Source organism: Elaeis guineensis, chromosome 6 (genome assembly GCF_000442705.2).
Source record: "Elaeis guineensis isolate ETL-2024a chromosome 6, EG11, whole genome shotgun sequence".
Classification (NCBI taxonomy): domain Eukaryota; kingdom Viridiplantae; phylum Streptophyta; class Magnoliopsida; order Arecales; family Arecaceae; genus Elaeis; species Elaeis guineensis.
In genome coordinates this window covers 130655153-130726013 of record NC_025998.2, presented here as the reverse complement: position 1 = coordinate 130726013, position 70861 = coordinate 130655153, and the positions used below count along the sequence as shown (strand labels likewise).

The following is a 70861-nucleotide window of genomic DNA, read 5'->3' as shown; positions in this document are numbered from 1 at the left end:
AGGCATGGCAATCAATGATATGTAAGTAGCCGTTACAACAATGTAATTGCTAAGAACCATTAAATTAAGATCACCTTGAGAAGAGCACCAACTTTTAATTGAATATCTAGATTTGCCGGCTAATTCTTATATATTATTGCTTGATTGGCTTTTATATTTGCAAACATGTCTGTCTCTGAGATTTCATTGGATCTTGGTGAATTGGAGACTCAAATAATGATCCAAATCTTAGCCCCTGCGAAATAAAATAATAAGCATTCTGAACTTGTACAATATTGAAGCATGCAAGAAAGCTAGCACTGGAGTTTTCTGCAAACGGGTAGGACAATCTTTAAGCAGGGACAGGACAATCTTTTGGTATTCAAGGCATGAGTGTCAAAGACTGTAACCTGCCAACAAGCTGTATAGGTTGAATGTGATGCTTTCCCAAGATACCAGTCTTCTTCTTAGAGTGGCTAACATTCCACAGGAGTTTCAGGACCTGAATGGATATTGTCAGCTGTCCAGAGCACAGGAAAGACTAAGAGGGAGAAGAAATATTAGAAAAGATGGTTTTACTAAACCGGAGCTAACATCCAAAAATGCTTCCCAATTCATGCCGCTGGTTAATTGCAGTGAACATATAACTAGTTATATGGCTAATGAGAAGCCTTAACTAAGGGGCTTAATCTAAGGAAACAAAAAAGCCTAAGCAGATTAACATAACCAGAAACTCTTGTAAGTCTTTAGAACAAAACAAACTACACCCGCACGTACACACTAAGCACATCATGTTTCATCAGGACACAAGCATGAACCAAGTGATAAAAGAATGGAAGAAATATAAGTCATTAGGAATTTAGAACATAAACATGAACCAACTGCTAGAGGCAATGGAGGAAATCACTGCATATTAAAACATCATGAAACTGTTTGGGGGACACACTTGGGTGGTGAATATATTAGTTTAAAATGTTTACAACAACTCCAAGCCCATGGTCATGGCCCTTCCTGTTTTACACTAGCAAAATTAGAACTATCACCTAGCAGAAGGACCACTTCACCACAAGCCTAAAATATAGGTTGTTCTTTGCCACCAATAAAAAAAGAAAAAAGGCAAAAATCATGACAGAACTAATATCTGCTTTATCAACTGCAAAGTTCATCATTGCTCCTATCATCATGGGGTGAAAATAAATGTCAGAGGAGATGGAAAAGCTCGTCTCAGGCTAGGGAATTTTGTGGTGATATTCTTGTTGAAAAGTGTCTTCTGAGGCAGACAACCAACAGGACTATAAAGTACTAACAGGGACAAGAATACTACAAAGCATGGATTACTAATTGTGGTTTACATTAATGTTAATTGAAAGAACGGTTTGTAGAGCTAGTGGTTAAAGGTTACTTAACATGGGGGGCTGTAGTCCTCTTCTTTCATTTTCCCTTTAATTTTTTGGACTAAAAAAATCTTCAGCCCCCCACCCACCCCCAACCACTGTCCATGCATGCACATGTATCACATGGCCTACTATAAGCGCAAGTCCCATAAGCATATGGGCCTATGCCCTATCTGCATTAGCTTTGCATGCCTCTGCATTGCCATCAATATTGAAAACTAAATATCTTTATCCAATGATGGCGATCTTTAAGCTTGCATCCATTCAAATATCTCCACCTCCCATTTCAGTAGCTATTTCCATCTTCAGAGCAAGGGCTGTTTTCAAGGAGAACCTTTCTAGTGACTAATGCCTTAGATAACTGAAAGGAAGCCACTACCTCATATGATTTTTACACTACATGTTAAAGTTCATCTCCGTATACATGTCTTTTAATTTTCTCCACAACCAGAAGGATTTAATTCTCACTCTTCTTAAGGGCTTGTTTCGTTGCCAACGAGTTTTACTGAAACAAATATCCATGAAGAATGATTCTCTGTAAAATAGGTTTTTGTGGAAACTAAAGGAAGACCTTTTATTTTATATAACACATTTTTTAGGTTTTATGATGTCAGTTTCGTCAAATTAGATTTTATGGAAAACAATCAAAAATTGTTTTTGTAAAACTCAATCAATTAGAGTTTTTAATATACATGTTTTAATACAAGTTGTTGACCAAACAGCTAAGGGAACAAATAAAGTGGCATTTGAATTTGAGATGATTCTCGGATCCGGAACCTTTCTGTCTTTCCCATTCACATTTTGTATGGTGTATGACTAGTCCTATGCAAGCCCAGAAGTCCTAATGCTCTTATATGCATCATGGCACAAAAACATATTATATATGAGAAAGAGCAGTCGAACAAAAATTTTGTAAATACTTGCAAGCAAGCATTTACAAATTTTCTTTGAACATGAAGCTCAAAATTTTCTCCTCAAGAAAATCATCACTTACTGCCAGAAGCGATTATCCACAACAGCATCCTCATTCTAGGCACTTCCTCAGCAAGCATGTATACAAAACTTTCTGGAAGAATGTAGAACAATATTTTACATTGCATCAACTTATTTTCTGGGGATAAGCCATTTGAAGCCAACCCTGTGAAAATGATCATATTAATGAAATTATCTTTACCAATGTATTTTCTTCATAACATCTATTACAACATGCAAATTTAAGATAAAATGCTTGTAATTGGTTGTCCACATGAAGGAATAGCAGGCATGTGTATGAGAATGTAGTTGCTCAAGTGGTTCAACAACCAACAGGTCTAGAAGCAACCATCCTAAACCAAAATCTCCACCATTAGTCACTTCAATCTGATTTGGTTTCAAACATCACCAAATAAGGTACTTTTCTAGAAAGCATATAAATACATTACATGCTAAATATAACCAACATGCTATCACATTGTTAGACATTTTTGTTTTAAATTTGCTGCCACTTCTCTCAAAGGCTAAATCATCGAAATAAGAATTCCAAATCATTCAGAAGTAATTCATCAAGATACTCTTATGTCATTCCTACTTCCCAACCTTCCACAATTGGTCAACCTAAACTCTTCATCATGGATATCCAAGTATCTTTAACCAATTTTGCACCACTCCATAGCCATTAGTGTGCAATTCTATGGCTTCTTGAGGCCCAAACCCTTTCTTCATGGGCAAATTCTGCTTTATGTGTTTAATCAGACATCTGCCTCAACATCCCTGTGTTTGTATACACTCATCGTGTGTACAGGAATTCCTTTTTGTTAACCTAAAAATATGTTCATATAAAACATAATCATTTTGAAATATTAGAAATCATGTGGGGCTTTGATCTTCAATTAAACCCTCAGACTCTGCTCATATTCTAAGTTTTCAACATTCTCCTTTTTATATCCAATAGGATACCTAGGCACATAAGTTCATTATATACCAACATGTGAATAATATAGATGGCTTCCTGGATGTTGTAATTGTTGCCTCATATTCTTGACGTTATAAGTGGACTATTCTTTGGGAGGGGAAAAAAAGCAAAGTCAAAGGTAGAGGTAATGAGATGAAAATGGCATGAAGCAAAAAGATATACTTTAGAAAGAAAAACTCCCAGAAATTCAAAGCAATAACAGCAAAAATAGAGTCCCAAGCAAGGTTCACCATCTCCGTACCCGTAGCATCCGAATACAGTGTCAGTACATGATACGGTACGAGATAGCTAGGGGTATCAAGTGTCGATGCAGTATGACATTACACACCGGTTCGATACTGATACAATATGGTACCGATCTTTACGGTAAATCTTGGTCCCAAGGGATGCATAGATCTATCAAAACCACACTGTCAGAAATTAGGAACAGTCAAGGCACACAAATACATACAATTGGCGAAGTCATTTGCAGGAAAACCAAGAATTGTCCCCACTAACTGTGGAAAAGTGACAAATAGTTATCACCTGCCATCTCCCAAGGGAGAAAGATATCCCACAAGCCATCCACATAGACCAAGATAGCATGGCCAAGCAGCAGGATGAACCATGCAGAAGCAGTGAGCTATCAGAAACAGAGTTTATTTTGTTTTGTAACAAGATCATCACCTAAATACCCCATAAACCTTCCATAAACCACACGTACCAGATGATATTATACAGAGTTTAGAAGCATGCATATTAAGCAATCCCTAAGTTTATTGAGGAAAATGATTGTCAGAATCAGACATGTTACTTGCATGCAACATGTTTTTTGTGCTTTAAACTCAGCACCAGTTTCTGGTGCATTAATCAAACTCACAAGAGGACTGTGTATGAATAACAATCTAAACGTAATATTAGCATTACTAAGTCATCACCTTCTTCACTAGTCATGGCTTAAAAATAGCCATGAAGTTGAAATGAGATCTTATTTTATAAGTTGGAAATATACCCTTTAGTGAAAAAGGAATGTATAACAATATAAGCATTATCCTTCAACATAAGAGGTCTCCTGAATCACCCACTGGACCACCAAATAAGATAAAATAGAATAAAACCTCAAGTGCATTGTATAAGAACCATGAATTGAAAATGTCATCCATGATCTTCAAGGACAACAAGCATTGAGAGTATACTTTGTTATATGGGTTTAGGTCCAGGAGTCACATGCCAGTATGTGTCTAAAAAGCAGATCCATCATATATCCTGATTTTAAGATACAAAGACTCCACTAAAATAGATCCAAAAATTGGGTGCCAGTCAGGGGACATGTATTGCAAGACCAGATTATGTCCACATATGGAAGCCATCCATCACCAAATCCTATCCAGGGATGCAATTTGGGTGGGCCATTCTGAGCCCAACTCAAACTATGAGCAGGATTTTGGACATGCTTTCCTACAACCTGGGCCAGGCTTGTGTTGGGAACTTCCAAACCATGTCCATCACTTCATCCATTTGGGGGTTGCATTGTCAAGTATGAGCATGTTGAAGAGCATGAGATTAGTGATTCTACAATATGCAATAAGTGCCAAGAAGTTTAATATGGAGGCAAAAAATGTATATATATGGGGACACCTATATAAAATGAGAAGAAGCAACTGAATAGGAACCAAAAGTGGGAATATGCCGCAAAGCCATTGTGGATGAACACTTAAAATGGAAGTAATAAGGGTCATGGTGAAGGACAGAAACGATCCTCAGTACTCAGATTAATGTAAATCTCAGATCCTAAATGCTCAAAATCCATAACACGAAGGAAGGCAGGCTTACATAGAATTGGAAAATGCAAAAAAGAAATACGGACAGGATTAGTCTAATCCTAATCAGCGTATCTGAACAGGAATCAAAACAGGTGTCAAAGTGCCAGATTGCTCCAAAGGAAAATCTCATTGTAGGAAGAAAAATAGTCATAAGCACAAAACAAGCCATTTGGAAATGTTTGATGACTTTGATCTAAGACATACTTTGGAGCTAAATAAAAAAAGATATGTACAATTTTAAGGATATTGAAAGTTGACCAACTAATTAAAAGACTTGGTTCATCACTTTCTCTTTTTTTTTTTTTTTTTTTGACACAAATCCAAGTTAAGAGGTTCAATGGCTACATGATCAGGTTCAAGGAAGACAGCAAGAGAAGCAAGCATCTTGTTTGAAATCTTGAAGTAGTTTGACTGTGAGAAAGACTGTAGATTTTGCTAAGTATACATTACAGATTTTTATGTAAATTGCTCTCAAATTAATTTTTAGGCCTATTACAGTGAGCTGATTAAGTTGAGATGTCATTTTATTAGAACACTTATCTTAAGTTGGGCCTTGGAGGAGTTCTATGTCAGTTCTCTAGTTAGTAGTGGATTAGATTTCCTTTTTCAAGAAGCCTTATTTGTGTATTATACTAGGTTATGATTTCTCAAATTTATTTTCATGACAATTGAGTAAATAACGGACTTTGAGATTATTCATATACATGTAATTTGAATGACAAATTTAAAAGAATAGTGAAAATTCAATTTAAATTTTAAGAAATTTATCAATGCACCTCCAGTGATGTTTCTGCATGCTAATGTAATGACAATTTTAACCATAGTTGTGTAGATTTTACAGGAATTTCCCACCTATTCTTCACATATCTAACTAGAATCAGATATACCTCATTATCATAATCAAAACAATCTCCCAGATTGAAGTTACCTTCCCTGTTCTTCACCTAAATAGACTAGCCAGCAGGTTAAGTCCAGTTTATCACCGAATATTCCTTAAATTTCCACCAGTTTCCAAAATATCCAAAGGTTAACATCTAAAGTAGCTTGATCCATCTGTATTTAAATTTTAAATTATTAGTCTTTTATTTTATCCAGAAAACCAGAACGCTGTTATTCTCAGCTTAAGATCCTTCATACCTCATGCTTTTTTACACCTAATCCTTGTCTGGTTCTTCAAGTGAAAAATCCCTCAATCCTAGACCCTGCTTAGCACATATTCCCCACTCTTGCACTAACCTTGGGTTCAACATCCAGGGTTTTGTCTACGCTATTGGCAACATGAATTAACAAGTTAACCTTTGGCTAACGAGCCGAACAAGAGCGAGCTAGCCCTAGCTCAAGCTGAGCTTGCTTTAATCAAGCAGAGCTCGAGCCACCATTCAAGAACAGCTCATTGAAGAAATTCAGTGAGAGCTTAAGATCCCTCAAGGCTTTTATTGATATAGTTAATCTGATTGTTTCTTAATCTTACAGTTGACATACATTCTATTTTACCCACCTATGTTAATTTACAATAATAAATAAAAGAAATAATTTTTATAAATATAATAATAATTAAAATTCTATATAATGTATAAACTATTTTAATATTCATCTTTCAAGCAACATCTACCCAAGCTCAAGTGAGCTAGGCCTAGCTCTAGCTCAGATTGTTTGCTAACCGAGCGAGCCGAACTCAAGCTAGCTCACAAACAGATTGCTTGTTTGACAACCTTAAATATAACAGACAAATTGGGACAAAACTCACAAATTCCTATGGATCAAGGTGCTAAATTTCACGTTGATGAGCCTACCTTTTCCATCACATCTATAAATATATACAAGTGACATGGGAGAATGGCATGGTTGTCCTCATCACAAACCAATTTGGTTTATTTTAGGAGATAAAGAGACTACTTGTGTCTTGATCATTATCACCCATTCTGTAATCATCCTTGCACCAAGTAATCGATCTTTATTTCTAGCCTTTGTTCCAATTCCTTGAGATTCAACTGACCTTGGAACCATCTAGCCACCTCCATGCACCGAACTCCTCAAACCTTGTCTTACGTACCCCCATTAGCATCTAAAGAATTCTTCCACAAGTCTTACTAGCTTCCCTGCCTCACGTGGTTAATACTGGTGTCTTGTTTCCCATAGCTCTGTAAACTGTAGATCCGGTATCATATAGTTGATTGTAGTGTGATATACTTACGTATTAAAATGAAACCTGCCAAGCTAGTTTGTGTCAATCAACATTGCTAGTAGACTACTCCGTTAACTCTTTGCTAACTTATTCATCTCACCAGCAGCCTATAGGTTTAATTCATCATTGTCATCATTTCAAGGATGCTTGGACGGTTAACCATCAGCCTCCAAATTCATTGGCCTCCTTAGTGCCTTTAAATGCTCCTAGCCCTCAGCAAGAATGTACTCTCATGGTTCGCACATATTTCTCCTTCAACCTGTCACCTTGGCCACAATCTACCAATATATTTTAACACTTTTTATGTTCTTGTTAATAACTTATGTTCCTGGATCTACTATATATTGAGTGACTAGTCCATCTTTCTTGTGGCATGCAATATCTACAGCCCATATGGTTAATACACTAAACATGCATGTTCCTGCAATGTATACCAAGTTCCTTCACTCTTCCATTCCTTACCGCCATGTCTTAGTTAGCACATAGTTGAAAACAAAAAAAAAAAACATTTCATTTTTCCAAGCATGCAATTTTTAAGCAAATCCTACTTCCACCATACACTTCACTTAAATAATCTAATCACTGGCAATTATGGATTGGATTACACCATTTGCTTTTTAAAAAGATGACAAAGTCGAACATCTTATTCAAAGTTTGTTGTACCGACATCGGGCCCTATACCGGAAGCTCCATGGTTTGGTAGAGGTCAGCACAGTGAGGCGGCAGTTGTAACATATGTTGGTACAGTGCCAAATCAAGCCCGGACTCGGTATCAGTACTTTATGGTATGGTATGCCGAGTACCAGGCAGTATAGCTTGGTGTGGCAAACCTTTATCCTATTAGGCACCTAGTGCCTTTCATTTTGATAGGTGAACACTAATGTACCACGTAATAATCCACATATCCTCAAGCTACAAAAATGAAAGCAGCAGATGCCACAAAATTCAGATTCACATTGATTAAAGTTTGTAGGATGTAAAGGGGAAAAAAGAATCATATATCAGCTAACCAAATTAGCATAGATACTTGCCAAAGAAATAAGCAAGTTTTGGAACCAAATGTCATCATTTGACAAGTATAACTAGATGAAGCGTAACTTCACAAAAAAAAAAAAAAGTGTTACAACAGACATCTAAAGCACGAGATGGAGTACCTTGGAGGCTGGGCTCATGATATGTATACTAGCAAAAAGAATTATTGATTGACTGAACTTGTACATGCATAAGTTACCTCTTGGAAAGAAAATATATCATGGAACAATAACCTGAGAAAAGACCCTTAATGCATACACATGGATTACCAAAACGTAATGGTAACACGTATTTAAGAATCTATTGAAGTTTTTAGACTATTGCATAAGGACTTACTGCAATATATTTGTCTTTCTTGCCCTCATCAATGCTCCAGAGGTGTTATCTTCAACATACTTAATTGAACCCTATAAGCAAGCAATAGAAATAGGGATAGTGATGACAAGTCAGCTAGATGAATAGAAAATTTGGATCACTTATGAAAATGCCCTCCTAGCAGTAACAAGACTTCATCTTAATCATTAAAATATCAACAATTTTGCTAATCAACGGAAATACGTAAATTTCTATAACCTGTGAAAAGTCTTTTTGATCTCCCTTCAGTTTATGCAGAATAATTGCACCATTTAAAATATTCTTCAGTGATTTCATCATAATAATTTAGGCTCCTGAAATAGAAAAGGTGTATTCAACAGTGGCAAAAAACCTAAACCAAAATTTCTACAATTCAAGAAGCTTAACAATTTGTATGATCTCTCTTCATGCTTTTCTTTAGTACATCTATTCTTAGCCACTATAAGAGGAACATCGAAACAACCGAGTGCATGTATTCCAACCACAATCAAGATGCTGTAACATATCTCTTTCTTCTTTGCCTATACAATTGGGATGATATTTGCCAATCATTCTTCCAAGAATGCAGGTTAATCCAATCACTCTGAAACAGTTCATGAATCTAGATACTTCAACAATGCTGAATATCAAGGAAAAACAAACCTTTAACATTAGATGACTACCTGACAATACAAGCACCATTAAAAGGAACCTTTAGGTCACTTTCAACATCATTGACTCAGCTTTATTATAAAAATATATTCTCTATTGCTTCCAAATTTTTGAATAAGTGTACATAACAATGTTATTTTCTTCCCACAGATAAACTACAGTGATTCAATAACTGCTCCAACATAAGATGCAAACTCAAGAAGTGAGAAGAAACAGCGAGCGTAACCAATAAGAAGTTTCAGATCATGACCAATATATTCAAACAGATCAAATTTATAAGAGGGGTGGCAAAAGAGGGGCCAAAAAACAAGAACAAATGGGAGCCTCACGCACATCGTTAAAAACAAATCACTCGCTAAAAGTGTTTTGTTAGCACTCAAAGGTGAAGATGAGGGAGCAAACATTTCTTCCTGCCGACACCTACTCATCCTTCCAAGCATACAATATCAAGGAGAAACCTAGCCCTTGCAATTCAGATTCCCTGAAAATCTGTGAGGAGGACCATGGCAGCAATTTCTCAGCTGAAATGCAAGTCTGAAACATGAAGACAGCATTTCCAGTAGGGGTCCCAAAAAGCCAGTTGTGGACATCCCAAAACACCTCCACAGGGAGCCCATCGACCAGGATTGTCTGATTTCCCCGAAACTTCCATCCGAGTCTCTTCACCTGCATTACCCTCTTCTTGTCAATGCGAATCTCCAGGCTTGGATCTTTGAGCCCAACTGTCTCGCACTCAATTGCAATATCATGTACTTGTCCATTGTCGCAAAACTGAGCCTTTGTACAGTAGACATTCTTGCCATAAATGTGCTCCCTCCTGGCTATGAACACCGCATTCGACGGCGGCGGGCTCGCACTGGTCTTCCGGTAGGCTTCCTTGGTCAAATCTCCAAGCAGGAGCACCATCTCAAGATCAAAGACCACCGCGACATAGAAACCTTCCAAGGGCTCCGGCCCGGATCCAAATTTGGCAGCAGAGAGGTCCCAGAAGATGTCGACCTTGCTATTCTCCGCCTCCAAGCTCTTGGAGCCTTTCCTCTTCGAGAACAGCCATGGCTTTATATCCACCTTGCAGACACTCCGGTTGGCAGAATCATCTATCCCAATGCTAAGCCCCTGGCTCATCAGGTTCTTGCTCCACGTCACTGTGATCACGCAAGACCGTCTGCACAGCTGCGTCCGGTAGACGCAGCTCACCAGATTCTGCACCGTCTTGCCGGCGCTCGACGATGAGGAATCAACAACCTGAACTCCATTCTCCCCAAAGCAAGATGGGAAATCCCTCATTCTGGTGACAACAAGTCCACAACTCAAAACTCCCAGGCCTCGCCTTTCACTAAAACAAAGGGATCAGAACAAAGAGACCGGCAGCCCCACTCGCCTCATCCAATCAACAACTCATGGAATTACCACAAACACCAATCTTGCTTCTCCTCGTCGCACAAAATCTTTGCAACTGAAAAGAACCACTCACCACATTCAGTCAAGAACTCAAAGCAGACCCCTTTGTATCTTCTTTGGAAGAAAGATTACAAAAACATAACAGGCCCCTTCCTACCACACAATCAAGAAACTCAAGAATCACCAGAGGATTTCAAGAAACCAAGAGTTTTCTCATAGCATCATCAAAACAAATCAAACCTTTCCACCAAAACGAAAAGAAAAGAAAAAAAAAAAAAACAAGAAGAGATCGAGTCCCGCCTACCTCATTGCATCGAGGAACTCCAACTACTCCCGCATCCAAGAGAGAAAAAATCCGTTTTTTTTTTTTTTTGGAATGGCAAAGAAAGTATGAGGTGAGGGACGAACACAACCCACGGGCAAAGATTGGAGAATGTGGGCGGTTAAAAAAAAAAAAAAAAACACAACGGAAAAAGCAAAAGCAGACAAACACGGCGCTCTTTCCACTGCCAGATGCCTTCAGCCAACTCACCCACCAGTGCTCATGAGAGGAGGAGGGAAGAGAAGTCCCACTGCCTTCTCCCTTGAAAACAAACATTAATAACGCGAAACAAATATATAAATAAATACATTATATTTACGTATTTTAAAATATAAATATGAGACCTTTCTTTTTCCAGACGGAACCACATGCACTGCGGCAGAGACTCGGCCAATGGCAGCGTGCCAACTTTCGCCTCAACAGAGACCAGGGAATGAAGACTGGAGAAGAGATGCTACTTTTTTTTAGATAAAGAAACGGCAACAGTAATAGTATGAGGCTAATAGAATAAAAATGGGGCCATCATTAGTCTGGTAAACTGCAATCAATGAGAAGAGGAGAAGTTTTCTTGGATCCGGGCCCTGGTTAGCTGTACCCACGAGCTGTCATTAAGTAGGAGTTAGATGAGAAAACTCCCCTCAGCACTCAACTGGCCTACCATGATATATTTTATTATACATATAAATGTACGTACATATATACATATAGACAGAGAGAGAGAGAGAGGATATGTGGTAGTTAAGGAATTGCACGGTGTTGGAAAAGAAATAAGTTGAAATCAGGTGAGCTGCTAATTGTATGTTATGTTCCTGGTAAACTTTTTTTTTTTTTATTTGGTATGTCAGGTAAACTACTTTTTTAAGTACACTTTCCAAACTGTAATCGGGACATGAGAGCTGTTGCCCCGATTTTTTTTATTTTTGATCATTTTCTTAGTAGGATTCAGGTTGTATTTTTTACATCAAAAAAAAAATGATTGATCTTCTTTCACAGCATCGATTAGTGGATCGTATTTCGTATGGCTTTCAAAGTAACAATTTTCTTCCAAACTAGCATTATATTTTGAAAGATATATAGAATATGATCAACCAGTCGCTGTTGCGAAAGAAGATCAATTATTCTTTTGCACGAAGGATACAGAGAGAGATTAAAGTTTATATTGTTATTGTAAGTAAGAAAATAAATTAAAAGAAAAATGGAGGTTGATCTGTCATTTTTTTGTGGATACGATATTCTTTGGATTCATGTTAAGTTACGTCTCTTATTTCTATGATTGGTAGGCATTTGGCATGTCATGGTTCATTAGTTCAGCAGAGCCGAAACTGATGTGAATAACCTGTTCATGACAATTTAATGATGACTGTGCTCGTGTGGAAGAACATTTTGTCTTTCCCTTGGGAGCTTCCAACTCTGATAAGATCATAAACTTGCGACAAAAATAGTCCATTGTTCACCATCCTTGCAAGCTTCATCTTATCTCTATCAAACTTCAAAGACATGTTTGACTTTGGAGACTGATGGAGCCTGTGAATCCAATTCATGATTGTTTGCAGAGCTAGAACTGGTTATGGGTCCCATCGTACCATAATTTTGAAAAGGCTCGATATTTGTCATGGCTTTTCCAGTGATCTCTGAATAGTTTTCTTGTGACCAATGATCCAAAATTTCTGTTATGTAAACAATCACATATATACTATTTGGTGTTGCAGAAACTGTGAGATATTGATATCATATCTGTCCATTAGCGACAGACCTTTGTTGGGATGCGACATATATACAAAGGGGAGGATTCCTCTCTCAATGGTCTATCTGTCGTTAATTGCACATATATACCTTGGAATCTCATTTTGTACAAGAATTAAGAGATATGCAAGCTTTAATAATGATCTTAACCTTTTGCTTTACCAAAGGTCTTAGTAGACAGATCAAGAGTAAGACCCATGATCACCATCTCAAAGACCCACCATCTTTAGACTCATTGCCACTGCCATCCAATCCAGTCATGATGATATGCCGATGCTAAGGGGAACATTTGCTTGTGCAAGATCAAAACACAAGATGCCCACTCAAAGTATAAATGTCTACCTAGCCATGGAGCCAGAGTACACCTGCACAGAGAATCTACACCGAGGAAATTTGGATCCTCTGTAGTGCAACTTTTACACCATAGAGCTCTTATTTATTTTTGGAGTATGACGAGCATTCATCAGTATGATACATGGTGCATTACAATGATGAAGAAGAGTTATCCATCTTCGAGATAGATGATACGGTAGTCATCCATGGTCACACGCACCATGGGATCCTGATTCATGTTGAGGGGGCATGCCAAGTGCTTTTAGGCTTCGTTGAGCTGTTCATACTTCAGCTTCATTGCTCTCCCTTCTGACCAACTTTAAACCTTTTACTAATTCCCCTGCCATGTAATGATAGATATCAACGCTATCCCATCTAGATATTGCTTTTCCATCAAGTGAAAAGATAAAAGGTTGTCTGGATGGGTCATCCCAGTTTTAACTTTCCATCCATGTCCATGTCCTAGATCCATGGTTCAAGAAATTTCCAACAATTTTAGAAGCCCCAGGAGAAATGTGGGGTCCATCTGTTTTTCTGTCCCAATTGTCTCTTTTCCCTCCCGATTAATTCTGATTTCAATGATTGATAGCCTACGTCTTGATCTAAAATACAATTCGAAGTGTGACTTGTTTGCAAGTAGAGCTCTCTCTTTCCCTAACATTTGTTATGGTACCACTTGCAAACATAAATTGATTGGCCCTCATGAAAAATATGTGGATGTTGCCATCCTAACCCACCCTTCATCAGTGTTCTATTGTCTCATCCATGGAATTCTATTCTTCATCAAGCAGACATTAGTAAATGAATTGAGACAAGAGTGATTTGGTGACTAATTTTAATTAAATATCTTCTACTGTATATTTCCTTCTAATGCTTGAAGGAGAGTAAACTAGCTTTTTCTTGGTTACATTACCATAATTCATATTAGCTCTGAACTTTGACACAGTCAAGATGCTGGGCAACCAGATGACATCAAAGTCTACCACTTTTGTATATAGCTAGTAATCTTTTGCCATTAATCTTGACCTTCAAGTTGTTAAATGCAATGAAAAAGTCAAAAAAAATAAAGATGGCGATCAATGTCCTTATCGATGTAGGTGGAAGGATTTGATTGCATCCCTTGTCCATTGTTCGTTAAACAAACATCAATACAGAAAGAAAATTGGGTCCAGGATTAAATAGGACAAAGGGGACATGGTTGAATCGTTTTTCCAAATAGTTTAGATGTTGGCATTTTTTGTGTGACCGATGGAAGGAAACCTAACCATGCGGCCATGGGATGATAAGGTGAACGAGTTGAACATGGCAAAAGTAGAGCCTTTAATAGCTGTGGAGCCAAACATCAATTTGTGTGACAAACATCATTGTGTGTGCATATTAGAGGCTTTTTTGGACTAGGTGTCATTTTGGAAGTATTACAAGGTAAGGTATGTTGTATAGATAACTGTTATATTAGGAGTAGATAGAGAATTCCATCTACTTAAATAGGGACTTTTGGATGTACTCAAGAGGGATGTAAAACGTATCTATACTGAAATGGTTTATGTCTTTAAGACGATGGAATGAAGTGAATCTTGGTTTGGTTTTAAGGTTGTGTGATGTGAATTTAATTTGGATGATATTTCAGTTTGTTTTTTGATCAAATGGCCACTAGTTTTTATAAATTGAATATTTGAGGATAAATTTTACGAAATTATTAGCCTTGCAAATAGTGATTACATGATTCAAGACTTAACATGAGAATTATCTACTTCCGCAACAAGTACTTTATTTAACTTCTAGCCATTAGCAGATTGTAACTGCAATCGAATTGGAGACTTGATTGAGCTGGATTTCAGATCATGACAGATCGGGTTGTGTACTAAACTATTAAAGCATGCTTATGAGCCAACTAGTCTACTACCTAAGTTTTGTACATCAAAATCTCTCTCTTTGCTCTTACTTCGATCTCCAACTATAATCCTCTCTTTTTTTTATTTTTCAATTTTTTCTTAATTTTGAGATTCAATTCGATGTGCTTCTCCAATTCTATCGGCAAATATACATGGCTAACTAATACTCATTTCTACCTTATTGGATAACATTTCCCTTAAATCTTATTGGTTAAACTAAGTATTCAAATTTGAAATATATCACGCATTTTCACTAGTGCCCTTGCATTTTGGTTGATTCTTTTCCACCATTTTCCATGATGTTACCGACCTTGAGTATTTTTCTGAAAAAGAAAATGACTGACCAAGAGAAAGTTTTGATAAGATGGTATGGGCTTGGATAAAAATATTTTGTCCATGGTTGAACGGTTGCTATTCTATGAATTGCTCGAATTATTCACAGAAGCAAGAAGTGTATTATTGGATAAGGAATAAAGTTGTGCACATCAGACCAACAGAAACAACTTCTGTAATACCGAGACAAGCACATAAAATAGACCTACTTCAATTTTGGTCTGGAACATAGAATGTTCTTCAAAATAGATTATTCCATTACACTAGTAGTGCGAGTGAAATATTGGCAAGATGAGACTTATTAATCTTCTTTCATCCGGGACAAATTGGCACCATCAGACAACAATACTTGCTAGTGTGGTCTAATTTTAATTAAAGGATTACTCTCAAAAAAATTGTAAGGCCGAAGCTCAAAGCCACCTGCTAGCGTTGGCATCAGTGGAAAATCTTCTTGACAAGGGATGTGATGAAAACCAACAGTGTACCACAAAACAATATCTCTGTCTTCAATTACTCGGTTCCTGCACCGATCAGTCATCATACATTGGTCCAATGATCATGTGTAACATAAGATGCAACTTATACCACTTTAGGTTCACAAAATCACATTTGGGAGGGATAATTACCTTGTAAGTAAGAGTACTATCTCAAAAATATACATTTAAGCAAGAATAGAAGAAAAGCAGATTGTGCAAGATAGAAAATGGAGTTAATTGATTCACAAAGGAACACCAAAAAAAACACAAATAATATAAGATGGTAATATTCTGTTTATAGTAGCATATAGGCTCTTGGAGTCATGTTTCCATTTGCAATCGCTTAAAAAAGTTAAGTTTCCTATGATTGTATTATCTAAATGTTGCAGAAACCAGGATATGCAGACTGAACAAAAGCTAAAATAAAATCTAAAATGAAATGTTTATAAAAAAAAATTAAAACTTCAAGGAGGAAGAGACATTGAGCAGTTCTACTGTCTAGGTGTTCCATAGTTACTGATCCTCTCTCTCTCTCTCTCTTTGAAAAAGAGGATTTTAATTACTGATCTTGCAGAATTAATTATCCATTTTTCATATTTTATCTATCTATCTCTCTCTGTCTCTCTCTTTTTCTTTTTGAGAAAGAGGATTTAATTACTGATCTTGCAGAATTAGTTATCCATCTTTCATATTTTAGTGTTGCATCATTTTCATGTTCTGATAGATTATATAGTCACTCCCCTAGCTAATTCCTCAGGTCAACAATTATAATTATAAAAAATTAATCTAAATGCTTTTGGTTACATCGAATACACCCTTTTGAGCTAATTCAATGAGTTGTTACATCACTTCGGCACTTCAAATTGAATGAAAAATAGAATCAACTCCAGAATCTTTACCTGGAACCAAAGGTGCAAGTAGGTCAGGTATGTTTGGCTTAGATAGTTTAACATGAACTATACTAATCCAAAATGATTTCGGGCCTAGAAATTTTAACAAAAACCTCAGCTATTTATTCTACAAGGTGATCCAAGCCAAATTTAGACTAGAATCTGGAATTTTAAATTTTTTTTTTTTAAAGTGGATTCTCATGTCAAACTTAGTTTTGATGGCCTATATGCAACTTAATTTTATCATGGTTTGGTACCAAAACTTGACCTATATTTACTGCCCAAAATATATAAAATACATGTCCAAATTTCAGCCCATAAGGTGAAATTTAGGTTTGTTTTGCCATTGAATAGAGTTTATCGTTCCAATTTGAACTCACTTGTTTACATCTAAGTTGTTTTCTCTTTTTTGATTATCATGGTATTGACTTTCCGCAAAGGGCTTTCATGAATTTATTCATGGTTATAATCTAGCTAATCTCAAACAACTTCAAGGGACCAAGCATACATCCTAGTCTAATCCGACCGATAAAAGATCCAACCTCACATGGCCCAACCTACAATCAACCTTAGTCTAAGTAAAAAGAAAGAGACTTAAAGACAATTTAAGTTGGGTTGGGCTTGCTTTAGTGAATGATTCAAGACTTGGGTTGGTCTAAGCTTAACAGTACAAACTTTACATAATAATAGCAACGAGGCATGTGCCACACATATTTGAGAAGAAAAAAAAAGAAGAGAGTGGTCTGAGCCTAACAATTCTAATTTTACATAATAGTAACAACCAAGCGTGTGCCACACACATTTGAGGAAAAAAAGAAGAGATCTAAGCTTGATAGTCCAAATTTCATATAATAATAACCAGGCATATGCCACATACATTTGAGGGAAAAAAGAAGAGACTGGTTTGACCCTAATAGTCCAGACACATTTGAGGGAAAAAAAAGAGAGTGGTCTGAGCCTGATGGTCCAAATTTTATATAATAATAACCAGACATGTGCCATATATATTTGAAGGGAAAAAAAAAAGAAGAGAGTGACCTGAGCCTCATAGTTCAAATTTTACATAATAATAGACAACGTTTTATGTTTTGACGGGACGGAGAGTATCCCTGCCATCTCGTCCCATTTTTGTGAGAAAACGAAACTAAGACAAGCTTGAGGCTCTGAAATCAATCCTTGCATGGAGAGAAGAAGAAAGAGGAAAGAAGGAAATGAAGGAAAGATGAAGAAAAGGGGAAAATGAAAGGAAAGAAGAAGAAAAATGAAAAAAAAAAAAGAAAGGAGAAGAAAAAGGAAAGAAAAGAAAGAAAAGTAGAGAAAAAAAGAAAAGAAGAAAAAAAAAAAAAAGAGAAGAAAAATGGAGGACATCCATTGAGATGCATGACCAAGACCGCTATCGGGATGGAATGGGATAGTGGTGTGTCTCATTTTATAGAGAAATTAGGACACTTTTGTCTCACGAAATTTAAAGTTTTGATAGTAGCAACTAGGCATGTGCCACAAATATTTGAGAAAAAAAAGAAGAAAATAGTCTCAACCTGATTGTCCAAATTTTACATGATAATAACCAACCATATACCACACATATTTGAAAAAAAAAAGAAGAGAGTGGTCTAAGCCTGATAGTCCAAATTTTACATAATAGTAGCAAGCAAGCATGTGCCACATATTATTGATGAAGAAAAAAAGATTGATCTGAGCCTGATGGTCTAAATTTTATATAATAATAACAACCAGACATGTACCACATATGTTTGAAGGAAAAAAAGATTGATCTGAGCCTGATGGTCCAAATTTTATATAATAATAACAACCAGACATGTACCACATATGTTTGAAGGAAAAAAAGAAAAAAGTGATATGAGTCTGATAATAGTAGATAAGGTTTCACATCTCGATAGGACGGAGAGCATCCCAGTTATCTCATTCCATTCCTATGAGAAAATAGAACTAGGACAGGCTCGGGATTCCGACAACCTTGTATGGAGAGAAGAAGAAAGAGAAGAAAAAAATGAAGGAAAGATGAAGAAAAGTGAAAAAGGAAAATAAGGAAGAAGATGAAAAAAAGAAAGGAATGGAGAAGAAAAAGAAAGAAAAAGGAAAGGAAAGAAAGAAAACTAGAGGAAAAGAAAGAAAAGAAGAAAAAAAAAAAAAAAAAAAAGAAGAAGGAGAAGAAGATAGAGGATATCCACTGGAATGTATGACCAAGACCGCTATCGAGATGGAATGGAACGCCCACTATCTCATTTCATGAAAAAGTCAGGATACCTTTGTCCTACAGGATTTAAAATCTTGATGGTAGCAACCACACATATTTGAGGAAAAAAGAAGAAAGTGGTCTCAACCTGACAGTCTAAATTTTATATGATAGTAACCAAGCATATGCGACATATATTTGAGAAAAAAAAAGAAGAGAGTGGTCTAAGCCTGATAGTCCAAATTTTACGTAACAGTAGCAAGCAAGCATGTGCCACATACATTTGAGGAAAAAAAACAGAGAGTGGTCTAAGCTTGATGGTCCAAATTTTACATAATAATAACAACCAAACATGTGCCATACATATTTGAAGAAAAAAAAAGAAGAGAGTGGTCTAAGCCTAATAGTTCAAATTTTACATAATAGTAACAACTAGGCATGTGCCAAACACATTTGAGGAAAAAAAGAAGAGAGTGGTCTCAACCTGATAGTCAAAATTTTACATAATAGTAAACAGGCATGTGCCATATATATTTGAGGAAAAAAAGAATAGTGGTCTGAGCCCGATAGTTCAAATTTTATATAATAGTAGTAAGCAGGCATGCGTCACACACATGTGAGGGGAAAAAAAAGGAGATTGGTCTGAGATTGATGGTTCAAATTTTACATAATTGTAGCAACCAAGCACGTGCCACACACATTTGAAAGAAAAAAGAAGACAACGATCTGAGCCTGATAGTCCAAATTTTATATAATACTAGCAACTAGGCATGTGCCACACACATTTGAGGGAAATAAAAAAGAGAGAACAAGTGATTGGTCAATTTGTTTAAAAGCTAAATGAAAGAGTCCAATATATTTGGAGATCGAAAAAGAGAAAGAGATAGGTCCAATCTATTTGATAGTTTTATGAAAAGAGTTTGATTTGATGAGGAAAAGAGTATAAAAAACAAATAGAATAAAGACAGTTAACACGGCCGAGAGAGCTGGTGGGATAATTAACGTATGTTAAGATAATTAGAAGGGATTAAAAAAAAGAATAAACAAAAAAGAATATGTCTTAATTTCAAAACTGCCATTTTGCTATATATAGCACAGATGGGTCCCTTTTTTTGTGCTTGGGTTTGCTTGCATGCTCTACATGCAGATAATCAAGAGGCTTCAAATTGGATTGGTTGCCTGAAGCCCTAAACCTTAAATTAGTAGAACGCAGCGTAACAATAAGTTATGTCAAGATACTTCAACACAAAACTCATGCAAGGTACATAAAACCGTGACCCACACTGTAGAATGACTAAATGGCTCAGGTTGGAATCTCATTATATAACCTCTATTATTGTGTCAAATTTGTTGCCATTTTAACAGCAGGAAAAGTAATCACTTACCTCTGGCTCCACACTGCCAAGTTGTCGTCTCCTCTACTTTGGTCAGTATAAAGACCAGCCGCCCACCTCTCCGACTTGTTGTAGGCCGTCACCCACAGCTGCTTCTTCGTATAACTCGCTCGTATCTGGGGGTAGTCATCGTCGGAGAGTAGAGAGGTGGCCGTCGCCCCATTACTGATGAGCCGGTAGCCCACGTTGTTCCCCAGCTTAGTCCTCTTGTTCGGGTTGACGACCAGCTGATAGGCCGGTTCCGAGCCGAGCGCCACCCGTCCATCGGCCTCTGTCTTGGCCGTCTCTCCGACGACGGTCCAGTAGCTCTTTCTGGGAGTGCCACCATCAGTTACTCTCACAGTCTTAAGCTTGGAGTTGACGAAGGAATTGTTGGAGCCGTCGATGTCCAGGTCGAGGTAGTAGGTGATGTAGTGGTCGTGGTAGACTCCCATCGTATTCTCGGCAACCAAAGTGCCGTGTTCATCCTCTGTTATTTGGTCCACGTGAGCGTAGGGCGTGGCCTTCACTTGTACAACGCCTGTCGTTTGAACCTGAAATAAAGGCCAAGATTGAAACAAGCATCGAGCTGCGTTCCACTTCACCATAGTTTAAATATAGCAAAATCAGCTAATAAGGAACTAAAAATTATATATTATCTTACAAATGAGTGACGGGTACTAGAAATAGGATTCTTAGTCAATGGGTAATTGTTCATTCAATTCCAGTGTCATTAAGATAAATTCTCATAAATATAATATAGAGGCTGCTTGAACTGTATTCCTCTTCCCTGTTTCTGCTTGCTCTGGATGCAATGGGTTTAGTTTGACAACGCTCAAAAATCTAATCTAGTATACGCTGCATTCAATGGTAGATATTTGGGAAATTTATTTTTTCCCATGATTTTTGTTGGGTGGATGTCTGGCCAGGACACCACCTCCCAAGATCCTTTCAGTACCACGCGATGCAGCAGGAAGAAAGAAGAAACAAAACAAAAGGAAAAACAATCAAAATACGTGGATCAGCCACAAAAGGGCTCGTCTCCACGGGGCATGCAAACTTCACTATGAAAAGAAAATTTTACAAGAGGAGACCTCACCCTCAACCCTTGTACACCCAATTCTCTCTCACATGAAGTTCCCCTCACAAAAGCTCTCTCTCTCTTGGAGACCCCCCTGAACCCCTGAAGAGCCTGGCGACCGCTGTCCAGGAGCCTCCTGCTCCTTCTCTCACAGCGCCTCACGCCTCTCTCTCTCCTCTCGGTTCGTACGGCGGCGAGAAACCGAAAAACCACACCTCTCTGTTACCTCACAGCCTTTTTATAGGTTTAAACAGGCTTTAAACTTTGATTAGAGAAGGATTAGGAATCCTAAACAAAGCCAAAAACCCCTCCGGACAGTTGGATCAAGACCGGGAGCGTCCTCGACCCTTAGATCGCGCTCCGATCCACGAAATAGGGCCGTGGACCGCGAGAAACGCGTGGGAAACGCCCACGCGGTCCACAGACCGCTCCGTGGACCACCCGGTCCACGGTGGACCGGGGATGGGCCAGCAGGCCGCTGGGTCGCGCGTCCCGCGCGGGCCTGGGCCTGGGTCGCGCGTCCCGCGCGGGCCTGGGCCTGGGACGCGCGTCCCGCGCGGGCCTGGGTCGCGCGTCTCGCGCGGGCCTGGGTCCCGCGTCCCACGCGGGCCTGGGACGCGCGTCCCGCGCGCCGCCGCCTGCGGCCGCGCTGCTGCCGTCCGCCGCCGGTCGCCGGCAGTCCTCCGCCGCCTCGATTTTCGTGCCATCTTCGAAAGCTCGTATCTTCTCCATCCGAGCTCCGATTCAGGTGATCTTGGTCTCGTTGGACTCCATTTTTCGCCGCGAACCTCGCTGTGGACTCAATGTGGGCTGAATCTCGAGGCGTCAAATCCTAACAGTTTTTTTTCTTTTTTTTTTTTTATGTGTGTGTGTGTGTGTCATCATCTGATATCTGTCAAAAACTCGAAAATCTTACCCCTAGTTTGATGGAGCCACTGATCTTGAACTCCCAGTCCATCACATAGTCATAATTCGCAATTGTGCCGACCATCCTGACAACCAGACTGGCATCAGCGCGACCCTCCGTGACCTACAACACACCATCAAACATCAAAACCTTCAAACCCCATTGTTGAGGTCAATCCAAAGCTTTACTCTACTGTAGCCTGCAGTTAGCTACTTGCCACTTTTCCTGGAATCTCAAATTCGGAGTGTCGCCATGAAGGATCTCCGGCGTAGCGCTCGAACACGCAGAGAGCATTCGGAATCACGACAGGCTTGCCGTCTTGCCCGGCGTAGCAGGCGTCCATGAACGTTGCATCGGCTGGGCAGTCCATCATGGGCTCCAAGGGTGACGCACAAAGCCCAAACCCGTATTCTCCTGCATCGAAGAATGTCCGGTAGTACCACTCCTCGGATGGATTCATGTAAGGTACGAACAGCTCAGACACATGCCCCCTATATAGTACGCTACGGTGTGTCCAGTTCTCCGTCTCTTGCACTGACGCCAGGGAGATGATGACGCCTGCTCGGGCGTCAAAACTCAAGTGGAAGACCCAGTTGGACCAACTGGTTGAACAGCATAAGAAATTTACATAAAGGTTGAGACAATGATGTAGCAACTCAGCGAGCCAGAATAGGTCGCATGGATCTGGTCCAAATATAGCCCAATCCTGGATCTAATCAATTATTCCAGACAAACTATTGGATCTAAGTCTGAGTAAGGAAAAATTATTGATTAGAATTGTTCTATCATTTGAATTTTGGATCATCTAATAAAAAATTATTGTACCATCCATGTCAAGATCAATCGTTTGTCATTCAAAATTTTCGACCATTTTATTAAAAAAAAAAATCAATCAAATTTGGATAGCAGCGTATCCATTTCTATTCAAAATCCAAAATGACATTTTTTTTTTAATTTTTAATCATAATGGATGATATAATAATTTTTTATTTAATAATCCAAAATCTATAGAACGGTTCTGACCAATAATATCTAGATAAGAACCGCAAACCTGACAATGTGGCCGTCGATCGTGAACCCCTTGCCCTGCGGCTGGACCACCACCCCAGGCTTTGTCTGTGGCCCGAACGGCGGCTCCTGCTTCGACGCTCGGTAGTCCGTCCCGGCCGCCTTCGGCACCGGAACCACCTTCCTATCCTTATACGCCACAATCTCCATGGCATCCAAATCCACCAATATCGTCACCCCCTCCAAAGGCCTCGTATAGAGGTTCACCGTGTCTCCCGTCACGAAGCACAGCAGGTTTACCAGCCTCCTCCCCTGCCTCCCCTCCCCAAACCACCCCACCGTGGACGCGAGGCACACCACCTCCTTTAGCTCCAACCCCCTCTTCCTCACCGACTCCACGAACGGCGTGTGGTTGAACGGCAAGGCGGAGGCCGCCGCTTGCTCCTCGACGTTGACCCTGGGGTATCCGAAGCCGTCGTAGATTTTGTCGGACGTGATGGAGTTGTTGTTGGATATGTCGATGTAGAGTTCATGGGTCTGTCCATCGGCACGAGCGATGACGAAGGCTCGGCGGTGGAGGGCGGCGCGGCGGCCGGACTGCCAGGCGAGCACGTCGGGCTTGTCGGGCTCGTCCAGGCCAACGTAGTGGAAGGCTAGTGATTTGGATGAGGCGAGATGGGAAGATTTGATTGTGCGACAGATGGTGGAGATTTCGGAAGGGGTGAGAGGGTCGAGGGGATGATAACGAGCGGAGCTCCGGGAGAGACAGAAAAGGAAGAGGAGGAGAGTGGGCAGGTTTGGAAGCGCCATGGGCAGCATGGGAGGGCGGGGCACTGATGATAAAAGGTTAGATACGATAGAAACAGCTTGCCGCCTCTTTTCCTCCGAGAAGTGGCGCAACTGAGAAGGGAGCAACTGCCAGATGAGAGATTTCATGATTTTTAAAATATATATATATATATAATAATTAATCATGCCCGTCTGATTAATTATTTTCAAGTCAATTGCCTAGATTCCACGTCAATCGATGATGATGATAACGATTATACACCAACATGCCTCCCTCTGGAATCAATCGGGGCCCACAGTATGGTCGTTTGTCAGTGTAACATACCGATGAGGCGCATCAGTCATTGCTGATATATATAAAAAGTAGCCAAATTGTCATACCAAAATTATAAACCTAATCTTCTGAAGACGTGGTCGATTAGGTCCACCGATCCAAGGACAAATTTTACGCCTTCCGACCATGATTTTTCCCCTTTTTTCTTCTCTCTCTCTCTCTCTCTCTCTTTTTTTTTTTTTTGTGGGTGGTTCTTTTTTTTGTTTTTTGTATTTGGGTGTGGGGTGGGGGCTTAAAACCTTAAGGCAATAAAGAGTAAAAGCCAGAGCAACAAGTGAGCAAACAAGAACGTATGCCATCAAAACCTCACAATAACAGCAGAGACCAACATCAACAGTGTGTAATAGAAAGAGAGTAAATAATGGAGTAAAGCGGCAGCTTGCAATGGTAGGAACCCGCAGCATCCAGCTTGGAAGGTAGAAAAATACGGCCAAAAAGAACTGGAAGCTGAGAAATTACGTTTAGTGTTTAAGAACAAACACACACACTTGGAACACCAACTCAAAAGAATGCGGACATTTGTGTAGAACTAGTTATGTCACCAGGTGCGGTGGCCGTGGTCTACCATAACAGCCGATTATAACAAATCCAATTAAACAGGTTTTGTTATTTCTATAAAACTCTATTGTTTAAAAAAAAATGGTTAACCTACTGTTGGATATAAAATACTCTCAGCCGAAGTTCTCAACGGAATTGACTCTCACGGGCTCGTCTCCAACTCCGACTGCAAGGAAGACTCCACCCGGACTCCTACGGGAGCCGAGCTCCGTCACCAGCTTCAACTGCAAGCAGACTCCGTCCGGACTCCTACGGGAGCCGGACTCCATCACCAACTCCAACCGCTGGTAAGCTTCGTCCGGACTCTTACGGGAGCCGGACTTCGCCCCTGACTTTAATTGCAGGAAGACTCCGCCCAGACCCCTACGGGAGCCGGGCCTCGTCCCCGACTCCGGCTGCAGACAGACCTCGTCCGGACTCCTACGGGAGCCGGACTCCGCCCACAACTCCGACCGCAAGCAGACTCCGTCCGGACTCCTACGGGAGCCGGGCTCCGTCACCAACTTCAACCGCTGGTAAGCTTCATCCGGACTCCTATGGGAGCCGGACTTCGCCCCTGACTTTAATTGCAGGAAGACTCCGCCCGGACCCCTACGGGAGCCGGGCCTCGTCCCCGACTCCGGCTGCAGACAGACCTCGTCCGGACTCCTACGGGAGCCGGACTCCGCCCACAACTCCGACCGCAAGCAGACTCCATCCGGACTCCTACGGGAGCCGGGCTCCGTCACCAACTTCAACCGCTGGTAAGCTTCATCCGGACTCCTACGGGAGCCGGACTTCACCCCTGACTTTAATTGCAGGAAGACTCCGCCCGGACCCCTACGGGAGCTGGGTCTCGTCCCCGACTCCGGCTGCAGACAGACCTCGTCCGGACTCCTACGGGAGCCGGACTCCGCCCATAACTCCGACCGCAAGCAGACTCCGCCCGGACTCCTACGGGAGCCGGGCTCCGTCACCAACTCCAACGGCAAGGAAGACTCCGCCCGGACTCCTACGGGAGCCGGGCTCGTCTCCAACTCCGACTGCAAGGAAGACTCCGCCCGGACTCCTACGGGAGCCGGGCTCCGTCACCAGCTTCAACTGCAAGCAGACTCCGTCCGGACTCCTACGGGAGCCGGGCTCCGTCACCAACTTCAACCGCTGGTAAGCTTCGTCCGGACTCCTACAGGAGCCGGACTTCGCCCCTGACTTTAATTGCAGGAAGACTCCGCCCGGACCCCTACGGGAGCCGGGCCTCGTCCCCGACTCCGGCTGCAGACAGACCCCGTCCGGACTCCTACGGGAGCCGGACTCCGCCCACAACTCCGACCGCAAGCAGACTCCGCCCGGACTCCTACAGGAGACGGGCTCCGTCACCAACTTCAACCGCTGGTAAGCTTCGTCCGGACTCCTACGGGAGCCGGACTTCGCCCCTGACTTTAATTGCAGGAAGACTCCGCCCGGACCCCTACGGGAGCCGGGCCTCGTCCCTGACTCCGGCTAAAGGAAGACTTCGTCCGGACTCTTACGGGAGCCGGATTCTGGGCTCCTCTCAAATGGATAGCTAACCACCCCTCGCCGCCAGACACTCCAGCCGAACTTCAGCCGACAGGTCTGCACTCCCTGGCGTGACGCAGCAACGGCCATGATCCTGCTCCACTTCCTGCGACGGATTCCGCGCGGCTCCATTACTCCCTGGCAGACCGCTATGATGCCCACGATCCTGCTCCACTTCCTGCGACGGATACCGCGCGATTCTTCCATCCTCTGGCAAGTCGCGACAACGGACGTCGCTCCACTTCCTGCGGCAGACTCCACGTGGCGCGCTTCGGTGATAGCCACGGGTCTACTCCACTACTCTTCACAACAAACTCTATCTGACCCTGGGCAGCCCACGACCAGACGTTTACAAACATCGCTATCAGTCTGTTGCTCCCTCCGCCTATAAAAGGGGGAGCCCCAGATACGTTAGGTTCTAAGCTCTCATTTTTACCTAGAAACTCTGCTAAAATTTTCGTTCGAGCACTCCATTCTTGTTGAGGCAGAGAACTGACTTGAACGTCGGAGGGTCTTGCCGGAGCAACCCCACCTCCGGTTGAGACTTCTTTTGCAGGTTCCGACGGCGACCGCGACTCCCTCGACTCCAGCTTCTCCGACGCAGGCGGATTTTTGCACCAACAGGATTGGCGCTAGAAGGAGGGCACTGAACCTTCGCGGTACCCTTGTTCTTAAATGAGCGCTCAACGGGACCGCCTCCGGGCATCTTTTCCGACGTCCTCTCCTCCTTCCTCCACTTGATCTTTGCTCGATGCCTCTCCGCAAGGCATCTACGCGACGATCCACGACCTCCGCGGTCAGATCTCAGGCTCCGGTCTCACCTCCTGTTTCCCAACCTCCTCCTCCTCCTCCAGCGACGGCGGTCGGTGCGGAGCAGTTTGACCTGCTAGCGCAGCAGGTCAGAGGCCTCACTGAAGCTGTGCAGGCCATGCAGCAACAGCAGCAGCCACAGGCATCAGTGCACCTGGAAAGGGTGTCACCGGAACACCAGAATCTGACGGTGGGGCGGGCCACTTGGACCAGCCGTCCCGTCTTTCCTGGGAAGACGAACCCGAGGGTGGAGAGCCCTCAATCGGACCATGACTCCACCCCTAAAAGATCCCTGCCCCCATTCTGCCAGAGGACCCTCGAGACCCGAAGTCGAGAGGATTTCCTGGACCGGAGACTCCAAGAGATGAACCTGCGGATCGAAGAACTCCGCCACGCTCCCCCCGCTTATGGTGAGGATATTTGCACTGACCCTCCATTTTCTCAAATGATCATGCAGGAACCGATCCCGCCAAACTTCAAGCTCCCCCAGTTCGAAAGCTACGACGGGACTTCGGACCCGGTTGATCATCTGGAAGCCTTCCGGACGATGATGCTGCTTCATGGCGCTCTCGACGCCATTCTATGCCGAGCCTTCCCATCCACCTTGAAGGGAGCGGCGAGAAACTGGTACTCGACGCTGAAGCCGGGTACCATCTTTTCTTTTGATCAGATGAGCCACCAATTCGTGGCCCATTTTGTCAGCAGCCGGCGCCCCCGGAAGGGTTCAAAGTCCCTCATCAATATCAAGCAGAGGGAAGGGGAGTCCATTCGGGCCTACATCAACCGCTTCAACGTCGCAGCGCTGGAGGTCCAAAATTTGGACCAATCAGTCGCAATGGCCGCTCTGAAGGGCGGCCTTCAGAAGAATGACCTTTTGTTTTCCCTAGAGAAAAGTACTCCAGAATTTTGCTGATTTGTTGGCTCGGGCTGAAGGGTACACTCGAGCGGAAGAAGCCTTCAAAATGAAGGATGAGGAAACTGCGAGAGAGCGGCAGGCGGGAGACTCGAGTAAGCCCGCAGTCGAAAAAAGGTCGAGAGAAGCTCGACCGCGTTCTCGATCCCCTCCTGGGCACAAGTGTGCCCATACTCCGCCTCGGGTACACAGACAGAGAAGTCCGGACCGCGGGGTTTGGCGGAGTTCTCCACCGAAAAGATTCTGCAACTACGCCCCCCTCAATGCTTCGAAGGCTCAGGTACTGATGGAGGTCAGGGAGCAGCTCCCTAGGTCAGAGAGGATGCGCACACACCCTAGAAAGCGCAACCCCAACAAGTTCTATCTCTATCACCGCGACCACGGCCACGACACGGAGGAATGCATCCAGCTCTGAGACGAGATCGAGGAGCTCATTCGGCGAGGTCGACTCGACAGATTCATCCGACGCCGGCCTGAGGGTAGAGAAGATCGACCAAGGGCCCTGCCGCAACCTGAACCGCCAAGGAGGGAGGAGTACCCGGAGATCGGCCTCCAATTGGGACCATCGACTCCATCGCCGGAGGGCCTCAAGGAGGAGCAGACCTTCCACGACCATGGAACTCGAGAAACCTGTAAATGTATCGCTTACGACTTTGCCCTGAATCTAAATTTCTTTCGACTTCGCATGCTCCTCCCATTTGAAATGGATTTGTTACGACTGGGATAACCCCTTCAAACAATTAAAACAAGGTTATGTTAGGAACGGAAGGAGAACCTCATCCTAACATAACTAAAATGAAAGTCCGATTATCTTGAGATCGGATTGGGGGAGAGGCCTCACAACGCCCTAATGCGCCCCCACAGTCATGTCAGGAACAAGAGGAGAACCTCGTCCTGACATGAGCAAAGTCAAAGGTCCGATTCTTTTAGACCGGATGGGGGGAAAGGCCTTACAATGCCTAATGCGCCCCCACAGCCATGTCAAGAACAGGAGGAGAACCTCGTCCTGACATGAGCAAAGTCAAAGGCCCGGTTCTTTTAGACCGGATGGGGGAGAGGCCTTACAACGCCCTAATGTGCCCCCACAGCCATGTCCGGAACAGGAGGAGAACCTCGTCCTGACATGAGCAAAGTCAAAGGCCCGATTCTTTTAGACCGGATAGGGGGAGAGGCCTTACAACGCCCTAATGTGCCCCACAGCCATGTCAGAAACAGGAGGAGAACCTCGTCCTGACATGAGCAAAGTCAAAGGCCCGGTTCTTTTAGACCGGATGGGGGGAGAGGCCTTGCAACACTCTAATGTGCCCCCACGGTCATGTCGGAAACTGGAGGAGAACCTCGTCCTGACATGAGCAAAGTCGAAGGCCCGATTCTTCTAGACCGGATGGGGGGAGACCCTTGCGATGGTCCTTATGTGCCCCCGCGCCCCCGTTGGGAATAGGAGGAGAACCTCGTCCTGACGGCGATGAAACCCAGCCGCCCAACAAGATCGAATGAAGGAGAAAGGCTCCTCAGCGGCACCTTCATACTTCTACGCAACCCCGCAAAAAGCAAGGGGAGGGCCCTCACTCTGAAAAGAGGAGGAAAATTAAAAAGAAAGAGCGACGAACTACGACGGAAACAGATGAAGGACAAACTACGCCAAAGACGTAAGAAACCCCGTCTCAACAAAGACAGGAAGTTCCTACCAAACACCCCCGACCTCTAAGAAGGCTCTGGACACGGGTCAAGAAGACGGCGGCACCTCCGAGGTAGTGCGGAGTTCAGACCACCAAGGAAAGCAAACCAGCGCATCGACGACTGGGCACCTCCAAACGACGCCAACATCGGACAAGTCGAACGACAAGAGAAATCCGACGGACAACAATTTAATACAATATGCAGACGAGGTAACACAAAATCTCCTTTTCATTCCATTTGCGAAATATACACCACAAAGCCCAGAAGGCCAAAGGAAGAAAAGCAAAGCGACAAAATCGAGACAAAACAGCAAAAGAGAAAATGTATACATGAAAAGATGGAAGGCCAAGAAGAGCCCTAGGGAAGCTCTGCTCCTTCCGACCTAGAATTATCTACTCCACCCCTATCCAGGACTGCCTCAGATTCTCAACTTCTTTTTCTAGCTCTCCCTTTTTCAGCAGCGCATCCTGGAGCGCTCGACGAAGTCGCTGGCTTTCGGCCTCCGCCTCTCGACGCCTCTTTCTCAGGACCTCAGACTCCGCCTCCGCGTCCGTGACGGCCCGCTGCTCGTACGCCAGTTGGATCTTCAGTTGCTGCAGCTCAGCCATCCTTTCCTCGAGGGCGACAGAAATCCCTTCAACGGTTCCTCTTAGGGACTGGAGTTCATCAGAATCCCGAGCAGAAGTAAGCTGAGCCCTGTCAGCCAGCTGCCTCTGGAGACGGGCGACTTCGTCGGCCGCCACCCTGAGTCTCCCTTTATACTCGTCCACCTGCCTACACCAACCGGCCCGATGCACGTCGTAGCTCACCTCGACGTCCTGAAGCTGCTGCTGAAGGTCGGAGACCTTCTTCGACCACTCCCGGTCGCCGTCGGCCCGGGCCAAGAGCCGGGACGAGCTCCCTTCCAGCTGACCGATCCTCTCCTTCGCAGCCGACAGTTCCACCCGGAGAGCACTAATCTTGACAGCTTGAGCCCAAATTCGGTCGCTGGCGCTCTTCTTGCATTCCTCAAGCTCCTTCGCGAAGTCCGCCTTCCTCCGGCTATACTCCATGATCCCCTTCACGTGGAGATTCCGAAAGCGGGTGGCCTCTGCGGTGGCTTCAGAATGACCCTCTCTCAATCTGCGAAGCTCGCCTTCCATCTTCTTTGACTTCTTTGTCAAGTGAAGAACTTCCTTCTTCAACCGCTGGATCGTCGACTTCAGCGGGATCCCCAGGGGCAGGAGAAGTGCTTCGGCAGGGCACTGCCGTTGGGAGACAAAAATGTCAAGACGCGTCTCATCACAGAAAGAAAAGCAGAGAGAAGAAAGGGAGGGAGAAGCCATCCACGCCAAGAAATTCAACTTTATTGATTGGATGATTCTTGAAGACAAAAAGAAAAAGAAAAATTACGGTAAAATAAAAATACAAGGTCGGAGGTCTCAGACCTCAGAGGCAGGAGTTGGAGAGCTCGACGTTCCTGGAAGGGGGGCTGCGGCAGCAGTGGTAGCGGGAGAGGGACCGGCCTCGTCTTCAGACCCCTCACCCAGGAAGCTGAGGTCGAGCTCCGAAAATTTTCTGACCACCTTCTCCTGGCAGAGCTCGAACCCCTTGATGAACGCCTCCTGACCGAATTGGACATTCAGGTCCCTCATCTCCACGGAGGTCTTGAACTCCTCTACCGCAAGAACCCTGACCTCCGAGACCAGGACTGGAAATCTGCTCAGCCAAATTGGCGACCTCGGCCTCCGCCTTTCTCACCGTCTCCTCCAAGGTCCGCTTCTCCTCCTCTTAGGCTTGTTTCTCTCTTTCCAGGACCTTTTGGAGGGCGACTACTTCGGCTGCCTTTTCTTTGAAGCGAGCGACCTCGGCCCGGCAGCGCTCTTCCACCTGGACGGCGTCCCTCCTCGCCCGGTTCGTCGCCTCGATATTGGCGAGGAGTTGGTGCCCAATCTGCAAGGACGACAAGGGGATCAGAACAAGGGTCGAATAGCCGGTTAAATGAAGATTTGTTTACCTCGAAAGACCCTAGGGAGTCCTAAACCCATTGCTCAGGATCGGCGCGGTCGATCCTCTCGACGACATCAGGCAGGATGCAGCCGTCGATCAACCGCCTGATCAAGTCCCTGTCATTGAAGGGATTCTCCGGCTCCTCTTCGGAACCGAGGGACTCGTCAGCGGCGGCTCGACGGCTACTCACCCTGCGGGCCACCGACTTCCTTCTCTTCCCCCTCTCGACTACGGGCGCCTCCATGGAGCGGACCCCCGAAACGGGAGCCCCAGTCGGCGGACTCCTCGAGGAGGCCCGGGGGCTGTAGGTTCGACGTCCGAGGGAATGTCGATCGCTGGAGCCGCCTGGACGGATGCGACCAAGCTCGACTCCTCCGCCCTGGCCCTCTTTGCCGATCCGGAGGCCGCGGCACCCTTTCTTTTGTGGGCTCTGAGGCCCCTAGCAAGCATCCGCGCTGCTTCGGCGTCCATTCCTTAAAAAAAAAAATCAATCAAGAGTCAGAAATCAATAATGGGGTGAAAAAGGAAGGAGTGGCACAAAAAAAAAAGAGAGAAGGAAGAAGAGAGAAGAAAAAGAAAAAAAGAAAAAGGACAGAAGAAAAGAAGAGAAAAGAAAAGATGAAGTACTCGCAGGATCCTGGGGGCTCAAGCCGACGTTGAACAAAAATTGCTCCCTCAGAAGGTTGGGAAAGGAAAGAGCGGAATAGGCGAGAAGCTTCCGAGCAGCCTGGAGGTCGTCCTCCCCCAGGCTGGGGGCCCGGCGGACAGAATCCCTCAGAGAGCCCCAAGGGGGCAGGCCCAGCCTCAGGGTCGGGCAGTGGACGAAGAGGTATTTTTCCTTCCAATTGTGGATCGAAGAGGGGGCACCTTTCAGCAACCCCTTCTTGCCGAACTGAGGAGAGAAATACCACCAGTCCTTCGTCGAAGGATGACGCTTGAAGGTATAGAAATGCCTAAACAGAGAGAGGGACGGCTGGACCTCGACTACGTGGCAAAGGGAGAGAAACCCTATCAAAAAGCTAAAAGAATTCGAAGCAACTGAAGCCAAAGAGATATCTAAGAAGCGGAAGAGGGCGACAACAAAGGACGGAAGCGGAAGCCGGAGTCCGACACGGAACGCCTCCTGATACAGGCAAAAGCGACCGGATGGAGGAGTGCTAGCCCGGTCGGAGGGGCCGGGAAGCTCCAGGTCATACTCCGGAGGAACTCTGTACGGAACCCTTATCAGCAGGAGTTCATTCGGAGTCAAGGAGCAGGGAATGGCACCCGGTGCAAAAATCGAATGAGACCCCGCCCCAGGTACGGGTTCATCTACAGAACGGGAGACCTGGGGGGTTGAGGCGGAAGAACTCCCGGAACCGCCGGAAGTGGAAGTACCGGAAGATATTTCGAATACCTTCAAATGAAGATCCTGATGATCCCGAAGAAAACGGGCAGGACAAAGGGCGAGAGATCACAGGAGGCTGACTCAGAGGAATACAAAAAAAAAAAAAGGCAAAGAAAGAGCCCTTAAGTGGCGGGAAGAAAGACGAAGGTTCTGGGACTAACCTAGATCGCTCTGAGGGATGCAAAGGGGTGAGGACAGGGACGACTCGAAGGACGCCTATGGCCCAAGAAGACGCCAAGAGAAACAGGGCTCTCGAAGAAAGGGCAGATACCACTAGAATTCTGAAGCGGAATAGGGCCCCTAAAGGCGGAAGGACGGGTTTAAATAGACCCTGGGATCCGGTGCCATAATGATCGCGAATCCCCCCAGGCCGGCCCACGCTCGACACGTGTCCCACTCACCACGGCAGGCGGCTGAAAGCGGCTGACGGTTGGCAGGGCCATTATTGCGCCGTACCTGGGCCAGTGTACCAGCGAGAATTTCGAAGGATCCTTTCATATCGCCCTGATTCGAAAAGACTCCAGCACGCGCATATTTAATGCCAAAATATCTGAAGGCGATCGTACACAGAGCTCAAGGGGACAACTTCGGCTGTGCAAACCTCTCTGTACTTCATTCGAAATTCAAACTCGGAAGTAGGGGGATTGGTGTTGGGTATAAAATACCCTCAGCCGAAGTTCTCAACGGGATTGACCCTCACGGGCTCGTCTCCAACTCCGACTGCAAGGAAGACTCCACCCGGACTCCTACGGGAGCCGGGCTCCGTCACCAGCTTCAACTGCAAGCAGACTCCGCCCGGACTCCTACGGGAGCCGGGCTCTGTCACCAACTTCAACCGCTGGTAAGCTTCGTCCGGACTCCTACGGGAGCCGGACTTCGCCCCTGACTTTAATTGCAGGAAGACTCCGCCCGGACCCCTACGGGAGCCGGACCTCGTCCCCGACTCCGGCTGCAGACAGACCTCGTCCGGACTCCTACGGGAGCCGAACTCCACCCACAACTCCGACCGCAAGCAGACTCCACCCGGACTCCTACGGGAGCCGGGCTCCGTCACCAACTTCAACCGCTGGTAAGCTTCGTCCGGACTCCTACGGGAGCCGGACTTCGCCCCTGACTTTAATTGCAGGAAGACTCCGCCCGGACCCCTATGGGAGCCGGGCCTCATCTCCGACTCCGGCTGCAGACAGACCTCGTCCGGACTCCTACGGGAGCCGGACTCCGCCACAACTCCGACCGCAAGCAGACTCCGCCCGGACTCCTACGGGAGCCGGGCTCCGTCACCAACTCCAACGGCAAGGAAGACTCCGCCCGGACTCCTACGGGAGCCGGCCTCATCTCCAACTCCACTGCAAGGAAGACTCCACCCGGACTCCTACGGGAGCCGGGCTCCGTCACCAGCTTCAACTGCAAGCAGACTCCGCCCGGACTCCTACGGGAGCCGGGCTCCGTCACCAACTTCAACCGCTGGTAAGCTTCGTCCGGACTCCTACGGGAGCCGGACTTCGCCCCTGACTTTAATTGCAGGAAGACTCCGCCCGGACCCTTACGGGAGCCGGGCCTCGTCCCCGACTCCGGCTGCAGACAGACCTCGTCCGGACTCCTACGGAAGCCGGACTCCGCCCACAACTCCGACCGCAAGCAGACTCCGCCCGGACTCCTACGGGAGCCGGGCTCCGTCACCAACTTCAACCGCTGGTAAGCTTCGTCCGGACTCCTACGGGAGCCAGACTTCGCCCCTGACTTTAATTGCAGGAAGACTCCGTCCGGACCCCTATGGGAGCCGGGCCTCTTCCCCGACTCCGGCTGCAGACAGACCTCGTCCGGACTCCTACGGGAGCCGGACTCCGCCCACAACTCCGACCGCAAGCAGACTCCGCCCGGACTCCTACGGGAGCCGGGCTCCGTCACCAACTTCAACCGCTGGTAAGCTTCGTCCGGACTCCTACGGGAGCCGAACTTCGCCCCTGACTTTAATTGCAGGAAGACTCCGCCCGGACCCCTACGGGAGCCGGGCCTCATCCCCGACTCCGGCTGCAGACAGACCTCGTCCGGACTCCTACGGGAGCCGGACTCTGCCCACAACTCTGACCGCAAGCAGACTCCGCCCGGACTCCTACGGGAGCCGGGCTCCGTCACCAACTCCAACGACAAGGAAGACTCCGTCCGGACTCCTACGGGAGCCGGGCTCGTCTCCAACTCCGACTGCAAGGAAGACTCCGTCCGGACTCCTACGGGAGCCGGGCTCCGTCACCAGCTTCAACTGCAAGCAGACTCCGTCCGGACTCCTACGAGAGCCGGGCTCCGTCACCAACTTCAACCGCTGGTCAGCTTCGTCCGGACTCCTATGGGAGCCGGACTTCGCCCCTGACTTTAATTACAGGAAGACTCCGCCCGGACCCTTACGGGAGCCGGGTCTCATCCCCGACTCCGGCTGCAGACAGACCTCGTCCGGACTCCTACGGGAGCCGGACTCCGCCCACAACTCCGACCGCAAGCAGACTCCGCCCGGACTCCTAAAGGAGACGGGCTCCGTCACCAACTTCAACCGCTGGTAAGCTTCGTCCGGACTCCTACGGGAGCCGGACTTCGCCCCTGACTTTAATTGCAGGAAGACTCCGCCCGGACCCCTACGGGAGCCGGGCCTCGTCCCTGACTCCGGCTAAAGGAAGACTTCGTCCGGACTCTTACGGGAGCCGGATTCTGGGCTCCTCTCAAATGGATAGTTAACCATCCCTCGCCGCCAGACACTCCAGCCGAACTTCAGCCGACAGGTCTGCACTCCCTGGCGTGACGCAGCAACGGCCACGATCCTACTCCACTTCCTGCGACGGATTCCACGCGGCTCCATTACTCCCTGGCAGACCGCTATGATGCCCACGATCCTGCTCCACTTCCTGCGACGGATACCGCGCGATTCTTCTATCCTCTGGCAAGTCGCGACAACGGACGTCGCTCCACTTCCTACGGCAGACTCCACGTGGCGCGCTTCGGTGATAGCCACCGGTCTACTCCACTACTCTTCGCAACAAAGTCCACCTGATCCTGGACAGCCCACGACCAGACGGTTACAAATATCGCTATCAGTCTGTTGCTCCCTCCGCCTATAAAAGGGGGAGCCCCAGATACGTTAGGCTCTAAGCTCTCATTTTTACCTAGAAACTCTGCTAAAATTTCCGTTCGAGCATTACATTCTTGTTGAGGCAGAGAACTGACTTAAGCGTCGGAGGATCTTACCGGAGCAACCCCACCTCCGGTTGAGACTTCTTTTGCAGGTCCCGACGGCGACCGCGACTCCCTCGACTCCAGCTTCTCCGACGCAGGTGGATTTTTGCACCAACACCTACCATTCCATTGTGGTCAATTTTTATAATTTTTTAAATAACCATTGAAGCCTTTGCTCTTTCAAGATCTAAAAGTGTATCCTTATTTTCTATGTCCACGTTTGTCATGTCAATTCAGTTTGATATCCATTTAGGTATTGCAAATGGCATACAAGAGTATGCATATCAAGTATCATATGACTTCTACAAAGGCTTATCACATATGTTGGACAAAAACAAAAAAACATCACACCATTAAGGATTCAACTTAAATAAAGTAACTTTGGTTGTGGACAAGCACGATTCTCCTAATTGAATTTTTGAACATAGAAGCAAATTAAGGCCCAGCTCGATCCATTTACATGTCGGGTTGGGTTGAATAATAAGGTTGTTAAGTCATGACTTCAGATACGGTGTAGACAAAAATGAGAATGTAGTTCTCATATATTTATTTTATCGATTGAAACTAAAGAACTTTTATCGGATTCTCCCTGTTGCTCGATTGCAAAGGGTACAAACAAATGTAACCAAAAAATTAAATGAAAAGTAGTTGAATGGATGACTTTTAAGGGGAAATATTGGATACAAGAACTTCGATTACCAGAGTTAAAGAGAGTACAGCGGTTTATCTTAGCAAATTCTAGAGGTAAAACAATACAAATAACAAAAATGTGCAACTGTACGCTCTAAAAAATGGATGCCCAGATCAATGTTCTTCGATTTCATGAAAACAGCAAATTCGCAGCCATCAGAAAACTAGAATTTTTGGGATTAAAGAACCTACACGCACTGACTAGCTGCAAAATCTTTTCGTCATAAAAACTTAACATAAGTTTCCCTCAAAACACACTTAAGATAATTTGTATGTTGCCTTTAAGCAACTCTTTTTTTCACCTTTTCTCCTGCTTTCCATTTATTTTATGTATCCAGAGAATTAATTTTCACACTGACAAGCTGGCTTTGAAATAAAGTTGTCACATTAAAATACTAATATTCTGTAATCATTAACCTTAACTTTTATGGATGATCAATGCCGGACTCGGCTAGAATCCAATTATCCAAGCTTATAAAGTCAAATCCGACATCCGGATACTGTCCATAACTCATTTCAGACATAAGACAGCCCCATCCGCACGTAAGGTGGTATCCGCTTTGGATGTCCCCATGGAATCTCCGTATGGCTTTATCCCTGTGGATCGCTTTGCGGATCAAAAGACACCTCACAAAAGACTGAAGGATTTTTCAAGCCTTATAAGACGAAGTGGTCTGACTAAACAGCCGATGTGGGACTAAAAAATCCGCACTCCTTCCGCAACAATGGCCCCTCCAGTTATGGGACCGAGCCTGTTGGAGTAAGACCTACATAGGCCACCAATATTGTGGTCCAATCAACCAGGCTCATAAGATCAGATTCGGCTCTCGGAAACCTCTATAGTCCGTTTCCGATGTAAGACGACCCCACCCGCATATGAGGTATTGTCCGTTTTGGACGTCCCTATAGAATCTCCGTACGGTTTTATCTCCGTAGGCCGCTTTACAGGCCAAAAGACGTCTCACAAGGAACTGGATGATTTCTCAAATCTTATAAGACGAGATGGCCTAACTGAATAGCCGATGTGAAACTAAAGAGTCCGCACTCCCTCCGCAACCGTTTCCATCAACATCCATTACCAAAGATTTCCCGCAAATGTTGTGGCTTTGAACTTCTATCCTCCTTTCTATGTTTATAGTAATCCATTAATCAAGAGCAAACCTAGTAACCAAGCACATTGCCCCAACTGCACCATCAATTATTAGAAGAATCTAAGTCTTAAAGCAGCTTTGCATAAATTATAAAAGGACCGAAAATAAATAAAGAAAAAACAAATCTAGAATACCTAAATTTCCATTGTTTAAAAACTATCCAGAAGTTTTCACGATTTTAAATATGTATATTCTATATCATGATTCCAGAAAAATCTACATTTCTTCTTATTGAACACATTTGATCTGTATGGTACAATACTTTATTGTTATAAACAATAAACTAAGCCATAAACATGTCCAGCTCTGAACATCCAAATCGCATCCACGCCCATGAGATCTTAGCATTCCAGAGGAGGCCCATGCTACAGGAAAATCTAACTGTGGGGACAAAAGAGGTCTTGTCGCCAGTTAAGTAAGCTTCGGTTAAAAGCCCAGGTAGTTTAGCATCATCCTGAGTTGATTGGAAATGGAATTGCCTGGCAGATTACCTTGACAAATTGACAATGCGTTTAATCATCGAGAGACAAACGATGTAGCGACCACCTTAAAAAAATCCCTTACAATATGAGGGAGGAGATTGAATAGTTGACTTTGTTGAAGCCTCAAGCTTATAACTAACCGAGAATATGTTATCATTTATAAAAGCCCTAACAAAAAGCTCTAGGATCAAGGGCTTCTAAGAGGGCTTTGTTTTGTGGCAGGTTACAACAAAGAGCGTGATTTGTATCATGCCTTTAACCAAATCAAGAAAAATTTATTCAGTAAGCCAGGCCCCCAGCCAAAGCAGACTCCTCTGCCCCTAGCCCTAATCTACCTCATCAAGGAGGCTATAAACATAGGAGAGAGACTCATTACATTATTGATGAAGCTTCAATGCATCACTTATAAACTAAATTTTATTTTGAGATGCACAAAAACTTCTATTTAAATCACAGCCCACTCCTGACTCATGTAAAGAAACATGACCACAAAATCATGACCTGACTAAGATGTCTTTATTTTGTGGCAAGTTACAACAAAGAGCGTGATTTGCATCATGCCTTTATCCAAATCAAGAAAAATTTATTCACAGCCATAGCCGACTCCTCTGTCCCTGGTCCCAACCTACTTCATCAAGTAGGCTATAAACATTGGAGAGATACTCATTATGTAATTTGATGATGCTTCAATACATCACCTATAAATGAAATTTTGTTTTGACATGCACAAAAACTCCTATTTAAAGCGCCCATTCTTATTGAAACTAAAAACACTGACATCAACACAATGCACTCCCGATCTACGCTTAAACCACAATCCAATCTATGCTAATATTTCCATATTAGGTCTATGCCACCATCATCAAATAAGCCTACTATATCCAAGAATCATTCAGCAGTAATACATTGAAATCCTAAAACTCAAACTCGACAAAGTTAAAACCCCACTACAATCCCATAATATGTTCCATCTGACACCTTATTGTCCCCCTTCTACCCAACCTCATTGAAAAAATGTCAAACCAAGTTTCACGCTCATAACACACAACATACATGACTAAAGAAACATGACTACAAAGAAATGACCTGGCTTTCAAATTAACCATCTTGTTGAGTTTTACTCAGTTTAACTAGCTAATATTGCATGGTTAAGATTCAGCTTGAGCATGTAAAATTGTTTGAGATACAGTATATGATTTACGAAAAATAAAACTTGAGCATTTATTAACACATGAAACAATCAATGTTCATTATTATTAAACATGACTACTAAACCCCTTTTTTCTTTCTTGTAAAAGAAAAAAAAACCTTTCTTTTCTCACTAAAACTCTTAGAAACTTCATTTGTTATATTCTCCAGAATTACTTACCCGTCCCCCTCCTCCCCCTAACTCTCTTCTCCATAGTGGCCCTTGGGCCATGTAAAAGGAAAAGAGCAAGATAAGTGTTCTATCACTCGTCAAGGATTTGTTGGGTTAACTTAGTAGTTGTTAAATGGCATAGAAGCATGGTGATCTATAGCAGCCCAAGTAGTCATTCTCTCCATTATGGCTAACTCTGTGCTTCGATCTCGTACAATTCCACATGAAGTCCAAAAAGGATGACGTCTCTTCGACCTCAGCATAGAGACATTATTCTATGTTCCCCACCTCAATAATAGACAGGACATGCATAAACAAGACAGTTCAACTGCCTCGGTTTCCTCCGATAATCACCACATACTAATCTAGAACTAAAGTGATAATATTCAGTTATACCAAAAGAATCACGCTAAGCTAAGTAGCATATACACATTCATAATACTTACTAAAACATGCATAATACTAACTGAACTTTGGATCAGACATCAAATTTCTTTTCTTTTCTTTTTTTGTGAAAAAAAAAAAAAGAGCAATACTGCAAAGTAGAAAACCAACTAGGTAGCAAAATTGTAAAATTAAATAGAAAACTAAGTGCCAATAAAAATAAATCATCAAGACAACCTCAGATGGGTTCAAGGTTGACAACTAACTAGTAAGAGACATGCAAGTAGTCAAGCAGACCTAAGTCTTGCTTTGAGTTTCTGACTTCGATGGGATGGTGATAGGAAAAAGCTTAGTGAAAAAACAATCACCACCAGAGTGTTTCTTCAAATGGGTGAAGGTGGAGGTCTTGCTTTAAGGCCTTCCTGAATACCTTTCTTAAACAGGTAAAAGATGCAAACTTTTCCTGAATACCTGTGGTTCCCTCTCTCTCCCTCCCCCTTTCTCTCCCTCCCTCCCTCCCTCTCCCTCCCCCTTTCTATGTGTGTGCCTGTCTGTTTGCATCGTGGTCTTAAGAACAATTAAGAGAACCACAGGTATCAGCCAATAGATGGCAGATGTCAGCACACCGAAGGACACAACTAATATACTGGAGCTAAGTTGAACCATCTCAGAAAGTAACAAACATGAGATGAGAATGTTCCAAGGATAAGCTGTGTTTGACAAGGGGTCACTTATCATCATTCTGCTCTCCAGCTAGTATAAGATTTGTCAAATCGATGAGGAAAAAAAAATCTTAATTCTTGCATGACATGTGTCCTGAACTTGCAGCATGGGAAGCAAGAAATAGTAATAGAGGAAGATGAGACATGGTTTAGTTCAAAAAGATTCAAGGGAGTTGTTGAGTTAAAACAGTGCAGCAATGACCACTCTTTCAATCAACATATGCACTAAATACTTCAATCTCCAATAATTAACAGTTCAGAATGAGTACCTGCAAGCCTCCATAAAGGAATGCAAAGGTAAGATGACGTTGAATCAACTGGACTCTCTGGTCTCATTTGAAGTTGCACATTAGTGAGAATGCCTCTTCTGACAAACTCTGAAACAGGTTATGAGATCAAACACCATATGCTCTACTCATGCACAAAGTTGGAAATTCAGTATATGGATATAAATGGCGCCACATTAATGCATACAAAACTAACTCATAAACAGTAAAAAGCTAATAATGAAATTAAGATTAAAAAAAGTAGTTGTTTTACATGTATCCTGAGCAATTAATTGACATTACATTGATCTTATCGTGTCGTCATTTCTGCTTCATGCAGTATCCTGAATCCATATCCTCACAGTTCTATCATTATCAAGACCAGCAGAAGCAATTTTGTTCTCAGCAGGATGACAGGATACTGAAATAACAGTGTCTGTATGGCCTTCCAATTTTTGAACCATATTTTTGCTTTGCAGATCCCATAAATACACACAATTATCTTCTGACCCACTGACGATGTATTTACCATTTGTAACAGAAAATGTGGATGTGATGCAGTATGTTCTGTTGACATGGCCAGTGTATATCTTTAAAAACTTCCCTGTGGAGTAGTTCCATAGCTTCTGCAAGGTGGTGAAAAAAGATGCAGTTAGGCCTCGAAAAGGAGGAGAAAGAATACAACATAGTGATATGACTTATGAACAAACACATAAATGTAAATATTAATAAATTGAGCATACAAGTAGAACATGAAAAAGGAATATGAGAGGAGGTAAAGATATATTTTATGAAAAGAAAAATCTAATATATGCATGGTAGATGACTGCCCATCATTATAAAATAATTTAGGTTTCATCTTGAATCTTCTTTGAACAGATTAGCTGAGAGAAAAGGCAATTTCCAATTAACTTGATTGACATCACCGTTTTCAGGAGGCTATATACAAAATGCAGTACATTGGAGCAGAGTTAAAAAAAGATAGGTGAAGAGGAGAACAGTAGTCAATAAATCTTGATTCATCAAAAAAAAAAAAAAAAAAGAGGAAAGAAAACCTAAAGACCTTTAGTTATCGTATATAGGTTTGCACTAAGACATGAGGTTCCTTAGCACACTCTCTGACATTTTATAGAGGATATCCATACAGTTCAACTGAATGCAGAAACCAGCTGGAGTTGAATGAGGAAATATTTATAGGACATGAAATAGAGAAAAATGCTTAACATGAATCGGTATGACTCTATAATCAATCTATGGTTGTTTATGAAGGAAGAACAGAAACACATCCATTGCGGTTTTCTCTTAATTATATTTGTTAGGCATCACCAGAGCAATATTAGAGCGCCATATTTGAGAGATGCTCTTATGAAATGAATTGTGGATATTAAAATATATACCAGAATCCCAGAAACCTAGAAATACCCTTCCTTCTTACTTGTTAAGATCTTGTCCTTTTTTGTCGAAGAAGCAACTAAATATGATTAACCTTTACCACAGCCTCCAAAACCTTTAAAGACCGGTCCACTACATTAGGGCTGAATCAAGGTGCCACCTAGGGGAAAAAAACAGAGGTAACCCTAAAACAAAGCTTTAAGCCTAGTGCATGTCACTTTTGGCTGAAATAACTGAAACTGACAAAGATTGTCAATTCTTGGTGAATCTGGTTAAAACTAGTGACAATGCAAGACCTCATAAACCATCCATAGGAAGGATAAAGAGGTAAATACCTAGCAAATAAAGGACACTGGCAACCCAAAAGAAGGTAGAATAAGGTGTAAGTGGGATAAAAAACCAATCCTAAGACCCGAAGTGCCAAGGCAGGCTAAAACATATAAATCCATAAACACATGAATCTACATAGAAAAAACCAATTAAATGATCAAAATAGGTAAAAGAGTGTGTAACATAATCTGCCACTAGAGAGACTTGTGACAAAACAGGCAATTGAATCAAACTGGACGTATATTGGACAAATTAAGATGAGGTTAAAAATACTCAGAAATGAAAGGTGCTAGAAGAGTCATAAATGCCAGCCCAAGTCAGGGAGAAGCCAAAGGCCAGAAAGGAACTTCCAGTTGCCCAGCTAATTAGACTAAAGTCAGCAATAATAATCCCATCCCCTATTCACCACCAATGCACTAGTTCATGCTTAAGAAACAACCCTCATTGATCAACTAGAAATTTAACAATAGATCAAGTGTCTCTTACATGTCAAATCACCATAAATTGGCAGGGCAGGGTCTCAATCTCTCTCCTCGCATCTATGGATATTCTCAACCAAATAGGGTGATTGCTTTTTTTTTTTTCTTTTTTTTTTTTTTTGGAATACATTAAAAGGTGACATCTAACCTTGTTTCAGTTAAGGCTTAAATCTGGAAGAGCAGGAACCAGGTGATTACTTTTCCCACAGTTAATATAATGACAAAGACAGGGTCCATCGGTCATACATACATACAGATATATGGAAATTCATCAATCAGAGGGATTGCACAGATTGGAATATTTATTGGCCTGATCAGAAAAGTATTGCAAAAAACCGATATTTCGGAAGCTATTCAAATTTCAAACAAGAGCACGCAACATTGCTAATTATAGGTTCGGCTTCTCGGATAATACACAGAAGAGCTAATAGTGTTCCAGTCTATGATAAAAAAACAATCCGTTTGGAACGAAAAGGCTAAAGCATGGAGAAATCAAAACACTTTTTGGACACCAAAAGACGGAATTCTGAGAACGAATTCTTCCCATTCTTTTTTATAAAAGCTTTAATTAAGCTAGATTTCAATGGATCAATCAACCAATCCGAGAGAGTAAATCTTACCAGGGTGTCATCGAGGGTGGCGACGAGGATGAACTTGCCATTGGGGGAGAACTTGGCGAAGGAGACGGCGGGGGTCTTGTCATCGATGAGGACCTTAAGGCAGGTCCCTTTAGCAGCATCCCAGATCTTGCATGACCCATCGTGGCTGCCGGAGACGATGATGGAGCCATCGCGGTTGAAGTGGACGGAAGTGACCGGGTCGTCGTGGGCCTCGATGGTGCGGACGCATCGGCCGGTCTTGACGTCCCAGAGGCGGATGGTCTCGTCAAAGGAGCCGGAGACGATGAGGTTGGACTGAGGGTTGAAATTGACACAGAAAACGAACGAGGAGTGGCCGCGGAGGACCTTGACGCACTCGCCGGCGGGGGAGCGGACGTCCCAGATGCGGACGGTGCGGTCGTCGGAGGCGGAGCAGACATAGTGGGAGTCGGAGGACCAGGCGACGTCGGAGACGCCCTCGGAATGGCCGGCGAGGGTTGCAAGGAGGGAAAGGGAGGAGGAGGACCAGACCATCACGGTCTTGTCGAGGGAGGCGGAAGCCAGGAGGCGGCCGTCGTTGGAGAACTTCACGCACGAGACGGCACGGGTGTGGGCGGGGAGGGTGCGGGCCAGGCGGTAGGGGCGGTAGGGGGGAGGCGGCGCCGTGGACGAGGGGGCGGACGACCCGCCGCCGCCGCCGGCCATCGGAACGCCGACGAGGGCACCGGTGGTGGGAGGCTGGGAATTCTAGGGGCCAGGGACTGGAGGGTGGGTTTAATAACCCTAAGATCGAAACCAGACCACAACCGACTCCAGAGCCAGGACTCCCAAAACATAGAGCACGGTGGGTGAGACCCGGCATGCCAAAGCCGGCTCCCACGCCTTGATTGGGAGTTCGAGCAACAAAAGGAAAGGAAAAAAAAAAAAAAATATATATATATATATATATATATATATATTATTTTAGAGTTTAAAAAAATATTTTTTTATTTTTGATCTAAAATAAATAAAGAAAGAAAAAATATTATATTTTTTTATTATTATATTTAAAAAAATTAATAAATTTAAAAAAATCAAAAAAAAACTTATCTTTTGTTTTTTTTAATTTTTGTTGATATTTTTTCATCTACAGAAGTTTAATCAGATAAAAGATTTGAGAGGAAGATTTGAAATAAATCTTACAATTAAAATATAATATTAATTTTTATTTTTATTATTAAAAAGATAAGATAAAAATTATATAAGATCCATAAATTTTTAATTTTTTCTCTTCAATTTTTTTTCGATTTGAAAAAAAAAAATTACAGACTTGAAAAAAATTATATTCTTTCTATTTTTTTTATTTTTTTATAAAAAAAAATTTTTAAAAAAATAAATATTTTTTTCTCTCCTATCCTTTACTCCCAATCAAGGCACTAGTATTCCCAGCTTATCAAACCTTTCGATCAACTTTTTAGTATGCGGTAGTTTTTAAGAATGAAATGCATATAATATTGTTTTAAGAGTTGAGTAAATAAAAAATTTTATATATTTTTTTAAATTTTTTATATACAATCATGTACAGTTTTTTTTTTCTGCTCTTCACGATGATGACTGAAATTTTTTAGACCTCCAATCGATCCAAAGATGATCCATGTTTGGAGGCCATCCTCCCAAACTCAATTAGCTTCTAATGGATTTTCATAGGCTATGAGTAGAAGGATATTTGATGAATAAACGAAAAATAAATTTCACCTTTGATCCGCATAGAGGACAACCTGATCACCCAGCAAGCATTTTTCAAGTTAACTCGGTGAGAGAAGCAGGACTTCCATCAAAAAATGTACGGGGGACGGAGTTACGTTGCAGTGATGTCGCGCTTGCGGGCAGTGACGATCCAAACTGGGGGTGGGCTGTTCATTTTCGTGGGTGCGTTCTGATGGCAGCTTTTGGGTCTCTGTAGCAACTCCGAGACCGAAGAGAGCAAGCGTGTGATCATAAGTGCATCCCCTTTGCTTTGGCACGGCATCTATTTCGATATCATATTAATAATGTTTTTGTCTTGAGGATGATGATGGATAACGGCACGCTTCACCCTCGTGTCGGATCCGTTATCGTACACCATCATGTAGAGCAACTGTGCAGCATGATGGATACGAGCACACATCATCAACTTAACCATTTATGACCTGGCGGCGAGTTATTCCGGAGCCTGATGGACCTCAAACCGCACACGAACTTTCACGGTGATCCTAGTTTTAATTTCCAGCCATGAGTGTAATATTTCCGTTGCCACAACAATGCATATTATTTTCGCCAAGTAAACATGCCCGACACCAAATGGTCACCCTGCATTGCAAGCATGCTGTGCTGTGTTACATAATTGTCTAATTTATAAGGGGATTTATGGAAATGTAGGTAGCAATTCATGAGATGCCTTGTTAAGTGCGGCATCAAATTAGGAACCAGTTTATTAGTTTTTTTCTAATATGTCATGCCTATATGATTACATAATATATTAATCATGACTATTGTTTATCAATACTATAACTATTAACTTAAAGTTTGATATCATTAATAATTAGTGAATATGATGTCAAAATATTCTAATTTTCCAGTAAATACTGATCCTTGTGCTACAATTGTACAACACCTTCAAAAAAATCCTCGTATATATATATATATATATATATATATATATATATATATATATATATATATATATATATATATATATATATATATATTATATATATATATATATATATATATATATATATATATATATATATATATTATCCAATCCAATCCGTAAAAAATCGAATTTGAATTTGATTGTGATTCGTAAAAGATTCGATTAATTACGATCAGATTTAATTTCTGTATTTTTAATCCATATGAAATCAAATCCGACCGACTAGTATAGTATTTTCGATACTTAAATTATTTAAAGAATTAAAAATTAATAATTATGATATATTATGTATTAACTTATGAATGTTATGAAATTATTATATCATAGTTTCTATATAAATTAAATGGTGTATTGATTTGTGATGTTTAAAATTAATATTAAATCAATATTGAAGTTCAAATCGACATAACCCATCCGAATCCGTTACAATCCATTAACTTTAATTTCAAACTGTTTATATATGATAAATAATCGACAGTGGATTGAATTTTCTTCAATCCGATTGAATTCGATCAAATTAAATTTTTCTCTCAACCCGATTCAATTTAATCCGTATTCAGTCCTACCTATATCAATAATTCAAATCGTTGAATGTGATCTACTACCTCAAAATTTCTTGTTCATAAAAAAATCATATGATTTAGAGATCCCTAGTCTATGCACTGAATATTCAAAATTTGGATAGTCTAAAAAAATTAAATTAGATATATTTTTTAATCACTTAATGTATAAGTTAAAGATCTTCAAATCATATAATTTTTTTTGTATACAAATAATTTTAAAAAAATAGATTATATCCAACGATTTTGGATCGTCGATATAAAATTTTTATTATTCAATTTTGATTTGATTTGATCTGAATCTAAATTCAATTGATGTTATCTAAATCTATTTAATATAAAGTAATTTTGATTTGGTTAGATTTAGATCTAATCTAATTGATATTATTTAAATTTATTATATATATATATATATATATATATATATATATATATATATATATATATGTATATTATTTATAAAGATAATATGCTGCTACAATGTTGGCATCGTCGTAACTGTTGCTGCATTGTATCCAGCAAGCCTGGCAGGTTGAGCTTGGACTTTGCACGGACTTCAAAGTAACGGCCGTTGGTCTCGACGTTTTGGCAAGGCGAGGGACGGATGTCATCACCGCCATGATGGCCGTCACAAAACGCCGCGCGGTAGCGGCCAGGCCCCCGAGAAATCTCATGCCCACGCGTGGCAGGCACCTCGAATCAACCTCAGAGCCCGGGCTTTGTCCCTCCGCTCCAAAACCTATGCAGTCCCGGCCCCGACCTTTCCACTTCTTTTCCCTCCATTGTTCCCACCTCGACACCTGCCCGTCCGCTCCACTTGATGAATCTGGTAGATTCGAGACTACGACAACGACAAAAAGCCCCATCGAACGACCCAAACAGAACAAAATATATTTAAGATAATGTTAGTTTTATTTTTACCTTCTCGAAGGGAGAATGTAATTAATGACAAAGATCTATCCAAATCCAACCCACTCTGGCCTCTTCTTATATTCAACTCCACCTCTTTACCCTCTCTTCGTGTTGCTCTCTCTGCCAAGTTGTCACTTTTCTAGCGTTCTTGTTCGTTTCTCCTTGGAAAAGAAGGGAAGGGTCCTCCAGATTCCGCTCTTTTGCGTTTTTGATTTTTGTTGATCGTGGGAAATGGGTGATATCTCGAGCTTTAATGGGAATGGGAATGGAATTCATGGAGAGAGGAGAATGAAGAGTTGTTGGTATGAAGAAGAGATTGAACAGAACTTGAGATGGTGCTATGCTCTCAATAGGTATATTCGCATGTATCATCTTTCTTTTATTTTCTTTTCCTAAATAGGTATGCTTATAGACCTGTTAGCTTTTCTTTAAACAAGTTTATTTCGAGCTTTTGAAACGGGGAGCGGTTTTCTTTTCTGCCGTTCTTAATGGTTTTGCAGTACAATTTATGTGAGAGAGGAAAAAAGAAGAGACTTTTAGCCATGGTGTTTTTAGTTGTGGCACTTGATATTGCTTTTCTGGACACATGCTATCATAATTAGTACAATGAGTGCTATTCATATATTGGAATGGATTACGTTTTGCTCTCACTAATATTTCCTTGCTCCTTTTTCTGCAAGCATTCTATTTTTCCAAAGGAAACTATCTTTTCTTCTGAAAAAAGAATGAAAGAAATAATTCTGCAAGGATTTCGAGTACCCATTCGATCTTGAGGATTATAACAATAAAATTTCCCGTGCTCATCCATACTCTTAAACAAACATCACAAAAATAAAAAGAATAGAAACAAGACATCATATTTGTCATCAAGAAAAAAGACATTAATTTTGACCGCGTTCTTAATGTCCTTATCGGCAGCATATTGCACACTGGAGCTACTCAGTATCAGGACATCGCTTTGCTGGATACAAAACCCTTTGGAAAGGTCTGTACAGAGAACTAAACAGTTCTGATAATATTGTTCTAGTACACATCTTGATTCGTATTCCATTGTTTATGTACATATATATACTTTAATTCCTTTCTCTATTTCTTTCAGGCATTAGTAATAGATGGAAAACTTCCGAGCGCAGAGATGGATGAATTTATCTACCACGAATCCCTTGTTCATCCAGCTCTTCTGCACCACCCAAAGTACCATTTTTATGGAATATTTGTTTCTTATCCATAGAAAAAGAGTAATTTGAGTCCTATCAAAAAAAAAAAAAAAAAAAGTAATTTTAGTTTTTGCTTTTACCTGATACTTCATTTTTTTTTTTTTTTGATGATACTTCTAGTATAATTTAGATTCAATGATATGAGAAAATTTTTCACAGTCCCAAATTGATTTTTATAATGGGTGGAGGCGAGGGTTCCACTGCAAGAGAAATCCTTAGGCACAGGATGGCGGGGAGGGTGGTCATGTGTGACATAGATGAGGTAAAAACATTAGCTTTATGAGAAAACATGGTCTTTTCAGTATTTGCACGAAATCTATCTCTATATCTTTACAGATTTTCCAGATTCGTTTCGGGAATTGGATTTGTTTCTACTATTTCATGTGACGCAAAAGAATTTTTTGGGTTTTATTTATAGGCTTTAAGTTTTATTCTCAAGCGGACTTTTTCATTGGCATCTGTCCTAGTGATCTGAGCTTTCTTACGCTCTCTCTTGCAGAAGTTGGATAGTTCTTTTCAAAACGTATGCTTTTTTATATGCTCCTCTCTGTGGATTGGGCTCATGGATGTGTTAGCCAGAGAAATTTGTATTTACTTGCTTAGTGTTTGTGCTGCAATTGCTGATTCAGAATCTCTGGCTTTTGATTTACGTGTTGCAGGCTACACATTCTGTTGCTACAGTACTTACATCTCTGCAAAATCTTGGTTTTATTTAAATTTGTCTTCATGGCAGGAAGTGGTGGACTTCTGCAAATCACACTTGGTTGCTGACAAAAATGCCTTCTTTGATTCAAGACTTCAACTCCTCATTAATGATGCTCGGTAATATCAAATCTTGACATATAATAGCAATTCCACATTCAGGTATCTTTAATTTTGAGGGCAAACCACCAACATATTCTAGTATAGGAGATCTGCGAGTGCTTATTCTCCAAAAAGAAAAAAGAAATCTGACTGCTTATGATCCACTGTTCTAGCATTTTAGTTCTTGTAAGATTCAATGTTCTCAAGGCTAAGATCTAATCTGTTGAATGACTTATGACTACTTTTTGTTAGGGATGCCAGTATGATCAGCAATAAATAGTTTGTTATGTTTTTCTGAGGGGAAATAGTTTGTTTTGTTAGCTTGAAAACTTCTAATTAATAATCCATCACACATACAGAGCTCAGCTGGAGAAGAGTGAGGATAAGTTTGACATGATCATAGGAGACCTGGCCGATCCCCTCGAGGAAGGTCCATGTTACCAATTATATGCCAAATCCTTCTACGAGTCTACAGCCAAGCCTAAGCTTATGGAGGGTGGCATCTTTGTGACACAGGTAAGTTGTGGATGCCATCATGGACTCACCTCCACTAAAATCCATGATGACTGGTGCATATGAATGCATTGGCTCTCTTTCTATTGATGCAGGCAGGGCCAGCAGGAGTCTTTACGCATACAGAAGTCTTCTCCTGCATCTACAAAACACTGAGACTTGTTTTCAGATGTATGTAGTGATAGAGCCACTCAACCAGCAATCATACTTCAGTTATAACCTGAGGGTACTCTGAATTGCTTCCCTTCTCTTTTGTAGCTTCAGCATTGACATGAAGAATCATTGTTTTGTGTGCAGATGTTGTGCCTTACTCAGCTCACATACCTTCCTATGCTGACACTTGGGGCTGGGTTATGGTAAGACATATACATATAATCATATCTCTCCATCTCATTTGCTCATGTTCTTATGTACCTAATTAGGTTTAGTGGCTTATTAGTCCTCTAGCCAGCTTGTCCCAGTCACCAATCTGATCGTTGTGGTTCTCCTTTCTCAATGATGAGTGGAGTGTGAGTTTTAAGACTTTACAATGTATCTAATGGGCAGTTTTCTGTGGTGCTTATAGAGAAAAGGAGATACAGGAAGATACAGTATCCATTATAATTTTAACTAAATTATATTTATATATATACTTTTAATATTATTTGTTTGAATATTAAAATACAAAGATATTGCTTGTTAATATCTTTCAATATACATGTTGGTCATTCAAATTTTCCAATTAGTTTAAGGATACAAGAAAAATATTTTGCAAAGTTATTGTAATACTTGTATCCTTGGCATCACTACTTTTAACATGAGAATGAAGGGTCGGACTCATTTACTGTTAACTCTTCACCGATCTTTGTTGGCAACTATAATGTTTCATAAATATTCAAGTGTCTAATATATGTATTCTACTTGGATACATATTGACAAAGATTTTTGTAGTCAGATGCAAGTGTCCGGGTAATCTAAAAGAGTATTACTAAATAGGGTGTGTAATTTGCAGGCATCTGACTCTCCATTTACATTAGATGTGGAGGAACTGGATGCAAGGATCGGCCGGAGGATTAAAGGAGAGAACAGATATCTTGATGCGTCTGCCTCGATCTTAAGCAAAGTGTCAGGAGATCGTAAGACTCTTATCCACCTCCTTATAAACTGCATTGTTGAGTTACTAGAAATCTTGTCTAATTGATTTTGATTGGCAGCCTAGCAAAGGAAACTCAATTGTTCACGGAGCGCCCTGCTAAGTTCATCTATGGGGATGGTACCTGTCCCAGTAAACATAGAAAGTTATGAACATGGTTGGTGGAGATGATGGAGAGATCATGGACATCTGAATACTGAAAGCTGTTTTTGTAATGTAGCTAGAAATTGTTATTCCATGAAATACTTCGAACAACTACTAAGTATATTTGACTAAATAATGGAGATTTTAGTTTATGGGATAATTGCCACTGATGTCTTAGGACATTACCTTAAATCTGTTCAGATGTTCATAAAATGATGGGAACTGTGAAAGTGTAGGGTATTGCTGGGGTTTCCAGGGTGGCGTCGACCGCCTAGATTATTGCTGGTAGTTAGTAGTTTAATTCTATTTGCAGAAAGATTTAGAGGAGTCAATTAAAAGTGTCATATCAAAAACTTTGCTAACAGCAGACAATCTTAAATCTCTTGGGAATGAGATGTTGTGGCTTTTTGTGCTGTATTTGAGTTATATTTGTAAACTGAAGGGGTCATGCATTTAACCCAGATTTTGCGGCCTGGTTTCTCTTATGAAAGTTTAACTTGGTGTACAGAAGAATGAAACTTCAAATAAAATTCAGAATTCAGACTAGTGGCTCTTCTCCTTTGAGCAACGGTGGCTGCCTCTAAGCCTCGATAGTTGATAGAACAATACCGCAATTTACTCAGAAAAGCATTTGGAGTCTCCTTACAAGGGAATGGGGAAGAAGTGAAGAACTGAGTGCCAGAAAAGATATCCAAATTAGCTTCCTCTGTATCAGCTTTTTATCCATCAAAGCCCTGGAAATGTACGACAGGGTCTCTAAATTCAAAGATCCACCTCCAGCAGTTCAAACTTTTCCAAATCCATTTGAACATTTTTCGCTTTGACCTGGCCCTGGCAGGAATTCATGCTCATCATTATATATATTTGCCCAATTCAATTGCAAAGCCCTTGCCTTTATAATAGAAGTTGATATGCTATTATTTAAAGTATGTTGATTCAATTATTGATTTATTTCTCATACTGGTTGATAATAAGTCATGCCATTTGTATAATGTCAGAACTGCTTCTCTTTGAAGATTTTTAGGATTGACCCCAAGGACATGAATTATTCAACTATTGTCATTTTCTATTAATGTTTTTTGTTTGTAGGGCTAACTATTTGATGTGATAATTGTTTCTTTGTTCTCAAAAATACCAATATCTTAATTAGGTAGTTTTATTAAAATTTTGTTTTTAGATATTTTTAAGAAAAAGGCTTAAAAGCATGGAACTATAACTTCTCCCAAATATCCCTCGGCCCTAAGATCTCACATTATGATGGAGGTCCTTGCATCCCATACATTGGATTGTCACTCTGTACTAAACATCTTGGGAGCTACTCAAACTTTTAACGAGTACATGCAAAAATAATAAGAGAAATGGGGTTTCTATATCCTAATCTTTTACTTATTTATCTCCAATCTAATTCAAAACATAATATATTTTTTCTATAAAAATTGTTGTTGCGATGCTTTAGGTGAGGATGACAAGGTCAGTATCTTCATGTGAGGATGACGAGGTCGGTTCAATACCGAGCTGGTATTCAGTGGTGAACCAAAGTGATGGAATCTATCAGAGAATCTGTAAAGAAATTCATGAACCAAAGAGAGAGATTTTTTATTCAGAATCCTCTGATAGTTAAGTCAGTCGAAGCTCGAGAATAGATAGCGAAAAAAGAAGAAGTAGAGAGGAAGGAGAGGAGAGTTCAGTGAAGTAATAAGAGTGAGAGAACTCAAGTTTCTTTCAGTAAAGAAACCGAACATCTGAGGATCTAATAGAGTTTTTACCTTCAAAATTTTTTTCTGACTTACTTCTGAAGAGTTCCTTTCTTTTTTTCATATAGAAGAGTTTGTTAGGCCGTTGATAGAGCCAAAGATGGTCAGAATCAAAACGGACAAAATTTTACGTACGTAGGAGTGGAAGTGGAGTTAGCCCAACCATCTAAGCCATCCGACTTCTTTACCGTAACAAAAATCTATCTAATTATTGATTTTGTAAACAATAGACTTTTTAATTTTTGCAAAATAATATATGTTAGGATTTCTAAAATATTATTTTTCGAATGTTAAATATGACATCAGTAATAAATATTATGAAATTGTTATACACATTTGTTTATACTATCATATATTTTATTTTTAAACTCAAAGATAAAGCAGCCTAGAATTCTCTAAATATATCATTTTATGAAAAAAATAATAATTTTTTTTTATAAAATTGATAAGCTAACTAATTTTGCATGCATAAGTCAAAAAAATCTTCTCATGAAAATGAGCACGCATATCCCTTCTCATTATATATGTAATTATTTAATAAATATATTTCTCTATATAAAATTTATGATAAATAAAATAAAAATAGAATACGTTTACAAAAATACTTATTAAATTTTATTTTTTTATTACTCAATCATTCCCTCGACCATATTACCTTCATCCATCAATTACTCCAATGTTGGAAACACATGCATCTCACCCGCACGCACGCACGCAAAATATCAGCCAATCTCTAGCCCTCCATACGTGGGCGTACAGCGTGTATCGCACGTGCAAAGAGCCGACGAAACCGCCTCCCCTTCTCGGAGACGCTCTAAATCACCGTATTCTCCCCCCAATTTGGGGGCGACCGCCATCACCGTCGTCTCATCCGCCCTCCGGGGGACGATAGAAGAAGCAGCGATGGATCTGCTCAAGCGCGAGCTGCAGAAGAAGCGGCAGGCCCTCGCGGCCGACTTCGGTGGCAAGAAGCTCCTCAAACGCTCCGAGATCGAACAGAAGGAGATCCAAAAGCGTCGTGCCGAGGAGCAGCGCGAACTCCTCTCCAAATCCCGCTCCTCCTCCGCCCCTTCCTCCTCCTCCTCCTCCGCCGCCGCCTCCTCCACCTCCTCCGGCCAAAACCCTAGCTCCGCCTCCTCCCTTCCCCCGGCCCTATCATCCTCCAAGAAGCCCTCCGACGCCCGCTCCGAGGAGCAGAGGATCGACGACCTCGTCCTCCCCCGCCACGAGGTCATCCGCCGCCTCCGCATGCTGAAGCAGCCGATCACCCTCTTCGGCGAGGACGACGACGCCCGTCTCGACCGGCTCAAGCTCACCCTCAAGTCCGGCGTCCTCGAGATCGACAGCGACATGACCGAGGGCCAGACCAACGACTTCCTCCGCGACATCTACGAGCTCCGCAAGCGCCAGAAATCCGGCTCCGCCTCCTTCCTGCGCGACCGGAGCAAGAGCAAGAGGGAGGACGGGGATGGATTGGAGGACGACGGGGTTGGTGCGGATGCGGACGAGAATTTGAGCGGGGACGGGGGGTCGTCGGGAGTGGATGCCGACAAGGATTTGAAGAGGATGAAGACCAAATTCGAGGATCTGTGCGATGAGGACAAGATTCTTGTCTTCTTCAAGAGGCTTCTGAATGAGTGGAACCAGGAGCTCGAGGAGATGCCGGAGGCAGAGAAGAGGACGGCCAAGGGGAAGTCCATGGTCGCCACTTTTAAACAGTGCGCGCGCTATCTGCATCCTCTTTTCAAGTTCTGCAGGAAAAAGGTAGGGACTTAATTTATGTTGGCCAATTTCTTTCTTCTCTTGAATCTCTATCATAATTGTTAATAGGATTCCTATGCTATTCCATAAGATATGTGGTTAGAATGTTTACGCTTAAGCTTACTCTATACTCTATTGGATGGCAACCGATGTGGAAGGTTGAGAGCCTTATTGGCCTGCTTGGCCGTAAAACCCTCTCTTTCATATGGTGGAATGCGAGAAGAAAGAAAGGAAGAGAAAGGAGGGGTGGGGCTAGGAAAGGAATAGAAACAGTGAAGGTTTTTAATTCTTTGAATGATTCCATTTATTTAGATCTTCCAACACCTGTGTGAGAGTTTAGAATATTGATGCTGCATCATTGCTAACAATGACTCAAATTTGGAATGAAAGAGCACAATGGGTTGCTTGGATTTTTGAGGATGAAGTTGGAGAGGTGGGGTTTGAAACATAGGAGATAAATTGAAAGGTGACATAATAATATTTGGCCATTAACTTATCATTAGACTCCCTTGTTAGGAGATAGATTGGGATCGTGGATTTAGTGTCTGATGTGGTTGAAAGTTGGAGGTGGAAGGTAGATTAGGATAACAATTAGAAAAACTTCTTTCATTTATGGATGATAGGTAGGGCTTTGTTGAGTACTCTACCATGATGGTATAGTTAGGGCTATGTTACATGAAGTTGGTTTGTGTGTTGGGCATGGGTGCACGAACTAAATGATGAGTTCGTGGAAGATGATACTATTATATAAGTATGAACTATATTATTTTTGATGGCAGACTATGTTTTTTGGAATTTTTTTTTCTCAATGTATATGTAAGAACTACATATATTGTGCTGTATTGTGTCATACTTCTTCAAGTTTCACCATACTGGTGTTGAACTGACTTCCTTTCTTGAAAAGAGGTTGTGTTCCTTCTGGCTTTCTTTAGTTTACGAATGTGCTGGTCTGTATCTGTATCATGTAGTCTCCGTATCATGCATCAATGTCCATGTTTCATAGCTGGAACAAGTCAATTTCGACTGAGACTGAATTTTATTTTGGTGTTTGTTGTCATGTTGAGATTATTTTCTAATATTTTTAAGTATATAAGCTATACAACATCCATTTCAGGTAATTTTTGTTTTCCTTGTGTTTATAGAGAGGACAGATGATTATGTAACCTTGAATGGGCCAAGGCTTCCAAAAATGTTCTTGATGTTGCACTTTATACAAAATTACAGACTAATGCAAACAACTTAACAGAAGATACCATTAATCATGATAATGACATTTTTATATCAATAGATGTGATATTCTATAACTTCATGCAAACAACTTAGTAGATAATATAATTATTCTTTCCTGGCTTCTTATATTTTTGTTCTTTTTCTTTCAAATTTTCAAAATTTTCCTGATTATGACCAAAACTCCGGAATTTGGAGTGAAACTGCTGAAACAACCAAAATCAAAACTCCAAAAGCCTAGCCAAAAGTGAAAGTTTTCAAACCTCATATGAGAAAGGGAATCATGAGATTTCTGATTGTATTAAGCTGGAAATTTAAAAATGCTTGTGTTTGGTCATTTTCTGTAACAAATGAGAGATTCAGATATTTATTGACCCCTGTGGTTAACCTAGTGGAAGTGGGAGTCTTGGATGGGCCACATGGGGGGTTAAAGGAGTATCGGTTGAGGAATGACTACTATCAGGTTTGAAGGCACTAGTGATTGGTCATACATGATAAATGTAGCTGCAGTTTGCTAGCAAGGGTCAGGTGTGAAGGCCACTAGTGATTAGTCGTATGTGATAAATATAGCTGCTGTTTGCTAGCAAGGCTCCTGATAAAGACGCCCTTCATTTTTTAGTTCTGAAGTTCCTTTGTTTCTGTTAAGAGTCCGATGTATTGTAAATTCAAAGAATTTAACCAAGATGATCATTCTTATATGCTTGAACAAAGGCTGTTTTGTTGATAATATTGGATATCTACAATTGTAGTGCTTCATGGTGTTGTAATGGTGCTTCTTAGATCACCTTTTGATATCAAAACTGCTGTTCTATTCATGTATGGAATTAATGAATAATGTTTAGCTTCTTTCGTTCTCTTTGGTTGGTATTGGGACCTGAAATTCCAATGGCATTAAGTATTTTTTAGCTTTGCTAAAGGATGACTTATACTGATCATTGATCCAAGACATGAATATTCAGCTTGCACAGAGCGCGGTTTGAAGATCTATCCATATACCACTGTAATGATAGTCATTCCAATTTGTCCAATTAGTCTATAGTGCAAGCACTGTTAAAATCCAATTTGACCTAGCAGAATCATCATGGTCTAGGGCACAAGTCAAAATTTCATAACCATGGGGTTCTGAAGTCAAAAACCATCCAAATTTTATGAATTAATTTTTTACCATTAATTCTACTATTTTTTTCTTGATCCATTTTGGTTTACATCTGCCCAAGCTGATATGGTAAGTTGTTCTTGTTATAGGTTCTTCCAGATGATATACGTCAAGCATTGCTTGTTGTTGTGGAGTGCTGCATGAAACGAGACTATTTGGCAGCAATGGATCAATACATTAAAATGGCCATTGGAAATGCACCATGGCCTATTGGTGTGACCATGGTTGGCATCCATGAGCGTTCAGCTCGGGAGAAGATCTACACTAATAGTGTGGCACACATCATGAACGACGAGACAACTCGAAAATACTTGCAGTCTGTGAAGAGACTAATGACTCTTTGCCAACGACGGTACCCTGCAGATCCATCCAAATCAGTTGAGTTTAATAGCCTAGCAAATGGGAGTGATCTGCAATCACTCCTAGCAGAGGAAAGAGGGCCGGGGAAAGCAGCATCAGAAGAAAGGCTTCGGTTAATGCCTGCAACAAAAGAATAAATTTCATATTTTAATCTGAAACCATTGTAGGTTGTCAAGTAAATGTCTTTGGATATGCTAAATATTCTCTTCCACCTGTTTGTTTATAAGTGATTTGGCTAGCTTTGATGTTTTGTAGCGCTGAAACTTGGTGTCCATTTCAGCAATGGTTGAAATACTTGGGAGTGGCTTTGAATTAGAAGAGAACCTTCCAGCCATTCTTTTTCTTGCCCCTGTTATTAAAATTGGGACCTCTTAATGCCATCATAAGCATTATTTTGTGCTTTACGATGATCTAGATCTCTAGTTTTATTGGATATGTTCTTCTGTAACTTGGTGCTCTTGGTTGCAAAGTAGTAGGTGATAAAGGGAAGTGTCATCTGGGAATTCTTTCATTGAGCATGCAGGTTGCAGGAAAATTCCAGTGATGATTATTTTGTGTAGCAATTACCTTTGAAGTGGGAGCGTACAGCTTGTTCTCTCGTGTGATTTGTTTCAAATTTGTTTAAAAGTTCTCGTAAAGCCACTTAACCAGGCTTATGGTTTATTCTTTGAACCCAAACAGAACGTTTATCTGTTGGCTTGCCCCTTACTTTAGGTCTGAATGTGGTTAAATGATCAAGATGGCTAGACAATTACAAACTCTGAGTGGGTTCTTATTTTTATTGCCAGATAATCAAATAATTATACTAGAATTAGCATGAAAGGATTCTAACTTCTATTTCTCGCGCAATCTTCTTCATCTTTGTAGGATTTGTTTATGATAGATGTAGAGACTTCATTCATGAACCGGATAACTCTCCTTTTCTAAATCATACGCTTTTGCAACTCTCAAAATAAATTTTTAATTGTCTTCTTATAAAAAAAAAAAAAAAGTTCCGATATTGTCACCAAACATTACTTTTGTAAAGTATTTTTTTCCTTAAATGCGAAATATGCCCTTAATCGGTCGCATAATCGGTTTTTAAATGGATAAACAGGTTTACTCGTTTAACGAGCCTCGACTAATTCCAACCCTCCCTCGTCCTTGAAAATTCCGATGATTGCCAAGCATGTTAGTAGATGCCTATTTTGCAAATTAAACTCAAAAGCTCAAGTGCCTTCTGTCTATGAGGCCATGTCCATCTCCTTACTGTACTCCTGTATCAAATGGTATATATTCAAATGGAAGGAGAAAAAGCGTGCATTTTCAAAGTTAACCGTGTATTTATAACTTCAGATACATATTTGAAAAACTTCAATTATTAGTAAATTACAGTACCTCTGATACCCAAGTTAATGTAGAAGTTGCGCTACACTTTACCAAAACGGCACCAAAACACGAAACTTGGGTCATCTGGAAAGAATCGCCTAATAACAGAGCCCCTCTCTGCATCGCCGTTGTGAACTTTGTCCACTCCGCTTCTCCAAATCCCATCGCCATGGTGTCTCTCCGCTTCCCTTTCTCGTTTTCTCAGCCCCCGAGGCCTCCCCACCGCCCCCGGGCCTCGTCCCACTACCATTCCGCCATCGCCGCCGCCGCCGCCGCCGTCTCTGCCGGCATAGGCCTTGCCGTCTCTCTCAAATCGGCAAACCAAGTGGAGCCATCTCCCCAGCGGCTTTCTTCTCCCATGTGGGCTGCTCTCTCCCTCTCCGACGCCCCCACCTCCACGGGAACGGCAGTCGAGCCCAAGACCCGTGCCACTTTTCCCACGGCGTTGGACGGCGGCCGGCGCCTCCTGGGGATTGGATTGCGGAAGAATTGTGTCTTGGGGATGAAGGACATTAACGTCTACGCCTTCGGTAATCTCTCTCTCTCGTTACCCCTACATTGGAATTAATTTAACTGAAATTAGAGCCACTTTTACTTCCCAACTTTAATCTTTTTCTGTCGTTAATTTCCGCTGTTCTTGGATTCTACCATGAGATCCAGCTATGATACTGATTATTTCTGGGTTTTGATGGTTTCTTTTCATTCATTTGCGTTGTCTGGTTGCAAATGGCCAGTGTCTTCTTCTGGAATTACTTGATCATTTTGTGCACCACCTGTTAGTATACCTAGCCACTTGTCGATTTCATTCATTGATTGAGATTGCCATGAACTGCTTTATCGCTGCATTCCTACATTGCTTGAACCACCATTTCAGATCTCACGAGCTTGCCTGCCTTTTTTGCTCTTGGTGCTTCCTGCACATGCTAAACAACACTCTCATCGAACTCTATTATGTCAGCTTTTCAGGATCTGCTTCTCAGTTTGCACTGCTTATTGTATGCTCTTTTAAATTGGTAAAAAGAAAGCTCTCTTTTCCCTTATTCTTAAGATCTAACCGTAATGATAATTCAAATACATTCTTTTACTTCTAGTGCACTTTTTTGAAAAAAATAACTTCCCACCATTCATATAAAAGCTTTTCTAGTCTTGTTGCCAAACTCATTTTATCAACTTCTACAAGCATTTCTTCATCAGTTATTTATCTTGCCATCCATCAATAAGGCTGTTCATTTTAGTTGAGTACCTGCATATACTTACAATTGCTTATAATGTTATGTCCGAGTGTTTGCTCTTGTATTGGTTGCCTGCATGTGGACAACTTTATTTGTGAGCCATTTAGAACTTGATTGCTTTCTGGGATAGCTAATTTTGTCATTATTACAGGTGTCTATGCGGATGATAGCGATGTAAAAAAATTGAGTGAGAAATATGGAATGCTTTCGGTTTCTGAACTGAAAGAAAATAAGGAGTTAATTGCAGATGTTTTGGATCAGGATTTATGCATGACAGTTAGGCTTCAAATAGTATATGGAAGACTTAATATACGATCAGTGCGCAGTGCATTTGAAAAATCTGTGGGAAGCAGGATCAAAAAGTTTAGTGGAGCAGACAACAAAGAATTGCTTCAAAGGTAGTGTTTATTCTTTAGTTCCTTTCTCAGTATTATTTTGTTGCAGAATTTAAATGGCGCAGTGGCATAACCTTCAGCTTTCTTGGTTTCTTGATTGCATTAGCACAATAGTTTATGATTGAAAAGCTACATGGGTAAACTAGTGATGCTGCTTATCATATTGTGCACTCAATATATTTTCAATTTAGAAAATTTTGCATGGATAACTTGTTGTACAAGTTTCTTTTGATCTACAAGATTGAGATGGTTTAGGACTCATTTGGTTCGTGGAAAGAATTTTTCCTCACTAGAATGTTTTTCTAAGAAGCTGATGCTTGGGAAAATAAATTTTGCATATTTGGTTCAGGGGAAAATGATATAGTCTAGAGTGGCTTATGTTTGGTTGAGCATCTACTTTTCTAAGAAAGTTGTGTAAAATATCTGTTATACCCTTAATAAAGAAAATGATCTTATCCCACTCTATTTAAAAACTTAAGGGCAAATTTGAAAATATTATCCCAACTTTCTACTAGTGGGAATTGGATTTTCCCAGGTCCTACATGGGTTTTTCTTTCCCATGAAATGTGAGAATCTTATTTTTTTCATGTGAATGCTACCTTCCCATCTCCATCCTTTAAAAACTCCAACCAAACATGAGCCCTTTCTATCCAGCCATCTCTATCCAACCAAACACGAGCCCTCTCCATTTTTCCATTGACCATACTTTCCTACTTCCTCTTCTTGCAAACTAAATGAGTCCTTAAATTATCTTGCAATAATTGTTCATCCAATTACTATGACATGTGAACCCCAAATACACTTGGGAGGAAAAACAATTGGTAGGATCACTTGGTGGTATAAGCTAATATTTTACGGGCTCATATTACTTCAGCCCAAATAAATGAATTATTGGGGAAAAGCTTCAGTTATAGCTCAATTGATGTGTGGCATATGGGCAGGGTTTGTATATGCCTTGTTACCTGACACCCCCAATAAAGTCTTATGCCTAAATTTTCTGTAAAGCTTAAAATTAATGGCCTTTTGTGTCTGTTTGCCTAGAAGCCTATTCCTTTCTTCTTCAACTTGAAGGATTTTATAACTATACATACCCATGCAGCTATAGTTCCTTGATTTTAACCTTGTTGCAAGTTTTAAGCTGCTCAATTAGATGAAAGTTTACATTTTCATGTCAAATGACTAATAATTTCTACCTGATTTGCTTTGTATTTGGAAAATGGGAGTGCTTTTCTGTTCTTAGGAAAAGCATGATTGTGTATTGTATGCACCTCTTAATGTGCATTTCATGTGTGTGGGAAAAAATAGTTGTCTGCGCCCATTATGCCAACTAAAAGGGAGTGTGCTTTGATGATAGATGTATATGAAGAATTTTGATTCAGATGGGCAGCAAAAAATTCAGTCTGGCCTATGACTGCCAGATATATTTTGACAAAAAGAGAATAAATAGTGTGTGCTTAGTATTTTTTTGGGTAAACCCTATATTATTCCCTCTAGTTTAGTCTAGGTTCCACATTAGTCCCTCTAATTTTAATTGTAGCAATCAAATCCCTTAGGTTCCCTTCTAGTCCCAATTAAATCCTTCTGTTAGTCCCCATGGATGGAGCTAACAGAAATAAATAAAAAATAATTATTTATAGCTGACATGGCAGCCTTTTGAAATAAAAAAAGAAGAAGAGAAAATTGAATGCAGCAGAAAAGAAGAGAAATGACTTGAAAACATTGAGATTTTGAGTAACATACTATTAATAAAAAGATTAAGTGGATTGTGTAATTGAGGTTCACATACATTGGAGAGAAACCAGGTACATATCCTAGATTAATCCACCATAGTTAAAAAATAAGAGGCTTCTTTTGCTTTGTTTGACTGCTTAGCACTTCCTGAGAGATTCTATAACCATTCACTGGGAAATTGCATGGCTTGCTAACATGAAAAATGTATATAGCAAAGAGCAACGTTGTTTTCTTCTTTTTATCTACACCTGTATTTATTTATTTATAAAAGCAAATGACATAAAAACAGAGAATTCTTTCCAGCATTGACCCATATGCTAAAACCCACATAAAAATGTTAGAGAAAGCCTTGACCCATATGCTAAAAGCCACAATATTGTCTCAAAACGCAAAACCACACACACAAAACAGACATAAATGGACAGAAAACATAGAGATAAACTTCACAAACACAAAAACATCTAGAATATTGTCCCACAACCACAGAGCTAAACGTGGAGATAGTCACCTTCTTTCACCTTAGAGATTCTTCAACAACAACTTTAATCTTCTTCAGTTGCATGTCATCTGCAGTGTATCCAATTGATGATTATCTTCTTTTTACCTCAGCAGAATGTGCAAAATCCTTCTTCACTCAATTGGAGATGAGATTTATGAACCAAAAACTCCCATTTTGGTTTTACTTCAGTATCCACAAAAACTCCCGGTTTAGTTCCTGCCAACTACAATTTTTTAGCCTCCTTCAACCAAAACACTGTCGTTTTACTTCCCCATAATATATTTTATTTATATATATTTTTTTATGGGCCATGTATTGACACATCAGCAGCATCTTAGCATATTCTGTTAGTCTCCATCCATGGGTACTAACAGAAGGATTTAACTGGGACTAAAAGGGAAATTAAGGGATTTGATTGCTACAATTAAAATTAGAAGGACTAAAGTGGAACCTAGACTAAATTAGAGGGACTAATAAGGGGTTTACCCTATTCTTTTTCGCCTGTAACCTTTATGTACATGCCATATTTTAGACTTTCTAGTTTTCTGATAAAACATACACATTATATTCTTGTAAAGTTATTTCGCAAAGGCCACAAATACTTTGTACTTATTGCATTTTTTCTGTATATTTATTGCTACTCTCTCTCTCACCCTGCCCCCCCGAGTCCCACCATTGTCTCTGAATTTTTTTCATTTTTTCCCTATTTATGATATTGAATGTTCTTAAATATGGTCAAAGAGATTGCTATTGGTAGTATTTAATTTTTCTACTAAAACTGAAACATGATTATTTTGAAATTGATCAGACCATGAAAGCACTAATGGATTTTATATAAAACATAATAGTTTCCTTTTATTTGCACATTCGTGATCAGACTTTAACTTATTGCAGTTTCACATCCTTATTTAAAGATGAATACAAGCTACCAAGGGGATCTGTAATAGATCTTTCCAGGGAGCGAGGTTATGTTCTTCGAACAAGAAGTAAGTTGGTCTTTATTGTTTATAATATACTTTTTCAGTAAACTAACATGATTATGTTAGCTATTTTGTTATCTTTTGTCAAATATTTTTGTATATTACTCTTGTTTTTATGCATTTAGAGATACAGTTTGTTCATTTATTGTACTCTCTAGTTAAGATGGCCATAGACTACTATTTTCATATGATGCCCATTAGTGAATTCTATGGTGCAGTGCAGCCGTCTAGTACTTAAGCCAAATTTTATAGATCCGGAATGTGAATCTTCTTTTAAGATACATGATGAGGTCTGCTGACCTTGTGAAAAATTGACTTAAAACACAGGCAGTCTCTGCCACTTGAATTGATTGTTGTGCTGCATACGTTGCGGAGGTGCTTTTGCCCATCACCTGGACCAAGATGCTGTCTCAGCTGTTAAATGGAATATTCATTGAATTTCATCAAAGTTTGATGACTTGCTTCAATTTTGCCATGGAAATTGAGACCTTGGTTTTGATATCTTGGTGGCATTAGAATTTAGTGATTGGGTCCTTTGACTCAAGCATTTGATAACAGTTGAGCACAAACTTTTTTTCCTTCAAAAATCTGTTATGACTATTCTGGTACAGAATTATTTTTAATTCTCTATCTCGCCAATCCATTTCTTTTGGCATTTGGTTTCATTCTTGTGTGTGGTGGGGATTTTACTTTTCTCTTTTTTGGTGGCATTGTTGATAAAGTTGTTTCTTTCATTCCTGTCTATTTGGCCCTGTCCCTCATGTTTGCTTAATGTTTCTAAAAATTGCTCTATTTTAAAAACTTCCCAACTTGTCCTTGAAATCAAAAGAAGTCCATGTTAAATCTAAAAAAGTCCATGTATTCTCAATCATGTGATGCCTCTCTTTTTTCATTTTTCTAGTGGCATTCTCTTAATTCTGTGGGCCATACAAATGTATTTTGTCTTTTCTGTAAAAACTTCGTGTCGCTAGTTGCTTAGAACACAAATAAGGAAAAATTTGCTGGCAAAGTGTTTTAGTTCATTTCTGCACATTCTGTGCAAAATTGCATGCTTAAGTAGTTCATATACAACCTTCTATAAAGAAGGCAGCACACCATGTTATGCATATGCAGAATAGATGCTTGATGCTCATTTTTCCAGAACTTGTTGAGAAAAACTTGAAAGAACTAAGTACGTAGACTGTGTCATGTGCTGTTGGCAAATATTTATAGTTAATACTCATACATTAGATATTTTGTAGTCTTGGATCTATCATATTCTCTAAAATATTAAGCTTGAAGTTTGACTCTCTCTCTCTCTCTCTCTCTAGTTGATGGAAAAGAAGTTGGGCGCATCCAGAGCAGCCTCTTGTGTCGGTCAATATTAGATCTTTACTTTGGTGAGGATCCATTTGATAGACGTGCTAAAGAAGATATTCAACTTGGTTTGGCATCTATCCTACAAAAAGAGATCTGATTAAATTGACCTTGTGACTTCCATTTAAGAAAAAATGATATAATTTATGTGAAAGATTTTGAACTCTGTACAAGTTAATATACTGCAGGTTTTTCTTTTAATGCATGTAATCATAATTATTATTTTCTACGAGGCTATATCTGTTGACTTATCTGACATATTTATATCTTAAACTTAGTATTATAAACACAATACACACACATACGCGCGCGCGCACAAAAAAAAAAAAAAAAAAAGAATGAAAAAGAAGAAGGATTTGATGTTAGTGTTTGTCATATGCTTTTGCATATAGTTTTGGTAGACTACCATTGGTCATTATATTCATGGTCACAATATCGTGCTTTATAAAAGGAAACCATACTAAAGATGTGTATCAGATTAGTTTATTGACATGAAGAGAAACAAGGTCGCTCTTCCCCGCTTCTGCTGTTTTACAAGGAATTGTCAATAAGTCATCATCAAAAGAAAGATGTCGGCAAGTTTTCTTGCTTTCTTTCCTTTTTTTTTGGTTTTTGCAAACTACTATGGTCTCCATTTTTTCGTTAGTCATAGCAAAGTAGGCTAGATGCTTAAAAATGTTGATCCCTCAACTCCATGCTTGGCTGGTATGAAGACTTTGTTGACAGCACCTAGTTGCTTTCCATCCGGGTGCAGTAAGCTCAGGTCTATTGCAGTGGTTTTAGGCAGCCATTGTCCTTCACCAGCAGGAGGGTTTTTGAGGCATAAATCTTGCTGGAAGTAGCATTTATGCAGTTCAGGTATGGTATCAGAGTGTCGTGGTGAACTAAGATAAAGAGCTTCTTGGACTTTAGTACCTATGAAATAACAATTAAATGGTTTTTTAGATTATTATCCATCATTTTTGGTAGCATCTAAAAGCCTACATTCTATTGAAATATAATGGTGCCTGTTCTATTGCTAATCCTTCCATGTATTTGTGTTGTTAAGCTGGTCTGATTACCATACATTTTAGGATCCGGCTTACAGGCTGTGGGGAATTCCTGAAGGATCAATGAGAAAGGTATGCCGATTCTGTATATGTAGTGATCACCTTGCAAGTAAAACTAGCATTTGATAAAGATGAGGGCCGGCACTTCTGTTTACCGGAAGACGACTTATAATGACAGGGTTCATGCCAGCAATCATTTCTTGTTGCGACACTGCAAATTTATGAGCTCAGGGAACAAATAACTCAACTGAGGTAAGAATTCAATCAAGTGATTGATCCTGGAAAACCTTGTGGACTTTAAAAATGTCATAGTATATACGTTGGATGACTTAGTGGCATTGGGAGCTTAAGCAGGTGCTCTCCATCAGTTGGGACTCAGCTCTTTGATCATCTCAAATGGAACCATGTTCTTGCTTGTGGAGTTCAGGGAACTCCGGCATCTGAGCATTTCATGGGTCCGGGTCCCCGAGATTGTTCTGGTATGCAGTCTTAGACCCATTGGTAATCCTACTCTGCAGGGACCTCATAGCCTCTAAGATGATCGAGCTCCTCATTTCTGTATGGTTGGAGCACCGGTTGGCAGGTATGTCTGCAGCAATGTCATCAAGATTCATTCTGGTTACCCGCCAACTTTGATAGATAAGCTTTTCATACTGAGCATACGTGGTTGATTAACACCCGTTGAGTGATTACCTTCGCCATATCTATGATAGGAGTAACGGCCTAAATGGGTCTCCTAGTATGAGAATGTGATTCTCTTTGGCTTGGGCACTGGGTTCTCAAAGCAATACATCCATTATTTGTTATATAATACCCTATTATTATCATATAATAACAACTACAGACTGCATTATGACAGTTTCTTTAAGATTCTTTGGCAAAGTGAGTTTTGAGTTGGATATCTGAATTATGGGACTTACGTCTTGGTCTTGTCCAACTCCAACCAGAGCCTACGTCAGAGTCCCAATCTATTTTCTGAACGAGCACAAATGGGAGCCTGATAAAAAAATTAATACCAGATCTCTTGTATCCATACCAATGGATTTTATCAACTCAACCAGTTGACACCTTCGGGTTTGTATTCTCTGCAGATGTTTGCAGACGTTACTAACGAAGTAGATTCTGTCGTATGCATAGTTTTGACCGGGTAGATCCAAGAGTGGACGCTGGTCAATGTCTTGAGAAAGAATTTGGGCTGGTGATGGTTCTTTACAGTGATTACTCCTGGAATGCATTGCCTCTTGTCCCACCTAAACGTCACATGAACTTGGACTGCGCAGCTGATATTGATGTTATTGTGGCGATCCATTCTTCTATGTGGTTGGTTCCCCCACTTTCCCTTTGTTTTTATTGGCCGCTCGGCACACATTGAACCATCATTATTCCACTGTCGGTTAAAAAGCTTTTCCTTGGCCCTAGAGTCCGTTTGACTGGGATATGTTAGATTATGAGGTAACTGGATAATTTTAAAAATTATTTATTTAAAAAAAATAATTATAGAAAAAAATAATTTTTACTATGTTTGATTGGTAAAAAAATTACTTCAGAAAATAACACTATAAAAAGATGACTATGTTTGGTTGGAGATAAATATTTATAGGAATATAAATAAATTTGCAAATATATGCTCTAATATAAAATATTTTTTTAATATTAAAATAGTATTGTCATCTCCAATAAATTTTTATATAATAACTATAATCACATAGTCCTTTGTACAATATCATCTCTATCTTAATTTTTTTGCAAAAATTTTAATGGAATGAATTTGGAAAGATATTAGAACAAATTCTATGATTATATATGCAGCTTTATTGGGATATTTTTATCAAGTATGGATTACCATCATTTAAAAATTTATCAAATACTAATCTTTCGTGATATTTGTTTTATTTTCTCTCCGTGAAAAATAAGCACGAGGGCTGCCAATTTTTTTACTATCCTTTTTTATTTTTTCATATCAAATATGATAATTTGACATGAAATTTATTTTTTTCTGTCAGATTATCTCTAACCAAACGAACTCTAAGAAGAGCTGTGACATGAACAGTTATTCCACAAGTTATTGCTTATTTGGTTTGGATAAAATTTTGGAATTAAAATTAAAAGAGGGTTTTTATCTTAAAAAACAGAAATAAATGAGAGCTTTATGCCAACTTTCCGGGGAATGGTCATTCAAGCGATAAGTAGCTTTAACTAGAATGACTATTCCTTTCTTATTCCGGTTTTCTAAGGGTTGTTGTCACGTAGAATAAAGTTGCTTGATGCCCAAACCGAAAAATAAGAGTTCAGTCTAACTTAGTTTACCTCACTGGGGAAAGCCACGGAACGTTAAAGAAGGGGACTCACTCGGGTCACTTACGGTGGAGCTAATGATCTGAAAGAAGACGTAAAGTTTTTTTCTTTTTGCTCAAGGCAACATGATTAAAGGGCTTTTAAGTAGATATAGCCTCTAGCATCAGTGTTAAGCACATCTTGTAATTAAGATGGAATCATCTACGCAGAAGTTTACACAACCGAATCCAAGTTGTTAGCCACATAGTATTCCACCTAGTCAGCCACCCTGTTGATCTCCTTGTAGATGTGGACTGCCTCAAAGTGTCTTAGAGTGGAAGTAACCCTCATCATATCCTCCAAGATAGGATGTGATAGAGTGGGGTCAAACGGTGCTCTAGTCTACCCACCAATGACGGTCCTTAAGTGCCCTTCCAGGTTAAAAGATGTAAAGGTTGAGTTTATATGGCAAGATGTGTGGGATAGAGCTGGAATGAGGAGACAAAGTTTTTGGAAGCATTTATAACTGGTGAAGGTAAACATCAACTCCTTCAACGAGCGTGTTTGAAACATGCACCACGTATTGAACAGCAGCAACGGTAAGGTGCCATCTGGTCTTGTTGTGGCATTCTACCTAATCCAAATAGTTAATACTTCTGTCGGGTTGTTTTCCATCGCTAGCGTGTCGTCATGAAAAATTCTCTCCTTTTTCTCTCTAACCTCCACGTATAGTTTGGTGGAAAACGTGAATCGTATGATTATGACACTGTTTTAGACCTCCCTAGAGATGTTTAAACTAAAATAGGGTTCTACGTCCACATTTATAATAAATCGTTTGATAGGGGCGTCGATTGGTTTGGTTGGCACAATTATTGAAAATTATTACTTCTGATTTAAGTTTGTATCCCATCTATATCATTTTAAAGTTTACTATTGCAATAAATTAGGTGGGGGTTGGAAGTTCCTTTCCGTTCTTTTAAAAATTAAATCTGGCAGTGCAAATTCATACAGTCAACCCTAAAATTAACGAATTGTTTGGTAAAACAAACTTAAACAGATAATCCTAAATAATTGGGACTTCAGACTTGTTTGATAGTGATAACCATTATTTGTGATATTCATTTAGACTTAAAATATATGTGGTGTGACCTCCGGGGATGCAAATGGGTTAGGTCGAATCGAACTATCCATCCAGCCGTTGAGGTTGGTTGAGCCTCCTTAGCATATTTTCCTCCGACCAGAGTTCAAATATTAAGATGCAGCAGTGATATCTGGACGGTAAATGGAGATATTTTGAACTCCATGGTATAATTAGTGAGCAGTGGACGATAGGTTGGTAGGGGCAGGCAACAACAATGGGCTATGAGTTGGTAGGGGCAGGCAACA

At 41.2% G+C, this 70861-nt stretch overlaps 6 protein-coding genes across 11 annotated transcripts in view; 3 read left to right on the top strand and 3 right to left on the bottom strand.

The window, feature by feature from the left end:
- Positions 1-11544, bottom strand: part of LOC105046501 (uncharacterized) — a 13227-nt gene extending 1683 nt beyond the window's left edge. Inside the window, exons 1-3 of one of the 4 annotated variants that reach the window (XR_012142222.1) lie at positions 11054-11407; positions 8917-9011; positions 8680-8750 (exon numbers count right to left, since the gene is read on the bottom strand). Coding sequence is in view for 3 of the 4 variants with exons in the window: in XM_073259888.1 (XP_073115989.1) it covers positions 9769-10635 (867 nt within the window). In the remaining variant the exon portion in view is untranslated. The other 3 variants (XM_073259888.1, XM_010925090.4, XM_010925089.4) reach the window with 3 other exon arrangements.
- Positions 11545-15586: 4042 nt separating this feature from the next.
- LOC105046503 (primary amine oxidase 1) lies at positions 15587-24204 on the bottom strand. The gene is made up of 5 exons (XM_010925092.4): positions 23348-24204; positions 22514-22898; positions 22306-22419; positions 20321-20862; positions 15587-15893 (listed from the first exon to the last, which is right to left on the bottom strand). Exons 1-5 carry the CDS (start codon positions 24121-24123, stop codon positions 15725-15727), a joined length of 1986 nt encoding a protein of 661 aa, XP_010923394.3. The 5' UTR covers positions 24124-24204; the 3' UTR covers positions 15587-15724.
- Positions 20738-45233, bottom strand: LOC105046504 (COMPASS-like H3K4 histone methylase component WDR5B). 2 transcript variants are annotated; one of them, XR_012142221.1, is made up of 4 exons: positions 44399-45233; positions 41881-42203; positions 41581-41688; positions 20738-20862 (listed from the first exon to the last, which is right to left on the bottom strand). XR_012142221.1 is itself a non-coding variant. In XM_010925093.4 (2 exons), the coding sequence occupies exons 1-2, from the start codon at positions 45080-45082 to the stop codon at positions 41910-41912; spliced, it is 978 nt and encodes a 325-aa protein (XP_010923395.1). In that variant the 5' UTR covers positions 45083-45232; the 3' UTR covers positions 41798-41909. The 2 variants fall into 2 exon arrangements, 1 of the variants encoding a protein (XP_010923395.1); XM_010925093.4 differs by lacking the exons at positions 20738-20862; positions 41581-41688 and having other exon boundaries at positions 41798-42203; positions 44399-45232.
- A 3323-nt stretch (positions 45234-48556) lies between these two features.
- On the top strand, positions 48557-52503 carry LOC105046505 (thermospermine synthase ACAULIS5). 2 transcript variants are annotated; one of them, XM_073259887.1, is made up of 10 exons: positions 48557-48876; positions 49442-49508; positions 49623-49717; positions 49900-50002; positions 50474-50562; positions 50904-51060; positions 51153-51228; positions 51355-51413; positions 52049-52161; positions 52251-52503. In XM_073259887.1, the coding sequence occupies exons 1-10, from the start codon at positions 48755-48757 to the stop codon at positions 52339-52341; spliced, it is 972 nt and encodes a 323-aa protein (XP_073115988.1). In that variant the 5' UTR covers positions 48557-48754; the 3' UTR covers positions 52342-52503. The 2 variants fall into 2 exon arrangements, with proteins under 2 accessions (XP_073115988.1, XP_010923397.2); XM_010925095.3 differs by having other exon boundaries at positions 48565-48876; positions 52049-52172.
- Positions 52504-54854: 2351 nt separating this feature from the next.
- Positions 54855-58995, top strand: LOC105046506 (uncharacterized). The gene is made up of 2 exons (XM_010925096.4): positions 54855-55851; positions 58321-58995. Exons 1-2 carry the CDS (start codon positions 54991-54993, stop codon positions 58726-58728), a joined length of 1269 nt encoding a protein of 422 aa, XP_010923398.1. The 5' UTR covers positions 54855-54990; the 3' UTR covers positions 58729-58995.
- Positions 58996-60004: 1009 nt separating this feature from the next.
- Positions 60005-66381, top strand: LOC105046507 (fatty-acid-binding protein 1). Its single transcript, XM_010925097.4, has 4 exons — positions 60005-60489; positions 61343-61589; positions 64711-64802; positions 66107-66381. Exons 1-4 carry the CDS (start codon positions 60129-60131, stop codon positions 66250-66252), a joined length of 846 nt encoding a protein of 281 aa, XP_010923399.2. The 5' UTR covers positions 60005-60128; the 3' UTR covers positions 66253-66381.
- Positions 66382-70861: the final 4480 nt, after the last annotated feature.

Bases quoted from the DNA above. Each gene is read 5' to 3' on its own strand.
- LOC105046503 (XM_010925092.4), bottom strand. From the start codon at position 24,123: ATGCTGCCCATGGCGCTTCCAAACCTGCCCACTCTCCTCCTCTTCCTT. The intron at 22,420-22,513 runs GCAAGTAGCTAA...GGTGTGTTGTAG, and splicing joins TTGAGATTCCAGGAAAAGTG to GTCACGGAGGGTCGCGCTGA. The intron at 15,894-20,320 runs GTAAGTGATTAC...TGATCGGTGCAG, and splicing joins TTGGCAGTGTGGAGCCAGAG to GAACCGAGTAATTGAAGACA.
- LOC105046504 (XM_010925093.4), bottom strand. From the start codon at position 45,082: ATGGCCGGCGGCGGCGGCGGGTCGTCCGCCCCCTCGTCCACGGCGCCG. The intron at 42,204-44,398 runs GTAAGATTTACT...ACCACCTTGCAG, and splicing joins CCACCCTCGATGACACCCTG to AAGCTATGGAACTACTCCAC.
- LOC105046505 (XM_073259887.1), top strand. From the start codon at position 48,755: ATGGGTGATATCTCGAGCTTTAATGGGAATGGGAATGGAATTCATGGA. The intron at 51,061-51,152 runs GTAAGTTGTGGA...CTATTGATGCAG, and splicing joins GTGGCATCTTTGTGACACAG to GCAGGGCCAGCAGGAGTCTT. The intron at 51,229-51,354 runs GTATGTAGTGAT...TTTTGTGTGCAG, and splicing joins ACTGAGACTTGTTTTCAGAT to ATGTTGTGCCTTACTCAGCT.
- LOC105046506 (XM_010925096.4), top strand. From the start codon at position 54,991: ATGGATCTGCTCAAGCGCGAGCTGCAGAAGAAGCGGCAGGCCCTCGCG. The intron at 55,852-58,320 runs GTAGGGACTTAA...TTCTTGTTATAG, and splicing joins TCAAGTTCTGCAGGAAAAAG to GTTCTTCCAGATGATATACG.
- LOC105046507 (XM_010925097.4), top strand. From the start codon at position 60,129: ATGGTGTCTCTCCGCTTCCCTTTCTCGTTTTCTCAGCCCCCGAGGCCT. The intron at 60,490-61,342 runs GTAATCTCTCTC...TCATTATTACAG, and splicing joins CATTAACGTCTACGCCTTCG to GTGTCTATGCGGATGATAGC. The intron at 64,803-66,106 runs GTAAGTTGGTCT...CTCTCTCTCTAG, and splicing joins TTATGTTCTTCGAACAAGAA to TTGATGGAAAAGAAGTTGGG.